Genomic DNA, 57,779 nt, shown 5'->3' on the forward strand with positions numbered 1-57,779 from the left:
GATTGATTAAACTGTAAATAGCAGGACTAGCTGGGTATATAAAGCACCCAAGGTAAAAGGGGGCAGGGGTTGCTCTGCACTGAAGAGAAGCCACGTCTAGTCTGCCCCGGCTGGTGACAAGCTGGCCTGCTGCCTTCTTCATGGAAAAATGTCATTTGTACCACCTGTTCTTACGGCTCCTGGGTTTATCTTTCACACGAAATAAACATTTTTCTTCTTTGGACAAATGAGCCCTGGGGCTGCTTTGTCTTCCAGGTAACAGGACCTCACCGGGGCTGTGCTGCCAGGGAGCTGGGGGCAGCGGCGCGGGCGGGGCTTTTCCCTTTCCCTCGCCGCTCAGCTCCCGCTCCCTCCTCCGGAAGAAATTACTCGAATGAAACACTTGTTAAACACCGGCGGGGGGGGGGCGCGAGACGCGGGGAAGCGGCTGCTGCCCGGGCGGGGCTGCAGAGCGGCTGCATTGCCGGGGAGGCACCGCCCTGGCCCCCCGGGTGCTGCGGGGCCGCGGCCGAACGCCCCCCCGCCGTCGGGAGGCTGCCGGGCGGCGGGCGGGGCCGCGCAGCGCGCCGGCACCGGGAGCCGCCCCCTCGGCCCGGCAGCGGGGGGCGTGGCGGGCTGCCTTTCCCAGCCTCCCCCGCGGCGGCGAGGCGTCGCTTGCAGCGCGGCGGGCGGGCCAGTCCCGGGGCGGCGGCTGAGCGGGCGGAGCGCGGCGCGCCTGCCGGTGTCCCTGCCTCGGCATGTCCGACTCCGGCGGCGGTGGGGGCGGCGGCCCCGGCGGCGAGGAAGGCGGCATGGAGGTGTCGGGCTCGGCGGTGCAGAACGTCGCCGACGTGTCGGTGCTACAGAAGCACCTGCGCAAGCTGGTGCCGCTGCTGCTGGAGGACGGCGGCGAAGCCCCGGCGGTGCTGGAGGCGGCGCTGGAGGAGAAGGGCGCCGTGGAGCATATGCGCAAGTTCCTCTCCGACCCGCAGGTCCACACGGTCCTGGTGGAGCGCTCCACCCTCAAAGGTGAGGCCGGAGCCGGGCGGCCGCCGCGCTGTCAAAATGGCGGCGGCGCCCGCCGCTGCCTGTGTCGAGCCGCCGCCCTGCCGCGGGGTGGGAGGAGCGCGCCGCGCCGCCGCCGCGCTCCCCCGCCCGCCACGGGGGCTGCGGGGACTCCCCGCCTCACGCACGGCCCCGGTCGGGGAGGCGCCGGCCTGCCGCACTGCGGGTGCGGCCCGTCTCGGGCGTGGGAGAGCCGGGGCTGGGTGTTAGGCGAGGGCGGTGGCTGTGGCCGCAAGGGCCTGCATCAGCGGGCGGATCCCGCGCTGGCTGCCTCCGCCTGGCCCGGCCTCCCCCGTTATTCTTTGTTCTCTGGGTCTGGGGCCTGAGCTGACGCTGCTCAGCGGTCTCGGGGCAGATGCACGGCGCGGCTGTGGGCTGAATGTGGGCGCGGTGCTTTGTGTGCTGCGGCTGTAGCCTGTCCTGCTTGGAAAGGCACCGAAAGTGCTTTGTCAGTAGGCTGCAGGCACTTCCTACTGCGGCCCCCTTTCTGCTGGGTAGTGACCTGCTTCTTGGCAAGGCGAATAACCGGTCTAAAACAGAACAAAAATAACCCCAAAACCCTGGAGAAAAAAAACCAAACCTGAATCAGCCTGTAAAAAGTGCTATTTCGTGGTTAATTAGCGAGACTCCGAAGTTGATAAATCAAGGTGTAGACCTTGCAGTGTTTTGTTTAGTTAGCAAAGAAAGCCTGGTGGCCATGCTGCTTGTAAACGGTTCTTGGAAACCTCATCTAATGCTGCATTAAATACTACAGCTAGGTTGACACTGACTTGAGAAACACCTTTGTTATTTACATGCCTCTTTTGCTGACTCTGTTTATTTCAAAAAGACTTTTTCTTGTCAACAAATCTGTTGCTAAATAGACACTTACTGTCACAGAATCCAGCCTAATGAACAATAATAAAATATAACTAGGCTTCCTTAATAACGGACTTTTACTATTAAACAAGACCTATAGTCCGTATATAGCTACGTGCCTGCCAGGCTGAGCTTGCGAAATTTTATTATTAAAATTCTGGATCTCTACTCCTAGTGGGCTGTTGGTTCAATCCCTATAGATGTATATCAGATCTTCATGCAGTCATACTTCATATTGTGTTATTTAACATGTCAGCAGCCACAGTGTAAGATGCTGGATGTATGCCTTGCAGTTGCTGCATGCTGAGGGAAATATGAAGAAGGTTCTTCCACTCACTGTCTATTCACTGTAAACTTAAGATGTTGCTTAAAATATCCTGTCTTTGTTTATCTTATGCCTATTTCCTTTGATTATCCTCCTCCTTCCCCTTCCAAAGTTTGAGACTTCTTTTTCAGCAGGGATAACAGTAGAATTTTCTAGAGGGGGGGGGGAAGAACAACAGTCTTTATGAATTCATGATACAGTGTTTAACAAGATTTAAAGAAAGTCCACTGGATGTTAATAGGCTATGCAGATGATTTCTAAATTTCTCTTATGTCTGATTCATGATGTTGGTTTTCCTGTTTGGGTTGGAAGTAATGAAAGATAGTGGTGATCCAGGCTTGTTGCATAAATATTGTTATATATGTATGGTTAAAACCAAATTGAGACACTTATTACATGTTTTAGAAGCTAAATACTAATTTGCTATGGGCAGAAGGTATTTTCATCGATGTCTTCTGGTTTAATAGCAGTTATCTGGGGAGAATGGATTTTCTCATTGACAACCAGTCTTCAAACTTAACAGATTAGGAACCTCCAGCAACATATGGAGATCTTGTTTTCTCTGACACTGTTAAAAACAATATTATTATTGAAACTTGAGCATGGACTGGATAGTATGAAGTAAATTATTGATTACAAACACAATAAATCAGAAGCCATATTTTTGAGTAATGAAAACTGCTATGTGGTATTGCTAGCTACACAGCTTGCCAGTAGCTTTCATACGGGTTCCTGTAGTGTCTAGTGCACTGTTGTTCTGTGACCGGGCTTCTGGTGCTCGTGATCACAAATGTGACACCCTGAGGCTGTACGTCCTAGGAAGGGCCAAATGAAATCAGAGCAGGATGAGAGTTCACTGTAATGTGTCCAGTCAGAGTGTGTCCCCCAACAGGGAGTAACCTTCTGCACCGAAATCACTGCATTGCAGCACAACTGCCTGCATCCCCAGCAATTACATCATCTGTGATACATGGGCTGTGGTAATGCCTGAGTACTTCCCATGGCTTGGGTTTTTGTTTTGTTGGTAGTTATTTTTTGTTCAGAGGCTTATTTTCCAAATCACTTTTAAAGAAAAAGTCTGAAAATACAAAGCAACCTATAAGAGAAAAAAGTAGCTGTTTAATGTTCTCACTTAAATGTAGTTATCCTGGTAGCATATCTATACAAGTAAATGCACATTCTATATTGCAGAAGATGTGTCTCTGCTTCACAAGCAGAATGTGGGTTATAATTTGCTTGTTGTAATGTTTTATCGGGGTTTTTTGTAACAAACTAAAAATAGAGTTGTGTTAAAGAACAATTAACCCACTCTGAATTTGAGGGATATTGCAAAGCTAAATTTAATTTAAGCTATTTTGCATAATAAGTTGGTGTAGAAATGAAAGGTTAGAAGATAGTCTGGTAATAGCAGAAGATGGTTGAGAGAGAGTGGCAGATGCCTTAGAAATAAAATATTTCTTACATAGCATATTTTTTGCAGAGGATGTGGGAGATGAAGGAGAAGAGGAAAAAGAGTTCATTTCCTACAGTATCAGCACTGACATTCATTATGGAATAAAATCAAACAGGTGAGTTAGTAAAATAGATCTTGATGTTTCTACTCTATGAATGAAAAACCTACACAAGCAGATTTACCTAGTTTACCTGCAAATTTACCTCCAGTTTACCTAGTGCTTCATGCAGTGTTTTTATTCAGGTGGAGCAATAGCTTTTCAGGGTGCAGGCTCTGATAAGACAAGGGTGTGTCACGAGGCTGAAAGGAATGGACTTAGGATTTCTAGCTCTGAGGTTAAAGACAAAGTCTTACTAGTTTGGCACACATGCGAATGTAACATACACACACAACTTGGGTTCAGTAATCTTCGGTGTCATGGCTTAGCCCCAGCCAGCGACTAAGCACCACACAGCCACTCGCTCACCCTCCCCCCCCCCGGTGGGATGGAGGAGAGAATCAGAAGAGTAAAAGTGAGAAAGCTTGTGGGTTGAGATAAAGACAGTTTAATAGGGAAAGCAAAAGCCGTGCATGCAAGCAAAGCAAAACAAGGAATTCATTCACTCCTTCCCATGGGCAGGCAGGTGTTCAGCCATCTCCAGGAAAGCAGGGCTCCATCACGCATAACGGTGACTTGGGAAGACAAACGGCATCACTCCAAACGTCCCCCCCTTCCTTTCTTCTTCCCCAGCTTTATATACTGAGCATGATGTCATATGGTATGGAATATCCCTTTGGTCAGTCTAGATCAACTATCCTGGCTGTGTCCCCTCCCAGCTTCTTCTGCACCTGGCAGAGCACAGGAAGCTGAAAAGTCCTTGACTAGTGCAGCAACACCTAAAACATCTCTGTATTATCAACACTGTTTTCAGCACAAATCCAAAACATAGCCCCTTACCAGCCACTATAAAGAAAATTAACTCTATCTCAGCTGAAACCAGGACATTCAGTTATGTTTGACTCTTACGTATTTGTCACTTACCTTAATGCATACTTGACTGTGAAGCTTCGCAAGATGTGTGCCTCTTCAGCATGCCCATACTGCAAAGTCCTTATTGATAGCTAAGTTTCACTGATCACTGAAGTATAAATATGTGTTTATTGGAAGACTTGTGTTCAAGTCTCTTGGAAGAAAGATTGTAAAGTATGATGATGCAGGTTAGCATTTGACTCCTGTGACCTAAACTTGCAGTCAGATTAAAGCTATTCTAACTGTCACTTAAGTTTCAAATGTTTAGTTCATAACTCTCTGCTCTGTTCTGCAGCCTGGCGTTCATTAAGCGTACACCAGTGATTGATGCCGACAAACCAGTGTCTTCCCAACTGAGAGTGCTCACTCTCAGTGAAGATTCTCCGTATGAAACATTACACTCTTTCATTAGCAATGCTGTTGCTCCCTTTTTCAAGTCCTATATCAGAGAATCTGGCAAAGCAGACAGGTAATTCAGTATAAATACTGCACTTCTCTGCTAATTAATTAAAGTAGGTGTTTAATGAAAAAAATAACAGTGACTGTTCAGGGCAAGTCATGTGAAATTGTTCAAGCACACAGTTGCATATGATGCTGTTGCTGACCCTCGGGAAGTAGTTCAGATAACTTAAATGTGTTGTGTATGGTTTCTGTTTTGGCTTCTTGTATGGGAACATCTGTGCTTTTTCAGGGATGGAGATAAGATGGCTCCTTCAGTTGAGAAAAAGATTGCAGAACTTGAAATGGGCCTCTTGCATCTGCAGCAGAATATTGAAATTCCGGAGATTAGTCTGCCAATTCATGCAACCATTACTAATGTTGCCAAGCAGTGTTATGAACGTGGAGAAAAACCAAAGGTTACAGATTTTGGTGAGAAGGCTGAGGATCCGTTATTCCTCAATCAGCTACAATCTGGAGTCAACCGCTGGATTAGAGAGATACAAAAGGTAGGGGGGGGGAAATAAAGTACTAGACTGTGATAAGAACTTCTATGTAGTACTGTGTATCTTCTTCACAGTTTAACTGGTAAAATACTGCTCCATGCAGGATACTCTGAAGATCTGAGACCAGTTTTCTGAGTCACCAGAGGCGCTAGTCTAAATTAGATTAAGTCTAATTCTAGACGAGACTAAGCCTTGTCTAAATTTAGAGTCTAGTCTAAATTGTTGTGCAAGTAGCTGAGAGCATGACTATTTTATCTTTTGTAACAGACTCAAGTAACTGGCAGTAACCTTGTGAATTTTGTAACTATTTTTCAAATCTTTACAGCAGATTGAGAAAAACAGGTCTTGTTGGTTTGTTTTGTTATTTCCCCAGGTACATCCACAACCACTTCAGAACAGTTGCTCCAGTTCTATCTTGTAATCTCTTGTACTGCTGCCTGTTACTTTTTAAAAGAATTCTGCTTTTCTTCCGCTGTCACTCAGAAATAGTATTTCGGATACTGCTCGGGCCTTTTTTCCTCCATGGGCACAGTAAACACTTATTGCTCATGGAACAGTGGTGCCTTTTCTTACTCCAGAGCATGAAACGTTTGTTGCCTGGCTCATCTGTCATTAACCAGAACATAGACGCTTATCACGAAAGCAGACAGGCGACCTTTTCAGGCTATGCTGAAGATATTCCATTAAGGTCCTAAACCCGACTTTAGGACCACTGGAATTAAACTTTGACTCTTGTTGCGCTGCAATTCCTACACTTCTCACAGAATGAGTGCCAAAACTGTCTGAGGTTGGATTATTAAAACCTAGTAGATGTTATGTGTTTCAATTATATTTAGTAACAGAGCAAGTTTTTACAGTTGAAGCATATCAGTTAAATGCTTTTCTCCCTCCCTTTTCTTTCTTTCTATTACTTTGAAGGTGACCAAATTAGATCGAGATCCTGCCTCAGGCACTGCATTACAGGAGATAAGCTTCTGGTTAAATTTGGAACGGGCTCTCTATCGCATTCAGGAAAAACGTGAAAGTCCAGAAGTTCTTCTGACTCTGGATATTCTAAAACATGGCAAACGTTTTCATGCAACTGTCAGCTTCGATACAGACACAGGTAAAATGTCTGTTCAATAAATTTTTCACGAATGTCCTACAGAACTTAAGCTGTTACAAAACTTGAACATTGTGGTACAAAGAACACTGCTGGTTAGGGTAACCTTGGTCTAGTTAAAGCTACAGATTTGATTAATGAAATGAAATGTTATATTCAAAATCTTTTCTGTTACATTTAGGTCTAAAACAGGCTCTGGAAACTGTGAATGACTATAATCCACTGATGAAAGACTTCCCCCTGAATGACTTGCTGTCTGCTACTGAACTTGACAAAATAAGGCAGGCCCTTGTTGCAATATTTACCCATTTGAGAAAAATCAGAAACACAAAATACCCAATCCAAAGGGCATTGCGTTTAGTGGAGGCTATTTCAAGAGATCTGAGCTCTCAGCTACTTAAAGTGTTGGGAACCAGAAAACTGATGCATGTTGCCTATGAAGAATTTGAAAAGGTACATTCATGTTTTTGTGATACTGGTGGCTGTATTTTTTCATTGAATAGTGACTTTCAGGAAGCATTTCATTTGGGAGCTAAAGTTCCTATTCTAAAACTCTCTTCAGGTAATGGTTGCATGCTTTGAAGTATTCCAAACCTGGGATGATGAATATGAGAAGCTACAAGTTCTGCTGAGAGATATTGTGAAAAGAAAAAGGGAAGAGAACCTCAAGATGGTGTGGCGTATCAATCCTGCTCATAGGAAGCTCCAAAGTCGTCTTGATCAAATGAGGAAATTCAGGCGTCAGCATGAGCAGCTGAGGGCAGTTATTGTGAGAGTCTTGCGACCTCAGGTAATATTCTTGGTTGTTACCAGACAGAAAATCTGTGCAGCTTCTTCAAGAGTGTTCAACTTCAAGAGTGTTCGCTGTTACTTTAAAAAGTTACCAACACAAAACTAATACTCAGTTTCGCTGTCTGCTTCCAAAAACAGTCTAGTTTTGAACCCTCGCTAATAGTCTTAGCTTTAATTCTGACTTACATCGCATACTACATGACCATGCTCATGTTAATAGACACAGCAAGTCCAGACATAACATAGAGGAGATTAATAAGTGTGTAAATACTTGAGCTTGGGTAAACCACAGTGGAAAATGAGATTATGCTGCACAGTAGTGGAAGTTTGTGAAGTAACTATGTTGCCTCATTCCTAGTGGAACTTAAATCTGAAACATGACTGGAAGTTTCTTAAGGATTTGGTACTAATTTGTAGGTTTTTTGCAATGCTTGTTAGAACAGACTGTGTTTAGCTATTGGTAGGTAAATTTTGAAGCATCCAACTCACTAAACTGTGATTCTAATGCAGGTAACTGCTGTTGCCCAGCAAAATCAAGGAGAGGTACCTGAACCACAGGATATGAAAGTAGCAGAAGTCCTTTTTGATGCCGCAGATGCTAATGCAATTGAAGAAGTCAATCTTGCTTATGAGAATGTTAAGGAAGTAGATGGGTTAGATGTTTCCAAAGAAGGTACAGAAGCCTGGGAGGCAGCAATGAAACGATATGATGAAAGAATTGATAGAGTTGAAACAAGAATAACTGCCCGTTTGAGAGACCAGCTTGGTACAGCGAAGAATGCCAATGAAATGTTCAGAATCTTCTCTCGATTTAATGCCTTGTTTGTCAGACCTCACATTCGTGGTGCCATTCGTGAATATCAAACGCAATTGATCCAGCGTGTAAAAGACGATATCGAGTCTCTTCATGACAAATTTAAAGTGCAATACCCACAGAGTCAAGCTTGCAAAATGAGTCATGTTCGTGACTTGCCTCCAGTGTCTGGGTCTATAATTTGGGCAAAACAGATTGACAGACAGCTCACAGCTTACATGAAGCGTGTTGAGGATGTCCTTGGCAAAGGTTGGGAGAACCATGTAGAAGGTCAGAAGCTAAAGCAGGATGGAGATAGCTTTCGCATGAAGCTCAACACTCAGGAGATTTTTGATGACTGGGCAAGAAAAGTTCAGCAACGCAATCTTGGTGTGGCTGGTCGTATTTTCACCATTGAAAGCACTCGTGTTAGAGGTCGAAGTGGAAATGTCCTGAAACTGAAAGTCAACTTCCTCCCAGAAATAATTACACTTTCAAAAGAAGTCCGAAACTTGAAGTGGCTTGGTTTCCGTGTTCCACTAGGAATTGTCAACAAAGCTCACCAAGCAAACCAGCTCTATCCATTTGCTATTTCTCTCATTGAAAGTGTCCGTACATATGAGCGAACATGTGAGAAAGTAGAAGAGCGTAATACTATCTCACTTCTGGTTGCTGGCTTGAAGAAAGAAGTGCAAGCTTTGATTGCAGAAGGAATTGCGCTCATGTGGGAATCGTACAAACTTGATCCATATGTACAGCGCTTAGCCGAGACTGTCTTCAGTTTCCAGGAAAAGGTTTGTTTTATCTTTCAAATTCTGCAGAATTTTTGCATTTATACTTCAGTAATGTGTGGTTAACCAGAAGTGGAATTGGATAGCTGATGACCTCTTCTGTAGCTCTTTGGTTAAGTAGCTGATTGACTTGGCACAAATTGGCCAGCTGAATGGATCTCTTAGTAGTACTAAAATTGATAGACTTGCTGCGTCCAAGTAAAGAGAAGTGACTAACCGTTACTGCATAATTACTGTTGCCTCTATCTAACCTGTCAAACTAAACATCCCATTTTTCCTAAACCGTTGTAGGTGGATGATCTGCTCATTATTGAAGAGAAAATAGACCTGGAAGTGAGATCGTTGGAAACATGCATGTATGATCACAAGACTTTCTCTGAAATCTTGAACAGGGTTCAGAAAGCTGTGGATGATTTAAATCTTCATTCATATTCAAATTTGCCAATCTGGGTCAATAAGTTGGATATGGAGGTAGGTGTGAGATCAAGGAGTAGTATATTTTTAGAGGAAACATTTTAATCAGGTGCAAAATGTTTTTTGATTATTCTCCTCATAGTCACCCAGGGAAAATTCTGTCTCCCCATTCTCTGAAAATTTCAGTGCATTTTTGGTATGCAGAAGATGCAAGACCTGTTTGGTTTTTGCTGTTGACTTTTGGGATCAATTAATTCAAGCAGAGTTTTGTCCTTTGCAGAAAAAAGTTTGATACAGCTTGACTGCCTAGAAGGTGCTGGGGAGCGAGGTAGATAAAGGGTGGTGAAAATTTGCTATGCCAGTAGCAAAGACTTATTGCCTTCATATCGTTTGGTTCTGCCTGTTGAGTTAAGTTTCAGGTTATTGGACACTAGGCCAACTTCAGAGCAGTTAAAATTGTTTAATTCCATTAAAGTCCATGAGGACAGGAGAAGCTTTGAATTGATACTCGGTGAAAATTTACCAAAACTCTTAAACCTCTTTAATGACTTGGTAAAGGAGGACTTGGTTTTTTGAGGCTCCATAGTGTGCTTGGTGTCAGAATATATCAATAGCGGGGATCTTTATGCAGTGAATATGCAGCTTTTTCCTCCAATGTGGCTTATTTTCTTTAGATTGAAAGAATCCTGGGTGTTCGTTTGCAAGCTGGACTGAGGGCCTGGACCCAAGTTCTTCTTGGACAAGCAGATGACAAAGCAGAAGTCGACATGGATACAGATGCTCCTCAAGTGAGCCATAAGCCTGGTGGAGAACCCAAGATCAAAGTAAGGGTTTTTTGTGGGGTTTTTTTGTTGTTTTTTTCCTTATTGTTAATTACTTAATGCAAGAATTATATCTGAGGCTTATATGGGAGATCAATATTTCTTCTGCATCTGGTTTTGGAGGAATGCATGCCTCCTCCCATTTAAATGCAGATTGATTTTTCAAAAGTGTGTGCTACTTCTTGAAGTCCAAAATTCTTGTCTACATGTAGTAGTATCTGTCAGTAAAACTGAGTGTGTTTACTGTTTCTGCAGAACATTGTACATGAACTAAGAATAACCAACCAGGTGATATATTTGAATCCACCAATTGAAGAGTGTAGATACAAACTTTACCAAGAAATGTTTTCTTGGAAGATGGTAATCCTGTCACTACCAAGAATTCAAAGTCAGAGATATCAGGTAAGCGTAATGAAGCTGTGTCTAACTCTGAGCAATTATTTTCACTTTGCAATTAATTGTGCTTGATATCTTAGTGTGTTGCTCTAGGACTGAAGCTGAGTGCCCTAGAAATTCATATATATCACGTGTATAATCATGGTTCTTAGGTCGGAGTGCATTATGAGCTGTCTGAGGAAGAGAAATTCTATCGTAATGCATTGACAAGGATGCCTGATGGCCCTGCGGCTCTGGAGGAGTCATACTCTGCTGTCATGGGAATTGTGACTGAAGTGGAGCAGTATGTCAAGGTAGGAGGCTGATGCCACGTAATGCTATAGCTAAAATTAACATGGACTTTTCTCTCAGTTTTCCTGGGGGTTGGGGACACACACCTCTTTTGGAATATACTGGAGAAGTTCTGAATGTTGTTTGTGAAATACTTCGATTAGGTTTGGCTGCAGTACCAGTGTCTGTGGGATATGCAGGCTGAAAACATATACAACCGTCTTGGAGAAGACCTGAATAAGTGGCAAGCCCTTTTAGTTCAGATAAGAAAGGCAAGAGGAACATTTGACAATGCAGAAACCAGAAAGGAATTTGGACCCGTTGTCATAGACTATGGCAAGGTAAGAAATTATAATTATTGTTTGTGATAAATGCATTAAATTTCAGAATGGGTGTGTAGCAGAAAATTAGCAAGGCCAACAAATTACTATTATGTAACTTTATTCAATTATAGGTACAATCAAAGGTGAACTTGAAGTATGACTCCTGGCACAAGGAAGTGCTCAGCAAATTTGGCCAAATGCTTGGTCAGAATATGACAGAGTTTCATTCACAAATTTCTAAGGTAAGACAAGTCTAAATTCCAGTTTTTCACTTTCAGGTCAGCTGTTCTAGACTTCTAAAACACTGATTTGTGCCCCAAACAGTCCCGTCAAGAACTGGAGCAGCATTCAGTGGACACCGCCAGCACATCAGATGCAGTGACATTCATCACATACGTGCAGTCCTTGAAACGTAAAATCAAGCAGTTTGAAAAGCAAGTTGAGGTATGTTTCTTGCTAATGATTCTTACTTCTGGAAATGTCAGGCTTAGCTCTTAAGATGCAGCTTCACGATACTCAAGTTCTCTTGAGAACAGACTTGAACTTCATATCCTGAGGAATCCTGTGAACTCTATAGTGAGCGCTTGTTAAAATATGTTGAGTATTTAGCCTTGCGACTTAAGTTAGTTTTGTCTTTTTAACTTAACAACCACTGTCTCTTGTAGCTTTATCGCAATGGTCAGCGCTTGCTTGAGAAACAAAGGTTCCAGTTTCCATCCTCTTGGCTGTACATTGACAACATTGAAGGAGAATGGGGTGCCTTTAATGACATCATGCGTAGAAAGGATTCTGCCATTCAACAACAAGTAGCAAATTTGCAGATGAAGATAGTTCAAGAGGATCGTGCAGTGGAGAGCCGAACAACTGACTTGCTAACAGACTGGGAGAAAACAAAGCCTGTAACAGTAAGTAGCGATGATTAATACTGATTCAGCAAATGAGGTAGATTCTCTGCTTTCAGTAAGAAGTAGGCAGTTTATTTTTATGCTTTTTTGCAGTTTTTCATTTTAGATGATGGTAAAAGTCTTTTTGAGGGTTGTGTAATAACTTGCCAGTGTGTTGATTTTGGGGGAGTGGGAGCAGATGGCAGAGGGAAATTTACCCTTAAAACATAGGCCTCTCTTAGGTGCAAAAAGTAAGACAATTTCAGTTACTAACAAAGCTTTGGCTGAAACAAGGGATATGTCAGAGGCATGCATGTAGGAGGATTCAAAAGCAAGCTGCTTTTTTGCCCTCTTTTTTTTTTTCTTCCCCCTAAAGTAGTATTTAGTAAAGCCAAAAACTGCATGTAAAAGTGGGATGAGACTTATTCTTGATTAGTATGTAGCCTTATTGTCAGCAAACTGGAAATGGAAAAATAATGAGACAAAACAACATTTAGAATTTAGTCCTTGCTTTTAACTTGGCTTCAACTTGATTGTAGGATTTTTGGATTAATGTATACCATGCAAACTTTAGGGAAACCTGCGTCCAGAAGAGGCTCTTCAAGCTCTTACCATTTACGAAGGAAAATTTGGTAGGCTGAAGGATGATCGTGAGAAGTGTGCGAAAGCCAAGGAAGCTCTGGAACTAACAGATACAGGACTGCTCAGTGGCAGTGAAGAGCGTGTCCAGGTACAACCTGCTCACACAACTTCTTGTCAGTTTCAGATAAAAATGTTTCAGTTCCATCTCTCTCTTCCTTAAGAGAGTGACTTGTAGCCTGCGATGTACTAGTGCCAAGACGCAATCTCTGCACTTGTTCATTTCTAGCCTTTAGAGGTCGTCTGTGATCTCTTCCTTGACTGTCTTATTCTCGTGAAGCTGTTATGTGGCCTGAGATGCAAAAATCTCATCTGGGTCACTTGCTATTGCAGTTCTGTTGACTTGGCAAGCTATCTGAAGGTTTTTGACATGTTAAAAGTATTCTGTTTAACTCCCCCACACTAATGACTTTGAAGAAATTAGGAATAACTGCTGATGTTTGATACGTTCTTTACTATAGGTAGCCCTTGAAGAGTTGCAGGATCTCAAAGGCGTCTGGTCTGAACTCTCTAAGGTCTGGGAACAGATTGATCAGATGAAAGAACAACCCTGGGTTTCAGTACAGCCTCGCAAGGTACTTCACTTCTGTATACATAAACAATGTAACTACCGCAAGTATATGCAAATTAGGAATTAGACCTCTTGAGACAGACATTCTCAATTGTCACGTTCCAGATCGTTTTCAGTGTTTAGGTACCTTTTTCAGTGTCTTGTGAGCATGTTTCTTCTCATGCGAAGCTAAAAAAAATTCACAGGGTTTGTCACAACTTGAGTAATTTTGCAGGGGATTTATGCAATTCCAGTACTTTGAAATTGAGATTGGACTGCATCTATAGAGAAGAAACTGTGCTGTTTTTAAATAGGCTGTTGGACCTCATTAGCGAAACTTCATTATATGGTTGGATGAACAGCATCGGTTTTAGTTCAATGCTCAAGAGGGAGAGAGCAGTAGGAACACTAAGCCATAAACTGCCTGTGACAATACTATGTCATAAATCTTAATCAGACCGATAAGATTACATTCCCAGCTATAGAGTAACCACGTCTTATGCAAATATGTATAACACTAAAAGACCTGTACTGTCAATAATATCTCATTAGCAAGAGGTTTCTGTAAAAATACGTAGACGACTTCAAACTTGTACAACTGTGTGCACAGCACTTGCAGAGAAAGATTTCACTGCTTTTATGTTACTGACAGCTTCGACAAAATTTAGATGGACTGCTGAACCAACTGAAAAACTTCCCTGCCCGCTTGCGACAGTATGCCTCCTATGAGTATGTTCAGAGACTTCTGAAGGGCTACATGAAGGTAAGTTATATTCATTTCTAAAATGCATGTATATTATAGTTCAAGTTCAAGGATGTAACTCGCTTTCTTGTCTTCTGTAGATAAACATGTTAGTTATTGAACTGAAATCCGAGGCACTTAAAGATCGCCACTGGAAACAGCTGATGAAAAGGCTTCACGTTAACTGGGTTGTCTCAGAACTGACCCTGGGTCAGATCTGGGATGTCGATTTACAGAGAAATGAAGCAATCGTCAAAGATGTACTGCTTGTGGCTCAGGGAGAGATGGCTTTGGAAGAGTTCTTGAAACAGGCTAGTATCAGCTCTTGTATGTGTGCACGTAATAGCAAACCAAAGGCTTGCTGTTGGATGGCTGACACTTTTGTAGTAAACTTGTCAATCTAAGCTGGTGATACAAGTGCTGAGACTCCATGGAACACTCTGCTTTGGGGAACAGCTTAAAGCTATGTAAGCTTCCTCTGATTAAACTTGCATTATTTGGGAAAAGCAGTCCTTGATAATGACTGCAAAGACCCCAGCTTGTTTAAGTTTTACATAACTGCATCACATTCTCAATATTTTTAACAAAAGCTTGAGCATAAACCCAGAATCCTTGGGTAAAAAAAGTAAAATCTATGATTACTGTAATGCATTTCTACTTTGTAACTATGCTGGAGCAGAAATGATTGATGTCATATCTTAAACATTTTTTTCTTCAGATAAGAGAAGTGTGGAACACTTACGAACTGGACTTGGTCAATTACCAGAACAAATGTCGTTTGATTCGTGGATGGGATGACCTTTTCAACAAAGTAAAAGAGCACATTAACAGTGTGTCCGCTATGAAGCTATCGCCATACTACAAGGTAAAATAGAGAACAAAGCTAAAGAACCTTCATTTAATTCTGCCTTCCCCTCTTGTTTAGTTTATATGTTTGTCAGCAGGGACTCTATTCACTATTTAAGTTGACAGACAATTAATTGCATATGCATACTTTGTAACTCTCAAACAACTGTTTCCACTAATAATTTTTAGCAGTCAAACTCCTAATACTATTAAAATTAATATTAATGCAGCGTTTAAACTTTAGGTGTTTGAGGAAGATGCCCTTAGCTGGGAAGATAAGCTGAACCGTATCATGGCACTCTTCGATGTCTGGATAGATGTCCAAAGGCGATGGGTGTACCTGGAGGGTATCTTTACTGGTAGTGCAGACATCAAGCACTTGCTGCCTGTGGAGACGCAGCGGTTCCAGAGGTAACTTTTTAATTGCTTTGTTCTTTTCTTGCCCCTCCCTTGGGGCACCATGTGGATAGGCCTGCAACTTCATGACTTCAGTGTAGCACTCTCTAAGTTGAAATACTAACTGTATTCTTACCTGGTCCAGCTGGATTACAGCCCTGCTGTTAGACATAAGTTCATCAAGCAAACAAATATGGCAAGAGGTGCATGTATACAACTGTGACAGAAAAAGATTTATAATAAACAGGCTGATGTACAATTTTTAGAAGATGATTGGGATTCAGATGGTTTTTCTTGCTAGTTCCAGTCAGCTACATCAAGGATTTTTCTGGCATTGTGGCTGCAACAAGCAGGCTGATTTCTGTTGCTGCAGCCTTGAGTCTCACCCTTCAAACGTCATTTTCTTCCTCTGCTTTAAGTTGCTCTGGTCATCCTTATTCATTCCACACACTTCCAGTCAGATCAAAAAATCAGATTTATGCATCTCTTCAGCAAATAAAATAGACCTTCAGCAGTGGAACTAATAGATTGAACATTGCAAAAAAGTTAGATTTTGTTGTTGTAGACTTGAGGTAGATGAAGAGCTGTTTTGAGATTTTAGCCTTGTGTTCCCTAGGGCAGCCGCAACAATTAGAGAGGCAGTGGTCATTTAGAGACTAATAACTGTGGTGTTCTGCTGGCTTGTGGTTACTGAGTTTGCACTAATACTGTGTTATTTTACTTGCAGCATCAGCACTGAATTTCTGGCACTCATGAAAAAGGTGTCCAAATCTCCACTTGTGATGGATGTTCTTAACATTCAAGGTGTGCAGAGGTCATTAGAGAGACTGGCAGACTTGCTTGGGAAGATACAGAAGGCACTGGGAGAATATTTGGAGAGGGAGAGGTCCTCTTTCCCTCGGTAAGAAATTGGCTTTAGTTGACTCTTGAAGTAAAGTAATTAGATGTTTCTGTGCAGGAATTAATGTACTGTTCCGTAAAGCCTCTGCCAGTTTTTATGTATTGCATATGTATAAGATGTTATGACCATTTAAATCTGTGTTGTCTAAATACAGAATTCAGTTATAGCTGCTACTCAGGAAGTGGGACTAAAACTTCCCTTACTTGCTCATCTGTGGGTGGTTGTAGGATTCAGATATTGCTTAAGGAACCATTGCAGCTGATTTCTGTAAACTTACAGGTTCTATTTTGACCTGCTTAATTCTGGCATTTGATTGAAGGTGTCTAAATTTAAGGATTGTGTCTAAACTGTCACAATCCAGTATTTAGGTCATTGGTTCTGACTGAACCTGTAGTCCTTGACTAGTTTGTCACTTAGCATGAGAGAGTAAGGGTGAGGGAGGTACTGAGTGGGAGTTCTCCCTCCCTAATAGACTTAATTCAATCCCATGCTCTACTGTGGGTGTTTCAAGGAGGGATAGGTAAAGAAAATGATCCACAGTATGGAGCATGTATACACTTTTGTATGGTACAGTCCACATGAACTGACAATCTTAGAACTGAAGTATAACTTCTAGCAAATGTATGGTTCATGCACTCTTGCAGTGTTGGGGAAGTGAGGGTCAATTAGTCCCATATAGTGGCCATCTATGAAGCATAAATACATTAAAAGTGATAGTTGGAGTTCCGATATAGATCTAATTCTATGTAATTATTAGGTTTTATTTTGTTGGTGATGAAGACTTGCTTGAAATCATTGGAAACAGCAAAAATGTTGCTAAGCTGCAGAAACACTTCAAGAAGATGTTTGCTGGTGTTTCTAGCATTATTCTCAATGAAGAGAATTCTGTGGTTCTTGGGATATCCTCACGTGAAGGAGAGGAGGTATAGCTGCATTGTTTCTTTTTAAATAAAATTCTGAAAATAAGTGAACGTGGGCTGACTTAAACCTAATTCTTGCAGGTGCTGTTCAAAACACCAGTCTCCATCACAGAACATCCCAAGATCAATGAGTGGCTCACTCTTGTTGAGAAAGAAATGAGAGTGACCCTCGCTAAACTGCTTGCAGAATCTGTTACTGAAGTAGAAATCTTTGGAAAAGCAACTTCAATTGATCCAGCAGTCTACATCTCTTGGATTGACAAATATCAGGTATCAGTATGGAACGCTTAAGCATACTGCAGCTCGCTTATGTCAGTGAGGAAAACCATCTGATGAGGATTTTTGTTACACAGGCTCAGCTTGTTGTCCTGTCAGCCCAGATTGCATGGTCTGAGAATGTCGAGTCAGCCCTCAATGGTGCGGGTGGAGTTGGAGACAACAGTCCTCTCCAGTCTGTGCTAGCTAATGTTGAGGTCACACTCAATGTCCTGGCAGACTCTGTGCTGATGGAGCAGCCACCTCTTCGCAGAAGGAAGCTGGAGCACTTGGTAAGTAAAAACCTCCTTTCCTCTTCTGGGTTTGCAGGTGAGGATTTTTTAAAGTTTAATGAAAAGATTGATTAGTCTAAGACGTATTTTTCCTTTAGGAAAAAGTTTCATGCAATTTAAGCACCTGCATCAAGCCCTAATCCTGTAGGTGGTGGTGGTTTTTCACTCTAGTCAGCTTAATGCATGACAGCATGTTATAGACTAGCTCACTGAATTTATCTTCAGACTAGCTCTTCCAAATGTGGAAGTTACTGATTTCTTCATTCAAAAGTAAAATTTCTCATTAAGCTGCTTATTATTGTAATTATTATATGCTGTTGTTTGTAGATAAGGAGTGGGGGGGGTGGTAATTTAAAATCATCCTGGGTTATTTCTGTAGATTTTTAGAGGGAAATATCTGGTCTGGTTTAGGAGTACTTGTCTTCATAGTTTCTGGCAAGTAAAACATCTAGTTCAGTAGTGTAATGGATTAACAGACTAAATAGACCAGAGTGCTTTGCTGAAAGCTAGGGAAGTCCTTAACAAGAGCAGTCAACATTGTTAGTTTTGTCTTTGTAGCAACAGATTTTTAAGGCAGAGACTGTTGGTAGGTCGTGATTTCTAAGTGATGGCAATTTACTATGCTAATCTGAAAAGCTGTAGGATTCCTGGCTTTATTAGCAATGGCTTGTATTACTGTGGTCTAAGGAGTTCACTTCATTCTCCAGATCACCGAGTTGGTGCACCAGAGAGATGTTACAAGATCGCTGATCAAAAGCAAGATTGACAACTCCAAATCCTTTGAGTGGCTCAGCCAAATGCGGTTCTACTTTGACCCAAAGCAGACAGATGTGTTGCAACAGCTCTCCATTCAGATGGCAAATGCCAAATTCAACTATGGCTTTGAGTACCTTGGTGTTCAGGATAAGCTAGTACAGACTCCTCTTACTGACCGCTGCTACCTGACAATGACACAAGCCCTAGAGGCAAGACTTGGAGGATCACCATTTGGTAAGTTTGTATTGAAGTACGATGAAAACTTGAGACAAGTATATAAACTCTTATCCTCTCTAATATATAGCTTTAATGTAAACATGCAGAACACTTATAACGAAGATATTGAAGAGCAAAACAATCTTTGTTTTGGGGAAAGTTGTAATAGTTTTAGGTTTCACTGAACCCTCTTGTCAGGGACCATCAGAATCAGGATGCTGGCAGATTACATGAGTAGGCAGTGGTACCTCAGATGATAAACAACTAAAACATGTCTGTCCCACTTCAAAAATAGGTCCTGCTGGTACTGGTAAAACGGAATCTGTTAAGGCTCTTGGACATCAGCTTGGCCGCTTTGTGTTGGTTTTCAACTGTGATGAAACATTTGACTTCCAGGTAAGCTGTTTGATTAAAAAAATGTTGTCTTTGCTAACAAGCAATATGAATCTCTTCAGAACTCTGAAACAGCTAGCAGTGTTTATTTTCAAGATGATTATCTATAAGTCTTAACTGAGCTGATATCTATTCCCCCCCAGCAAATGGAAGGAAAGGAAGAGGAAGTACTGGGCAGGGGCTTAAGACTGGCTTTAGGGAAGTAACATAAACTGGTTAGTTTGCATTGATAGTACTGGTTTAATGGAGAACAGATGAGAGTGTGAGACTGCCAGAATAGCTGTACTATTACCAAATTATCCTTTGTGACATAACTGTGGAGTTTGCCTCAGCATGTGAAGGATTCTTCAAAACTAAGAAAATTTATCCAGATATTTAAAAATTAATGACATCTCCAAACTGAGAACCAGATGAAATGCCACTGTAAACTGGAACAGAGCAAACATCCCAAAATAAAAACCTCAGTCAGGTGTATATATATAAAAAACAACATAAAACATGGACAAGGAATGACAATAGTTCATGGACTCCATCAGGTTGCCCATCTGGTTTTATTTTCTGTACAGCTGTATGTCAGTCAGACCAGGGGTCCATTTAGTCAACATTTGGCCTGTAGTGGTGACTGTAAGTACCTAGGGAGTAGTAAGATCACAGATAATACGTGAAACTTCCTCCTTGCCCCCAGTCCCCTTCCTACCTCTGACAGTTGTGAGGATCAGGAGGTCCCAAGTTGAGAATGGGTTACTCTGTTCATGCTCCAGTGAATGTTTCTCCAGGTACTCATTTCTCCCCTTAAATCCACATGCAGACTTGCTTCTATAGCTTTCTCTACCAAAGAGTTCCACTGCATTACTATGCACTTTATGAAGGAGCACCTTATTTTGTCTTTTTAATGATTCCTTAGTTCTTGTAGTGGAAAAGATAGTGAACAGCTGATTCCTGTTCATCCTAAACCAGTAGCTTTTAGACCTCCATCATATTCCCTCATGTTGCCTTTTGCTGAATCCTACCTTGAAGGTTGTTCTTTAGGTGGAAGCCTTATCATACTCTGGCCATACAATTTGCTCTTCTGAAGTGTTTTGTAATTCTAGTATCCTCCTTACAATAAAGGACTAGGACTGCACCTGGCATTAATGGTATCAGCAAACAAAACATGCAGTGGACTTACATTGACTGTTTTCTGAGTACACTGCAGTACAGCATGTAGTAATAGGAAGCTGTGATCATCTTCTGTGATTCTATGAAGCAGTGAACATCTGAAAGTCTTTTAGAACCCTTTCATAACTCTTACAGTACTACAAAGTATAAATACAGCTCCTTCCTGCCTTGAATGCATTGTATAAAGTGCTCTTCTCTGCTCCCTTTGCCTACGCATAGGCGAGAGTGATCATGCAACTTCAGTGAATTTTCCCCTCTATGTGCAGGCAATGGGACGCATCTTTGTGGGACTTTGCCAAGTGGGTGCATGGGGCTGCTTTGATGAGTTCAACAGACTGGAGGAGCGTATGCTCTCTGCCGTTTCACAGCAAGTTCAGTGCATCCAGGAAGCCTTACGAGAGCATTCCAACCCCAACTATGACAAGAGTACGTAATTATTAATTCCTAATAGCGTCATACAGCATCTCTAACATCCTTCATGCTGTTCTGTTGCTCAGTTGCATTTCTCACAAACAATCCAAGGATGAAGCCACTTTCTATCAAAACTTAAAAACTTGAAGTAACTTTCAGCTGGTAGAAACTTGTATTTGAGTTGCAGTACTAGAGGACCTGCTGTCCATTACTGTAGGAAACTAAAATAGAATAAAGTATGAGTTCTGTTCTCAGGGTGATTGATCACTGACTCAGGTGTAACTAAATGCACTCTCTTTTCAGCTGCAACACCTATTACTTGTGAGCTGCTGAACAAACAAGTCAAAGTGAGCCCTGACATGGCGATCTTCATCACCATGAATCCTGGCTATGCAGGCAGATCAAATCTGCCTGACAATTTGAAGAAGCTGTTCCGTAGCTTGGCAATGACAAAACCAGACCGTCAGTTGATTGCCCAGGTCATGTTGTACTCCCAAGGGTTCCGTACAGCTGAAGTGCTTGCCAATAAGATAGTACCATTCTTCAAGTGAGTAACAAGTTTGGCTCCAGTCAGTAAAAATAGAGCTTATTGTTCAAAGCTATAATGTTCTTTGCAACTGACTAAGCACGTCCTGCAGCAATCATTTCAAGTAAACAATGACATTTACTGAGCGTTGTTTTGGTCCCTATTGAGAATCGAGTTGTATTTTGTCTGTTTTGCTTCTTAGGCTTTGTGATGAACAGCTGTCCTCCCAAAGTCACTATGATTTTGGCTTGAGAGCACTGAAGAGTGTGCTGGTTAGTGCAGGTAATGTGAAGAGGGAGAGGATTCAGAAGATAAAGCGGGAGAAAGAAGAGCGTGGTGAAGTTGTTGATGAGGGAGAGATCGCTGAGAACTTACCAGAACAAGAGGTAATGTGTGTGTGAGCTCTTTACTTCTGTGATAAAGTGCAGGATGCACACTAAACAAATAACACTGCAGTGTTTACCATTTAGTGTTAAGCCATGCAAGCAAAGTAATGTTAGTTACAAAAGGTGGTAATTTGATAGCTTAGGAGCACCAAGTTAAACATGTCTTAGGAGTCCCTGAATCATAGTGAAAGACTTGTTCTTATGAGGTGGTGCATTCATAACACTTATTGCTGCTCAGTTCTCAGCAGTTAATACCAAAAGCATAGTGAAGAGGCATAAGAAACTACAGTGGTATAAACTGAAAATCAATAGGAATTCATTGTGTAGTTTCAAAGTTGAAAACCCCGTCAATGGTTGTTTTTACCAACACCACCCTGGTCTGGTGCTTTATCAATAAAGTCTTTAGTGACGTATTCTTTGTCAGACACATTTGGTAAAGAGAACTTAACAAAAAATCTTAACCAAAACATGACTCTCTCTGCAGATCCTGATCCAAAGTGTATGTGAAACTATGGTACCAAAACTGGTTGCAGAAGACATTCCATTGCTGTTCAGTCTCCTTTCTGATGTATTCCCTGGAGTACAGTATCATCGTGGGGAGATGACAGCCTTGCGAGAGGAGCTTAAGAAAGTGTGTCAGGAAATGTACCTTACCTATGGTGATGGAGAAGAAGTTGGTGGCATGTGGGTTGAAAAGGTAAAATACAAAACTGAAAATGTGGAACTGAAGTTTATGTATAAGACTAAACTTCCTTTTTTATTATGAAAGGGTGGAAAGCTTTTTCCTTGTCTTAAGCAACAAATACGTAGAAGCTTAAATTGACTACTGAAGTTAAGACTTAATTGGTACATCATTTCTTCTGTCACAGGTTCTTCAGCTGTATCAGATTACACAGATAAATCATGGATTGATGATGGTTGGTCCCTCTGGAAGTGGAAAGAGCATGGCTTGGAGAGTACTTCTGAAAGCCCTCGAACGGCTGGAGGGTGTGGAAGGTGTTGCTCATATTATAGATCCAAAAGCAATCAGCAAAGATCACCTCTATGGTACTTTGGATCCAAACACCAGAGAATGGACAGATGGCTTGTTTACACATGTCCTGAGAAAGTGAGTCTTTAATAGCACAAATGAAAAATGGCCACTGCCTTTGTGCCATGGATAATCTGGCCTTACTCAGTCTTTGTTCTCTACTGCAATAAATATTTCCTTTAATGTAGAATCATAGACAACGTGAGAGGTGAACTACAAAAACGTCAGTGGATTATCTTTGATGGTGATGTAGACCCTGAATGGGTTGAGAACTTGAACTCTGTTTTGGATGACAACAAACTACTAACTCTGCCAAATGGAGAACGTCTCAGCCTTCCACCAAATGTAATGTTACTTTTTTTACATTATGTTTACGTGCTGTCCTATAAACTTGTTGCTTTTACCTTAATCCATACTAGTGCTGTCCCTCTTTCTCATCACAAGCGGAGTAATACTGATCTCAGGTTGTGGTTTGCTGGAGTTAGGAGCTTTTGTGGAAGCAAACATTTCACACTGTATTTACTCTGACCCTGTAAGACAAACTTTGTGGATTATATAAAAGTCTAGGGTAACAGTCAATAATGATGAACTTACCTTAGGATAGTTTAATGCTGCTGTTGATTATTCAGAGGCTAAATACAAATTAACTTATTTTAAAATGTCTTTGTTTTTTGGGGGTGAGTTTTTTCTTTGGTTTTGGTTGGTTGTTTGTTTTTACTTCAAACTCTTGTTTTAAATTTCTACTCTTTAGGTGCGTATCATGTTTGAGGTACAGGATCTGAAATATGCCACTTTGGCTACTGTGTCAAGGTGTGGCATGGTCTGGTTCAGTGAGGATGTTCTCAGTACAGACATGATATTCAATAACTTCCTGGCCAGACTAAGAAGCATTCCTCTGGATGAAGGTGAGGAGGAAGCTCAGCGAAGGCGAAAGGGCAAAGAAGATGAAGGAGAAGAAGCAGCATCCCCAATGTTGCAGGTATAACTTAGATTACATTATGGGATAACACAGTAAAAATGCTCGTATCACAAGTAGTACAGTGTACTTAGAATTTATGACAGCCTATCATAGAAAAGCTGACTTCCTCTTTACACCTTTTTTCATTTTTTTTTTAAAGAATGTTAAAATATGAAGCATTTCAAACATTAAACAATTATTTCCTGCTGCCTGGTAATCAAATGAGAAGCAAGTGCTTTGAGCAGTGTTTGTCTTCCCCAACAGATTCAGAGAGATGCTGCAACAATAATGCAGCCATATTTCACATCTAATGGCCTGGTAACTAAAGCACTTGAACATGCTTTCAAGTTGGAGCATATTATGGATCTCACCCGCTTGCGGTGTCTTGGTTCTCTGTTCTCCATGTTGCATCAAGCTTGCCGCAACGTAGCCCAGTACAACGCCAATCATCCAGACTTTCCAATGCAGATAGATCAACTAGAGCGTTACATCCAGGTAAAAAAATATACTGCTAAGTGACAGCTGTGTTTGACGTGTCAGTATAGCAGCTAGATTTGATTTATTGTTCATTAAGTTTTGTTCCGTTACTCTAAAACCAATAGCTGCTTTTGCTGCTTCTTACAGAGGTACCTGGTCTATGCAATACTCTGGTCTCTTTCTGGAGACAGTCGTTTGAAAATGAGAGCAGAGCTGGGAGAATACATTAGGAGAATCACCACTGTGCCACTGCCAACTGCACCCAACATACCTATAATTGACTATGAGGTAAACCTTTCTTATGCTAGAAATGTTGCTCTTTTGTGTTCTTAGAAGCTTGCTTTAGGTTTTGGAGATGAAACTGCAAAATAAAACACTAGACTGTCTTAAATTTTACAGTTTCACAATTCAGTGAACAAGCTGCCTGTTTAAATAAACACATCAAATTTGGTGCCCCAAACTATTGTGTGGTTTAAAAAACATATATTCTCTTTGGTTGAGCTATAGTCCTGTTCTAAATTGTCTGATCATGTTTTTGTGCTCCTAGGTGTCCATTACAGGTGAATGGGTGCCATGGCAATCCAAGGTTCCTCAAATTGAAGTTGAGACACACAAAGTTGCAGCTCCTGATGTAGTAGTACCAACCCTAGATACTGTTCGCCATGAAGCATTACTGTATACTTGGCTGGCAGAACACAAACCTCTAGTACTGTGTGGCCCACCAGGTTCTGGAAAGACCATGACCCTCTTCAGTGCTCTCAGAGCTCTGCCTGACATGGAGGTACACAAGAGTGTGTGCGTGCACGCAGATGTGTGTGTGTGAATTACAGAGTAGTACCGAGTCTCTAATCTCCTTAAAGATTAAAGCAGTCTTGATTTAGCTTGGAAATTATTTGCTAGCCAGAATTCAGTGATACCTCCACCTCAGTCAGTCATGTGTATACATAGCAAAATTATGTTGAGCAGAATCTAAATTTATGTCTCAAGATCCTTAACCTAAAAGCTACTTCCTTCCTTTGCCGCTTCAGTAATGCAGGAGTGTTCCACCATTTAGTATTAAAAATCTGTGGTAATGTTTAAGAATAGCTCTCATCCTTCAGTGTATTTAGGTGGAGTAAAAGTTATATGAAGCTGTGATGTCCTAAGTACAAGGTCGGGCAGGAGGCGTCGCTGTATGGTAAATGGAGAACCTGCAGTGGGAAGCAATCAGAATACAGGCAGTAACCTGAAATATAGATGGTATATGTACTACCACTGTGGAAAGCCAAACATCGCTGTTTTCAGGACTCTTGATATGCTCTCTTTCAAGCCTTAGTGTGTTTTAACCATTTCTTTTCACTATTCTCTTCTTAAGGTGGTTGGACTCAACTTTTCTAGTGCTACCACTCCAGAACTGCTCTTGAAAACTTTTGATCACTACTGTGAGTACAGGCGTACACCTAATGGAGTGGTGCTGGCTCCTGTGCAGTTAGGAAAGTGGCTGGTGCTGTTCTGTGACGAAATCAACTTGCCGGATATGGATAAGTATGGCACACAGAGAGTCATATCCTTCATAAGACAGGTTTGTTTTTCTTTGTAAGCAACTATATCATAACAGTTATTTTCAGGGAAATACAATGTTCCACTGATTTTATTTTACTTTTTTTTCCTGCAGATGGTGGAACATGGAGGATTCTATCGTACATCAGACCAGACATGGGTGAAACTGGAGAGAATTCAGTTTGTCGGTGCGTGTAATCCACCTACTGATCCTGGAAGAAAACCTCTCTCGCACAGGTAATGTATCTAGTAAACTCTATATAGCAACAGTCAATACTTCAATTTTCACCCCTATTCTATGTGATCTGTTCTTTATACACTTGTTTAACACCAGCTGTGCTGAAGTTGTGTTCCTTGCTTTTGAACTAACTGCTAGTTGGTTCTTATCCTGCCAGCCAGCCAGTGGAGTCATGGTTGCGCTTCTTGAATAACCTAAAATGCTGTGGATACTTCAGAATACTTTTTGGTCCAAGTCATTAAGGAGCAATCAAACCAACTGCAGTTACTGCTGATAATTTTGAATTAAGCAGTTACTTAGTTTTGGCAAAAGATAATGAAAATAGTACAGACTGTAATTTGACCTTCTGGGCTATGTAATATGCTAATCTTACAGATTTTTACGACATGTTCCTGTGGTTTATGTGGACTATCCTGGACCAGCTTCGCTTACTCAGATATATGGAACGTTCAACCGTGCAATGCTAAGGCTGATCCCATCACTTCGCACATATGCAGAACCTCTCACTGCTGCTATGGTAGAATTCTACACAATGTCTCAGGTAATTTGTTGAATACAACCCCAAATTCTAATTGGAAGTCTTCCTTTTATGCTGAATCACTTAACATGCATTGTTTGCCTTTCATATGGTTAATTATGTGTGCAAGAACTCAACTAATTACTTGAGTTCTGGTGAAAGCCACTGAATGACACTAGCAAAGCAGTATCGTGTATCACAAGACCTGTAAAAATATGGTGCAACTTTGGGATGAAGTAACCAATGGTATTTGAATTTTTAGGAGAGATTCACTCAAGACACACAGCCACACTACATCTATTCACCTCGTGAAATGACTCGATGGGTGAGAGGTATATTCGAAGCATTAAGACCACTAGAAACCTTACCAGTTGAAGGCCTTATCAGGATTTGGGCCCATGAAGCTTTACGTCTCTTCCAAGACAGGTAAAATAAACATGAGATGGGGGGCAAAAAAAAAAGGGTGCAAAATGAATTTTCCCCACTCCTTGCCAACTTTCATTAGAAGACCAAACTGAAGTGTCCTTCATGTTAAATAGCTGGAATACAAATGAGAATATTTTCCCTTTGCTTTAACTTAACACTATTGGGAGTTGTATCTATGCAAAGCAAACATACTTTAGTGGTAGCACTGCCATGTGATCTGACTGTATCTTCCCATTACAGAGGATTTGTAGTCACTGACTTTTTTCTTTATCCAGACTTGTAGAAGATGAGGAGAGACGCTGGACTGATGAGAACATTGATATGGTTGCTCTGAAGCACTTCCCCAATATTGACAAAGAAAAAGCAATGAGCAGACCTATCTTATACAGCAACTGGCTGTCAAAGGTAAAAATAAATAAATAGAATAGTTTGTGAGCAACCGAGTGATGCTGCTCTTATGACTGTATTAACATGATAGTCGGTGCCCATCATTTTGTTAAACTGACCTCTAAGAAGTTCTTATTATGATTATCTGAAGTGAACTCTACCACAAAGTTAATAGCTGTTATGCCAGGGATACTATTGTAAGATCTACCACAGTAGATAAAGGCAGTATTAAATAATATTTCTTGAACAGGATAACACTCCCAGAAAGTTACTGAGTTATTGCTTATGGAATCTCTTGGATAAGGCAGTGACCCTTGAACAACGTTGATACTGTAGACTTCATGGTGGACTGTTTCTTGCAATCTGAAGTGATCCAACTGGGCAATCTGTAGGAGTCCCACTGGGTCAAGGCGAAAGTCTATCTACCCTGCTACCCATCTCTGTTACCAATAGCAAATGCCTAGGAGAGGCTGTTTAAAATAAACGGGGGGAGTGAGGGGGGAGTAAGTCTGTCATGCTACTTCCTAGTCTGTTTGGTGACTGGTGGCACAGGCTCAAGCTATGATAGGTTCAGTAGATAATAGTGTTTAAACCCCATGCCACTGTCTGTGGCACTCTAAGCTGTGAACGTGTTCCTGTGCAAGTTAAATGAGTATAGCATTCTTAAGCTTTTGTAGGGGATTGCTACTTTAAGTATTCTAATAGTTCTGCTTTCATCTACTCATAAATTGATCCCTAAGCAAAATTCCCTTAATCTTAAATTCCATACTCTATTGACTGATTCTTTTAGGATTATATTCCGGTGGATCAAGAAGAATTAAGAGACTATGTAAAAGCTAGGCTTAAAGTCTTTTATGAAGAAGAACTTGATGTACCACTTGTTCTGTTCAATGAAGTCTTGGATCATGTGTTAAGAATTGACCGGTAAGTGGAGACTTCAGTTGCTGCTCATATAAATAGTATTTAGAGACTTGTTCTAAAATAGAGTAGCCTGAGTACAGACTAAGAATGGAGCTCGATGCTGTTGTTGTCCATAGATTATCTACTTCTAGCCTCCAAATAGCAGGATCCTCACTGGAAAGATGTGTCAGTTTTGGTACTAATTTGAAGTTTAGATGCTCCAAGGAAAAGCTTCAGTAAGTTGATAACACTCGATAAAAACATACTTGTTTACGTGCTTTTTCAGAATCTTCCGTCAACCACAGGGCCACTTGCTGCTGATTGGAGTCAGTGGAGCAGGGAAAACAACTCTCTCAAGATTTGTTGCCTGGATGAATGGTTTGAGCGTCTACCAAATTAAGGTTGGCATGCTAGTTTCACTTAACAAAAACTGTTAGTCAAAACTTGCACTTCCTAAATATTGACTCCTAAAAAATCCCCTTAAAAGCTAAAACAAAATGTTAATAACCAATGTTAAATCTTACTAGGTTCACAGAAAATATACAGGTGAAGATTTTGATGAAGACCTTAGGACAGTATTGAGACGTTCTGGCTGTAAAAATGAAAAAATAGCTTTTATAATGGATGAGTCAAATGTATTGGATTCTGGATTCCTGGAGAGAATGAACACTCTCTTAGCCAATGGAGAGGTAAGAAGATTTTAAGTAAATACTTTAAGCACCTTTTTATAACTATAAGCTACAACAAAACTATCTTTTGAATTAGGTTCCTGGTCTCTTTGAAGGAGATGAATATGCCACCCTCATGACTCAATGTAAAGAAGGAGCACAGAAAGAAGGTTTAATGTTAGATTCACATGAAGAACTCTACAAATGGTTTACCAGCCAAGTTATTCGCAATCTCCATGTTGTGTTCACTATGAATCCATCTTCTGAGGGCCTGAAGGACAGGGCAGCTACCTCTCCTGCGCTCTTCAACAGGTAATTGCTGTATATTCCAACATGCATTACAAATTCTATTAAAAGAGTACTTTTTGGGAAGTCTTCACAAATGCTTTGTATTTCAGGTGTGTCTTGAACTGGTTTGGAGACTGGTCAACTGAGGCACTGTACCAAGTTGGCAAAGAGTTCACAAGCAAAATGGATCTTGAGAAACCAAATTATATTGTGCCCGATTACATGCCAGTTGTGTATGATAAGCTACCACAACCACCATCACACAGGGAAGCTATTGTTAATAGTTGTGTGTTTGTTCATCAGACTCTCCATCAGGTATGTTTTTATTAAATTGCTTAACTTCTATTGATCTCTAGGCCACGGCATCATGCACCAGTTTCCTAAAAAGTATGGTCTTTGGCATTTGAATAGGTTTAAAACCAATGCGTAATCTACAATTCCTTCTTCCCTAAAGGCTAATGCTCGTCTAGCAAAACGAGGAGGCAGAACCATGGCAATCACACCACGCCACTATTTAGACTTCATCAACCATTATGCCAACTTGTTCAATGAGAAACGAAGTGAATTGGAGGAACAGCAAATGCATTTGAATGTTGGCCTTAGAAAAATCAAGGAAACAGTTGATCAGGTACATATCTTTAAAACTTTGCCCTTTATAAGGCTGGAGTGATTAAATAGATCCCCATGCTTAATCTGAATTCTCCCATCTTACAATCTATCTCAGGTGGAAGAATTGCGGCGTGACCTAAGAATAAAGAGTCAGGAACTGGAAGTGAAGAATGCAGCAGCCAATGACAAGTTGAAAAAGATGGTGAAAGATCAGCAAGAAGCTGAGAAGAAAAAGGTAAAAATCTTTGTTAATTCTCTGTGCATAGTAAATATTTTTATTTACCAAACAGAGCCTGCAGAGCAAGTACTGGAAGAAGTTCAACTTCTAAAAAGCAGTATTTTGTCTGTGAAACTTTATCTTAGGTCATGAGCCAGGAGATTCAGGAACAGCTGCACAAGCAGCAGGAGGTCATTGCAGACAAGCAGATGAGTGTGAAAGAAGATCTTGACAAGGTGGAGCCTGCTGTTATTGAAGCTCAGAATGGTATGTTAGCACCTGAAGAGATCACACTATGGGACTGGATCTCAAACTGAAGTCTATGGGAATGTGTTTTGGTGTGGTCTGAGTTGGTCCTGCTTAACAAAAGTGTAGGCTCTTAGCGTGGAGCTGAACAGTGTTGAAGAAATTCCTAATCTTTGAGCTCTGATTTTGTGCTGTTTGTAGTACTGATCTGGTACTTGATACTCCTTTTATGGCTTGTGGCTTCACTTCTGGCAGACCAGCTCTAGTTATTTATTTGGTCTATATATTAATAAAAAAGCCTCATAATCAGAAAGACCACTAATGCCTTATTACTGCACAGGCAGCATACAATCAAGCTGTCCATTCATTAAACTGGATAGAGGCGTCGTTGCTTATAATAAAGCTTTAAGTGAATCGTTTTTAGGCAGCAGAACAAGTTGCCTGTGGCCAGTTGGCAAGCTGACATTCACAAAAGTTTATCTAGTGATACAGTAGTTTGAATGTTATCCACTAGTATCTGCTTCTCTAGTAATCTCAAATTCCTTTTGAGACTCTTGAAACATGTTTACTAATCCAAGGTACTTTAATGGACTTTGACTGTTCATTTTCTTCCCAATCAACTTTCATCATCTTTCTGGCGCTGGTTAGCTGTGAAGTCAATAAAGAAACAGCATCTGGTAGAGGTCCGTTCTATGGCTAATCCACCTGCAGCAGTGAAGCTAGCACTGGAGTCCATCTGCCTACTACTGGGTGAAAGTACAACTGACTGGAAACAAATACGTTCCATCATCATGAGAGAGAACTTCATTCCAACCATTGTTAACTTCTCTGCTGAGGAAATCAGGTAAAGTGCAAGTGTGAATTATTTATGTGAATAAACTATTCAGAAAGATATGGAAGGTCTTAATTGGACTTTTTCTCTGTGTAATTGCTTTAGTAGCACTTGACTTCTTGTGAGACTAATTTACTCCTGCATGTAATGAATGTGTAGGTGGTACAGGAAACAGACTACTGAAGCAAAGGTGTATCATGCAAACTGGGACAAAACAGATGCTGTTGAGTAACTTCAAGGCATGGTTGCAAAGCAGTGTGTTACTTTCCAATGCCACATTATTAGTTGAAAATTGTTACGCAGCAATAACAGACCAGGTTGCTGAGGGCTTTATCCAGGCTGATCTCCTAGCTGGCTCTGGATCTAAGCAGGAGGTCAGACTAGAGACCTCCTGAATCCCTTCCAACCCCTAATTTTTCTGAGCAGAGTTAAGCAATTTGTGGGCGACTAATCCTAAAATATTGTTAAATGCTTTTTATCACCCATAAGCTGTAATTTCTGAAACAACATCTTGAACTAATTAAAACATCTCAGCTACCAGTCAGCAAAACTGCTAGGAAATGTTCATGTCAACTGTGGAAGGCAGGCCAGATAAAGAGATACTGAACACCTGTGTGCTGGCATACAGTGTACTCATGCTACCTCTAAAAACTTTTCCCTTGCAGTGATGCCATCCGGGAGAAGATGAAGAAAAACTACCTGTCAAATCCAAGTTACAACTACGAAATTGTAAACAGAGCATCATTGGCCTGTGGGCCTATGGTGAAATGGGCAATTGCACAGGTAAAGCCAGTACTGTGGGAAAGCAAACATAAGGTGAAAAGAGTAAGCCTGAAAGCATATAACAGTGTCTAAAGGCTCTGAATCTGTCTCTGTTAAACTAAATATTTCAAGCTATTTTGCTTCTAAGAAACCAGTAGAAGGTTCAGATTAATGCTTTTGGGCCCTGTAGTACTGTGCCAGAGAACTAATGGCCAGTTGTGATATAGCTTTTGCACCAAGAAGCTTTAGGTAAACAATAGCTGATCCTTTCTGTAAGTAGTGTCATTCTACAGGACGATACAGTTCTCAGCTGGAAAGTGTAATGCAATCCTCTTAATGAAACTTATGCAGTCTCTGTCTTGCTTCAGAGTGGGGCACACTCACAGGCAGCTCTGTTAAGGTCTTTTAGGCAGACTTTTAAATACTTGACTAGTTTCCTAAAGGAATAGACTTTTGGGAAGATGCCCCCAGACTGAGATATCCAAGGATGGTTTCACTTGCCTGTTGGTGTTCAATGCAGCAGTATGCTTGACTTGTGAAAACTGTGCTTATTATGAATGGCATGACGTGTAGAGACTCCGTTTAGCTTGAATCTTGCCAAAAGGTCCTATTCTGATTGTTCTGTGGCTTGGCTATGCTCAATTCTTTACTAAGAAAGGCAGATTAGCTCAGTACTGGCATGGACACTCAATCAAGTATTTATGCAAAAAACAGTGCTGTACACTGCTTAGTGTGGTCTCAGCCTTTCAGATTACTTCCTGTAAGTCTACAGAGCAGTAAAAGAATCTTGCAAAAAGCAATTACTTTTGTGTCTGGGCTTGGTTTAAACTAGAGTCCTAGGGACTGATAAACAATCTTATGTTTCTGTTAAGTAGCTATGCATTCTTATACAGGTCGCAAGTACCTAAGCTTGAAAAGATACAATTGATAGTATATACTTGAATGCTGTGGTTCTTGTTAACGTGTGTGATTTTAGAAAGTATAAAGGGCCTGTTTACTGTTTACAGCTGAACTATGCTGATATGTTGAAAAGAGTAGAACCTCTACGCAATGAACTGCAGAAGCTGGAGGATGATGCCAAAGACAACCAGCAGAAAGCAAATGAAGTAGAGCAGATGATTCGTGATCTTGAGGCCAGTATTGCCCGTTACAAAGAAGAATATGCAGTACTTATTTCAGAGGCTCAAGCTATTAAGGCAGACTTGGCTGCTGTAGAAGCAAAAGTAAGACTTTTATATATCAGTAATTTTCCATTCTTTAATCTTTGACAGTTGGAAATTGAACCATTCTTCAAACTTGTGAGCAGACTTGGTTGCTTTCCCTGTGCAGTGCATCTGAGCTGTCTGTTTCATCCCTGGATCTCACAAACTTCTTAAGCTACTAAAATCTGGCTGGAGTTAGAAATATCAACTCATGTTGCCAGTTGATTAATGAGACAGTTCACATAAGGCTTAAAATAAGTGGGAAGCCTTTGGAAACAGGCATGGATGTAGTGTAATTATGTCTTAACTGGACTTTACTGGGGGCGGGGAGGGCGGAATTCCCAATGTACTTGAGCTAATTATTAACGTCACTATTATGCCAGTACTTACACTGTTGAATAACAGTGTATAAATCACAGTTGAATACCAACATAACAAATGAACACTGAAGTGAAGAAACACTAATTTAATTTCATTCTGAGCTTTTAAATTTAACTTGGGTCTTGAGTCAATATAAGTGTCCCCAGAGACATTTAATACCATAACAATTCATCATCTAAAGAGACTACTTCACCACTTATTTCTAGGTAAACCGTAGCACAGCTCTTCTGAAGAGTCTTTCTGCTGAACGTGAAAGATGGGAAAAGACAAGCGAAACTTTCAAGAATCAGATGTCCACTATTGCAGGAGACTGCTTACTTTCAGGAGCTTTTATTGCCTATGCTGGCTACTTTGATCAGCAGATGCGTCAGAATCTGTTTACTACGTGGTCTCACCATTTGCAGCAAGCAAATATCCAGGTAAAGATATGGTCATGATAAGTTAACCATAAATCAATTTACTGCAACAGTTAAAGGAGTTTTAAGATTGCTAAGTAACGAATGGAGCTACTGGAAAAGAATACCTTGTAGAACTGCATTTACTCAAAACGTCTTCACCAGCTAGTTGGAGAATCTCCAGTCAAATACTAACTGTATGTACTACTTGCAGTTCCGTACAGACATTGCAAGGACAGAGTACCTTTCCAATGCAGATGAGCGGCTTCGCTGGCAAGCAAGTTCTCTACCTGCAGACGATCTATGCACTGAGAACGCCATCATGCTCAAGCGGTTTAATAGGTATTTCATTCTAAGATGTAGAGTAAAGCAACATTCTCACAGCAGACCGGGTTTTGCACCTATCAAAGAATCATAGTAACTCTTTTAAAGCGCTGTTTCACTGTTATGAGAGCTTCTAATGTTTGTAAAAGCTTCTCAACCATGTGTAAACATAAAAACTCATTCATCTTTGCTTGCCTTTTTTGTTATGCTTAGCTGTTAAAATAAGTTGGCTTGAACTGGAAGCTATTTTGTTGTCCAAATACAGACTTACCTTTCAAAACTGAACTGAAAAAAGTCATTGAACCTGGCCAACTTATTCCTTCAATATATAAGCGTTTAGAGTTGAGACTAATAATGCAATCTAAATTCATAAAATTGCTTAGAGGCTGTCTGCAGTCAAAACCCAGATAATGAAAGTGTTTTACTACTAACTTAGGTATCCATTGATCATCGATCCCTCTGGGCAAGCTACAGAGTTTATCATGAATGAATATAAAGACCGTAAGATAACTCGTACTAGTTTCTTGGATGACGCTTTCAGGAAGAACTTGGAAAGTGCTTTGAGATTTGGTAACCCGCTTCTGGTACAGGTTAGTTGCATGATCATGTAGAAACTATTTAAAATTCTTAAATTCTGCCCTGTGTCCTAGAAGAGTTTGCAATTATTCTGTTAGTAAGATGCAAACAACTTTATTTTCAAACCGTAATTTAACAAGTAAACTAGTACTGAGTGATATGTGATGTGTTAGTTCTGAGAAAAATATTAGTGAGATACACAGTCAAAAGAAGGTATTTCCTTTTTCCACCATTGTAAGATCAAATGCTTTTATTTTCAAATTATCTTTCTTTACTTCCACTCTATAAAATGATTTGCAACCTGTCTGTCTGTTCCTTTGTTCCCATATGCTATCTGTAGTCGTAGGTAATAGCACCTAATATGGCTAGTTATCTAGAATTAAATCTAGTCTGAGTAGCAGGAAGAAGTTTCAGTAATATAAAGAAGTAGGCAACTGTAGGAATAGTTGACTTTCGCTTGAGATAGATACACTTTTCGTTTCTTAGTATGGAAATGGGAAGACAAAGGATTCACTCACAGGTGAGATCAGTAGCTGTTGCTTGTGCTGCTTAGAATAGCATTATTATGCATTAGAACTTATTATGCATTAGAACTAACACAATAATAATATTCCCCTACTGAGATTTTGTATGGTAATAGCCTAAACACTGTGTTTGTGTAGCTCAACTATGAATCTGAAGTGGAAATGCCTTCTGAATGTGATCCGTATTCATAACCAACTGCAAATTGATTGCTACCAGAGCTTTAAGCCTCAGTTGGATCAGGATTTTTAGCTTGAGACACTTGCAAGAATCTCTTAACACATCTCTGCTTCTAGGATGTGGAGAGCTATGATCCAGTTCTGAATCCTGTTCTGAATCGTGAAGTCCGGAGAACTGGAGGCAGAGTTCTGATTACTCTGGGAGACCAAGATATTGATTTGTCACCATCCTTCGTTATCTTCCTCTCCACCAGAGATCCAACAGTAAGTAAAACAAAAGACTGTCCTGTTTGTAGAAGTGGTATGTCAGAGAACTGAGAAAGTTTTTCATGTTTCCTGTGACAGGTTGAATTCCCACCGGACCTCTGCTCTCGTGTTACATTTGTGAACTTTACAGTAACTCGCAGCAGCTTACAGAGCCAGTGTCTGAATGAAGTCCTGAAAGCTGAAAGACCAGATGTTGATGAAAAACGCTCTGACCTCCTCAAGCTTCAGGGTATGCTTACCAAAATTAAAGTAACTTCCTCCTCTTCTAAAAGAATACAGTGGTTTTACTGTAGCTGTAGAAATACATGGTGACATATCTTCATAGCTGATACTCTTGCTTTTTCAGGATGTCCCATGGCAAAGTATACACAATTCATAAAATTCTTAAAAACTAACACATCTATACAACACGTAACCTAATTTTTCTTCTAATTAAGGTGAATTTCAGCTGCGCTTGCGTCAGTTAGAAAAATCCCTACTACAAGCGCTTAATGAAGTGAAGGGACGTATCCTGGATGATGACACCATCATTACTACTCTTGAGAACCTGAAGAAGGAAGCAGCAGAGGTCACCAGAAAAGTAGAAGAGACTGATATTGTCATGCAAGAAGTGGAGACTGTTTCTCAGCAGTATTTACCTCTTTCTACAGCATGCAGCAGTATCTACTTTACTATGGAGTCACTGAAACAGGTAGGATGAGTTCTTCCTACCAGAAGCTTCATGTATTTACTGTTCAAAGCTGAAGAGGCACTAATTCGAGCCCTGGCTGCTGTATTGCAGTTTGTTAGGCATAAGCCATTGACTATCAAACAGCAGGACTCTAGAGAGAAAAAAACAAACTCTTGTCTTTCAGATACATTTCCTGTACCAATACTCTCTCCAGTTTTTCTTGGACATCTATCACAACGTCTTGTATGAGAACCCAAATCTGAAGGGAATTACAGACCATACTCAGCGTCTCTCAATCATCACAAAGGATCTCTTTCAGGTTCAATTTTTTAATTAGTAAATGTAATTCTTTAATCATTTTTGAAGGGTCAGAGTTCAAGGCTTCTTATGCTACTAACTTCACTGTTTTGTTGGTAGGTGGCTTTCAATAGAGTGGCACGTGGCATGCTGCATCAAGATCATATAACATTTGCTATGTTGCTGGCCCGGATTAAACTGAAAGGCACTATTGGGTAAACGTTTGTTTTCTCACTTCACTTTAGTTGAAAAAGGGAGGGATGTCTTGAAGGCACCTAGCTAATGTCATCTTTTCCCTTAACATTAGGGAGCCTACGTATGACGCAGAATTCCAGCATTTCTTGAGAGGGAAGGAGATTGTACTAAATACTGCATCTCTCCCAAAAATCAATGGTTTGACTGTAGAGCAAACAGAAGCAATGATGAGGCTGAGCTGCCTTCCTGCATTTAAGGACCTTGTTTCAAAAGTTCAAGCTGATGAGGTAAGTGTTGGCTAGGGTGTGTTTCTGCACTAAACTACCTGGTAAAGCTTTCTGGGTGTCTGCTTTAAGAGCTTCATGCTTACAAGTAAGCTTCCTAGGATGAGAAGGGAAGCCTTACAGATTAACTAGTTGTAGTTCTTGTGGAAATGAATGTTCTTACTTCATTTGTAATCAAGCTATGAAACTGGAGTTGTAAATACCAGCATTGTTCATCACTCAGCCTTGGAAGCAGCTTCACCATTCATCTAACTTTGTGGTCGGCTTTGGTTCCTGTGGTAGCAGAAAGTGTGATACTGCATGTCTTTCACTGTATCACTGTTATATGATAATTATGCAGTAGAGGGGAGTAGCCCTAGCCATATAGAACATCATTATGGTGGGCTCTTGGACATTACTATTTGGAATCAATTTGGATAGTGCTCAGCTGCTGAACACTTTGCTCCTTCTGATGTCCTAAGTGTTCTAAGAATACATCTGTGTCCTGACTATGAAACTGTACCAGAATATGTCCGTAGCTTAAATAGTACCTGTTTGCCCTATCTAGTTTTTATATTTGTCTGGTTTTGGCTGGTATAGAGTTAATTTTCAGCATGGGAAGCTGAAAAGTCCTTGACCAGTGTAAACACCACTTAGCAACAACCAAAACATCAGTGTGTTATCAATATTATTCTCATACTAAAATCCAAAACACAGCACTATACCAGCTACTAGGAAGAAAATAACTCAATCCCAGCTGAAACCAGGACAATATTAAAAGTTGAATTCTCTTTGCTACATCTAGATTTCCTCAAACTCTTCAGCCTGGGGTAAAATAATGTATAGCTTGGGCTGGGACTTGCTAGAGATCTGTAGAATCAGGGGTGCTTGGAGAATCAGGGGATATCAGTGAAATGATTGGACATATCTAAAGAAAGCATAATAGACAGAGCATAATTTGAGTTTTACATGTGGATTTTTGTTTAAAAAAAATGGCAGAACTTGGAGAAATTCATTGAAGAAAAATGAGTCAAGAACTTACTAAATGTGCTGGTCAGATTGCAGTCTTGCTCAGGGGAATGTTCAAACCATTTATATCTAGAAGCCTTGGAAAAGACCAAACTATGTTGAGTGTTGGACGATATTTGGGGCTAAGTTTAATGTTTGACTTAATTTCATTAATATAATAGTGCTTCTGTTTAACAGTGTTAGCCCTGTCTTATTTCTCAAGACTTATTCATAGATGGAAGCTCAAATGCTTCATCTGGTACTCAATCTAAATTTTATTCTAAAGACATATTATAAGGTATGAGCATTAAATGGGAAAAATCTTATGAACTTGTGCATTTCATTGTTTAAACATTTAGCTACTTATGAGAATTTTTAAAGATCTGTTTGCAAATCCAAAGCTAGTAGAACTTGGACTGTACCAAGTTCAACCCTACCCTAGCAATCTTTGTTTCCTACTGAAAGCTGGTATGTAGCTGAAGACTTCTGCAGTACATTAAATTCTAGATTTTAAGGCTGAGATTGAACGTCTCTGTTGCACCATCAACAGGACCTGCACCTTGCAGCAGGTTTTTGATGCCATGAAACTCCGTTTCAGGTTTTTTGCATTTTCTTTCAATACAGCAATTCTGTATCTGGCTGGATAGCAGTTCACCAGAGCAGACTGTACCATACCTTTGGACTGAAGAAAAACCTTCAAGTAAGTTAAGTTGCACTATTGCCCACACCAATGCTGCTGTACTGACTTTAATCTAAGTAGAATTACTATGATTTTTAAAGCAATTCTAAAGTAGAACTTTAATTTGGACCTTAATGCCTGGGAAAATCATAAAGTTGGGATTGCAGAAGAACCTCAAGTCTGGTGTTTGTGTTTTGGGTTTTTTTAAGCAATAGTCACTACACGTGGTTCCTGCACTTTAACCTGTGATCTGGTCTTCCACTGAGGATGAAGCGTACTTCCACAATCTCATTAGATTGCATAATAATTTGGATTGATCTTAGTCATTGCAAATCTGGAGGCAGCTCAATACTCTAAAAAGCTCCAAGACACAGATTTTCTGAGGACAGGGCTGGTCTACTAGAATGTTTCCTCCTGCAGTTGTATCTAAGCATAAAGTCTTAATTCTTGCTGCATTAGTTGCTAGTGCTAATTTGTTACGAGTTAGAACTTAAGGGTAACTGTTGCCTTTCAGCTCCTCCCTATCTGAAAGGTAACGTTAGGAAGTGTTTGCTGTTTGTGATCATTCAGGGCTCGTTCCTGTAGGTGGCTTTCTAAATTAAGGATTCTAAGCTTGTATTTACTAGCTACCATAAAGCTGCTTGACCGTTAACTGAAGCAACTCTAGGTTATCTATCCTATCCAGGCTAGACAAGTATATAATACTTCAAAATCTAGCAGAATGGCAGATTATTGAATGAGTGAGAAGATATGAAGAGATATTTTGTCCCTGGAAGTTAAAATCACTTCATGGCAATACTTCTAGACTGTACATTTTGTAAACCAGTAGGATTTCAGTAGAATCCAAAAGCATCTTGTCAAGGTAGGCTTTTTAAAGGCCTCACAACATGAGCAACTGAGAAGGTAATTAAAATGTTGCAGAAGACAAACCAACTGAAGATGGTAAATTTCTTTTGACTGTCAAAGTGCAGACAGAATATAAGCATTCCATTAATAACATTGCAGCAGATCTTTCAAAGGGATAATTAACTCTCTGAGTATCTGGTTTTCAGAACAAGATGGGAAAAATTGAATGGAAAATTGATAAGAGGAAAGTGTTGAGGGAGGATGGTTTTCTTACCTGTCCATCCAATCCTGTCTCCCCTTTTCAGCTCCTATTGGACAGGCCATTCATCGCTTGCTTCTGATCCAGGCCTTCCGTCCAGATCGTTTGTTGGCAATGGCACATACCTTTGTTTCAACAAATCTTGGAGAGTCTTTCATGTCCATTATGGAACAGCCTTTAGATCTGACACACATCGTAGATACAGAGGTAACCTGCTTGTTTTTGAAAGGCTAAAATCTTGAGGTAATGCTCAGTGCCATCTTGCATGAGTTCTGTAGCAAGTAAAGCTATCTACTGGAACATTTCTTCCACTTATCCTTCTCCTGAAGGTATGAAGAATGGATTGTTTTCCTATTTGTTAATGTAAAACTAAGAGTAGCATAATGTCTTTAGCTGGCCAGAGGGAATTAAAACTGAACTTACTCCATTCCTGTATTCATATAGTGACTGAATCGTATCCTTTTAAACTTCTCGGACAATAGGTGAAACCTAATACCCCTGTGCTGATGTGTTCAGTGCCTGGTTATGACGCCAGTGGTCATGTTGAAGACCTTGCAGCTGAGCAGAATACACAGATTACTTCTATTGCTATTGGTAAGAACAAACCATATTTCATCATCTAAGCATAAATGAAATTGTTAGCAGTAAGAGCTTTAGCAACCTTCTGTCTTTTAGGTTCTGCTGAAGGGTTTAATCAAGCAGATAAAGCAATAAACACAGCAGTGAAATCGGGAAGGTAAGTTCTATCTCCTTTTTAGCTAGGATACTGCCTAGTGGAAAGGTAAATGGCGGGGGAGAGGGAAATGATCTATTGGCTAAATAGGTAAAACTGGTTAAAAAAAATTGGGACTATCTTGTGAACTGAAATTTGTTGTAGCAAGCACAGCTGTTCACAACTTATATTTGATTTAAATATTTTCAATAGAAGTAGGTTGTATCTGCAAAACAGAAAAGTTAACCCATTTACAGTAGACAGTAACTGATTCTATGTAGAAGACAGGTTTTAAAGAGGGAGGAAAACCTGTAGCATTAATATCATATTCTGTTACTCTTCATGGTGATTGTAGTCAGGATCCATGAGCTGTACACGGAAAAACACTTGTTCTTTTTCAAAACTTCACAGATGGGTAATGCTGAAGAATGTTCACCTGGCTCCTGGCTGGCTCATGCAACTAGAAAAGAAGCTACATTCCCTACAACCCCATGCTTGCTTCAGACTCTTCCTTACCATGGAGATTAATCCAAAGGTAACATTGATCTGAAATTTCATGCTCTGGTAGAATAACTGGCTTGCAGAGCCAAGAGTGCTACCCAGGGAAGGTTTTCTCATTACTGTCTTTCTGCATTAAAGGAGGAGGAGAATACATGCTTGTCAGGGTAGTTACTAGCCTTGGTTTCTGATGACTTAATTGTAGCTGAAAACTTCATCCCATTCCTTTTGCTGCTTCCCCTACTCTCCCAAAGAAAGATGGGACATCACTGTGCTCACAGTGAGGTTTTGAATCTGATGCAAACTGTGCTGTTAGAGGGATTTAATTTAGTGGAGGCTAAAGGAGTTGGGCTTGAGTTTATATCTTTTCTCTTCTAGGTGCCAGTGAATTTGTTACGTGCTGGCCGAATCTTCGTGTTTGAACCTCCTCCTGGTGTGAAGGCAAACATGCTGAGGACTTTCAGTAGCATTCCAGTTTCTAGAATGTGCAAGGTAAGGTTACAGCTTGTGTGGGTGAAAGGAAATGCCAGAATGTGTTTGTTAAAATCTTACCTTAGAAAAAGATGATAAAATTTCAGCTTCTAAGATGTACATAGAATGTTTTGTTCTCGCAGAAGTAAAGTAGTAGTTGCTCCTTCTGTTGGTAGCATGTATTCAGTTTTGGTAGCAATCTAGCATTAAATCTGATCTTCTCTAGCCTTTTAGCAAGCTTTGATTATCAGTTCCCTTGCGTAATAAGTGTATTTGGTTTTTTCTCTCCACTTCCTAGTCTCCAAATGAGCGTGCTCGTTTATATTTCCTCCTTGCCTGGTTCCATGCCATTATCCAAGAGCGTTTGCGCTATGCTCCATTGGGTTGGTCCAAGAAGTATGAATTTGGAGAATCTGATCTGAGATCTGCCTGTGACACCGTAGATACATGGCTGGATGATACAGCAAAGGCAAGTAGTTTTGTGAACTTAAGTATAGGTAATACTTAGATTACTTAAGATCTTCAGTGAGGCAGTCTGTTCTGGAAACATTTAGTAAGTTAGAAGAGTAGGCTCAAATAACCTGGTGGCAGTTTAACTTAGTTCTTGAATTTGATTCCTCTATCAGAGGAGAGGTGAAAAGGATTGTTTCCTGCTAATTACATTGCATTTTATCTAAAGGGCCGGCAAAACATCTCACCTGATAAAATCCCCTGGTCTGCATTAAAGACACTGATGGCACAGTCCATCTATGGAGGTCGCATCGATAATGAATTTGATCAACGTTTGTTAAACACTTTCTTGGAACGTCTGTTCACTACTTTAAGTTTTGATAGTGAATTCAAACTGGCTTGCAGAGTTGATGGACACAAAGATATTCAGATGCCAGATGGAATCAGGTATCATTTTTTCCTTATCCTGATCTCTATGTACAACTTCTCTTTTTTAAAATTAAAAAGCAACCCTAACCTGTATCTCTGTGCTGGAATTTAGCTGTGTAAACATTCATTGTCAGGCAAAGAATTACCTTGCCATTCTAATAGGGGAAGCTTTCTAATGAATATTAAAACTCTGACTTGCAGGCGTGAAGAATTTGTCCAGTGGGTTGAGATGCTGCCAGATACACAAACACCATCATGGCTGGGCCTGCCAAATAATGCAGAGAAAGTTCTTCTCACCACGCAAGGTAAAATCAGAATGTCGTGGGTTAGCTTCAGTCAGCAACTAAGCCCCACACAGCCACTTGCTCACCCTCCCTCCTGGTGGGATGAGGGAGAGAATCAGAAGTGCAAAAGTAAGAAAAGTTGCGGGTTGAGATAAGAACAGTTTAATAATTGGGAAAAAGAAAAAAATATATATAACGATAATAATAATAAATTGTAACAAAAAGGAAAACAACAAAAGAGAGAGACAGAGAGGAACAAAACCCAGGGGGGGGAAAAATGTGATGCAGCCGCTCACCACCCACCCGCCCAGCCAGTCCCCAAGCAGCGATTGCTGGCCCCCAGACAGCTCGCCCCAGTTTATATACTGAGCATGTCGTCATATGCCCTTTGGCCAGTTTGGATCAACTGTCTTGGCTGTGCCCCCTCCCAGCTTCTTGTGCACCTGGCAGAGCTTGGGAAGCTGAAAAGTCCTTGGCTAGTGTAAACATTATTCAGCAACAACTAAAACATCAGTGTGTTACCAACATTATTCTCATACTGAATCCAAAACACAGCACTATATTAGCTACTAGGAAGAAAATTAACTCTATCCCAGCTGAAACCAGGACACAGAACTTTAGTCTTGCATAGATTACCAGGCCACCATTTTAACTAAAAAGCAGAAGAGAAATATAAATCCTGCTGCTGAAGAGTTGCTAGCTTTCCCCTCCTCCCTCAACATAGTTGGTTTAATTTCTGCAAGGTAAAACACTTGAGCAGTCCAAAAACTGACCAGAAGCTTATGAATTAAACATTCAACCATCCAGATGTCAAGGTCCCATCTTGATTCTGGAAAGCTTTATTGTCAGCTCTGGAGCCACCTACAGCTAGGCAGTTCTGTATCTTAGGTCTAGACTAGGGAAAAAGAAAAGTGCTAGTTCTTGCATGTAGTAGAATGTTTTCACCTTGTTGCTACTGCTTCTCTGACTAAGAGCATATCTTCTGTTTTAGGCATAGATATGATCAGTAAAATGCTGAAAATGCAGATGCTGGAGGATGAGGATGATCTAGCTTATGCAGAAACTGAGAAGAAGACAAGAACTGATTCTACATCAGATGGTCGCCCAGCCTGGATGAGAACACTGCATACCACAGCCTCTAACTGGCTTCACCTTATCCCACAAACTCTAAACCATCTGAAGCGAACTGTGGAAAACATTAAGGTAAGAACTAAGTTTTGTCTAACATAGGCATAGGAAGTGCACAAGTTCTGGTACATTGGAACAAGTGCATTGTGATTTGCAAGTACCGATTAAACTGTTGCGGAAGACAGTGGAACCTCTATTTATGTTGATTCTGACAGCCATAGCTATGTAATGCCCTGCTGGGTTTCTTGAAATGCTCTTAAAAATTGGTTTATATATTCTGGGGATTATTTGAAGAAATACAATGGTAAACTGTCTGTCAAGGGTACCACTTCTGAAGCTTCTCTGTGATCAGGTAGCAAGAAACAAGTGCTTCCTGTTGTACTTACAGCACACTGACTTGTGATATTGCCTTTAGAGCCAGTGCACGTTAATTACTGCTAAAATTTAGTGATGCTTAGCGAGGAGAGATACAGCAGCAGCTTCTGCTAACTGGGAACAGAAATTGCAAGAGCTGGAGGAAACTTTTGAGATCTGGACAGTAGTACCCTAAGCTCTAACTCGGGAATAAGCGCCCTAGTTGAATATGCCCATGATTGCCTAACTGCTTCTAAAGGCTTACTCTGCGATAGTAGGGGAACCTTTTGTTGCTGATTAAAAGAAATCCAGAGTTGATTGGAAGGAGCTGCAGCAGGCAGTCTGCATTAATTGTTCAACTAAGACTTCTACTTCCTTGGCTCTCCAAGGGAGAGGAGATTGGTTGTAAAACAGTCTCTGCAATCACTTTCTGCACCATAGACTGCATCTTCATGTTTAATGCTTGTAGTCACAGTGTCACTGGTCAGTCCATCCAGGATTTGGGGGTTGCTTTTTGTAGCAGTTTTCCAGCAAGAATCTTTAACTTTGATCTGCAACTTACTTTCACTGTTTTGATAATCAGGATCCTTTGTTCCGATTCTTTGAGAGAGAGGTGAAAATGGGAGCTAAGCTGCTTCAGGATGTTCGTCAGGACCTTGCAGATGTGGTTCAAGTGTGTGAAGGAAAAAAGAAACAAACCAACTATTTGCGTACACTTATAAATGAACTGGTGAAAGGTATGGTAGTTCAAATTAGCATCTCCCAGTACTCTCTGTGCCTCTTGCACTCTGTATGTTGGAGGCTATTATGCTCAGCAGCTTAAAAAAAAAAATTGCAGGAAAATTGGGATTGACTTTACCATTTGACACAAGCAATACTTTTGAGTCGAGCATAAAATTCCAATTGGTTTGGTTTGGGATTTCAAGTTGAAGTAGCTAATATTGGGCTTTTTTTGTAGAGTTTATATCAGCAGCTTAATTTCTAAGCTGAAGTCTTTCTCAATTCTTTCAGTCTCTGAATTGTGATGGAACAAAGTTATTTATACCACAAAGTGAATAATACTGCTCCTATAAAATCTCCTAGAAAATATTCAAGTTCTCTAAACTTCTGTTTCAAGATTGTACATAAATGTGGAATTTTCACAGACATCCTACTTCTAGTAATACATGAAGATCTGCTGTCTGCTTTGAACAAAAGCATTTCCTAAAACACAGATACTTGACCTCTTCAATTTTTTCTAAAGAACTCAAATATTCATGAAAACTTGAAGATCTGTTACTGCAGTATATAGCTGTGTGTAACTGAAGTTGCCGTTGAAGTGTTTCTGTAACTGGATGGCATTTTAAACAAATACTAGACCTGGAGGCCATTTTCTTTATAGTCTTTGAAAGTGCTTTTTTACTGAGGAGCCTTTTAAGATAGAGGCTGATATCCTGGTCCAAGTCTTAAATGGCTATTGGGAGAAAAAGTGAAGTGTCAAAATAGTGTGTTATTCCAACTTGTATGCAAACAAAACTTAATTCTAATCCCATTCTTCATAGGTATTCTGCCTCGTAGCTGGTCTCATTACACAGTGCCAGCTGGTATGACTGTTATTCAGTGGGTGTCCGACTTCAGTGAGCGCATTAAACAGCTGCAGAATATTTCCCAGGCAGCTGCTTCTGGTGGAGCAAAAGAACTAAAGGTATCTTGTGCTGACTTTTTCTAGAGGTTATACCTAATTCAGGTGGAGCTGTATAACTACTTCATGGAGTCTTCACAGCAAGACTTCTAAATAGTTCCTCAGGCAAAACAACTTCAGTCAATGTTCTCTGAAATGTGCTTGTAAATACTGTAAAATCTCCTGATCTCAGAATGGTGGGGCTTAGCGGCTAACTGTTCATACAGATTAGAGGGAAAGTTAGTATTTTAGAATGACAGAAGCCATAGCTTTAGAGCAAAAAACAGTTTAGCAGTTACACAGTGTTCCAGTAGCAGCAGGAAAATATTAATGTAGATAGATTGCTGAAGTAATATTTATGATGATAATTGATTAATATTGCAGCTGATATCCTTTTTTCAAAATTTTCCCCCCTCACATAGAACATCCACGTGTGCCTTGGTGGCCTGTTTGTACCAGAGGCATATATTACTGCTACAAGACAGTATGTTGCCCAAGCAAACAGTTGGTCCCTTGAAGAACTCTGCCTTGAGGTCAATGTTACAACTACACAGAATGCAGTACTGGATGCGTGCAGTTTTGGAGTGACAGGTAAACTTACCAGAAAGAAGGAAGTCCTTGCTCTGAGACTTTCGGAAGCTTCTGGTATTAAATGGGCTGTATCAAATGAAGAAGATCATATTGCAGAAGTTAATACACACTTTCTGAAGTTGTTTAAAGATTAGTTTGGTATTAGTTAGTAGGGAAGTACTTACAATGCTAATAAATCTCAAGAGTCAGGTCAGTATATATTTAAGCGGTGTTGGATAGTGTATCTGCTACAACCTCTTTATTTTGCAGCATGAAATACTTCTGTCTCATTTAGTGGACTTAGTCTTTAAATGATACATAGGGAGACAATCTTTGGATGTATGAAAGCTCTTAGAACCCTAAATTGTATTTCAATTTACAGGCCTGAAGCTTCAGGGAGCTACATGCAGTAACAACAAGCTGTCACTTTCGAATGCTATTTCAACTGTACTGCCCATTACACAGCTTCGCTGGATCAAGCAGACAAATGCTGATAAAAAAGCCAATGTTGTAAGTATCGATCAAAAGAATTTTAAAAAGAACTCTCGTAATTAGATGTACCTAGTAATTTTTTTCCTGAAGCTTTACGGATACTTTTATCGGGCACCACAAATCACATTGTTCTTTTCTAATATTCTCAGTGTCAGTTGGTACCTAAATTCTGGGCTAGCAGCAAACAGACCTAGTGTTATCTATGTCTTTCCTTTGTAGTTAGATAAGAACAAGGAGAGGCATCCAAAAATGCTAATGCTGTTCAGGCCAAAACTTAAATGTATACCTATAAAGAAGGCTGTGCTTTAGGTGAATTTGTGAGGCCTGGTTTTTTTCCTCTTATTTTGGGTGTTGAGTTATCTGAGACTAAATTCACATCTCATAAATACCATATAGTATTATAGAAACTTTTTATGCTCTTCAGCTACCTTACATAACTCTCCTTCTATATTCATTTTTTTCCCCAGGTTACTTTACCGGTTTATCTGAACTTCACTCGTGCTGATCTGATTTTCACGGTTGACTTTGAAATAGCTACCAAGGAAGACCCTCGTAGCTTCTACGAACGTGGTGTTGCAGTTCTCTGCACTGAGTGAAAAAAGATTTGTTGTGACTGGTAACGCTGTAGTAATTGTCAGTCTTCTGTGTAGGATTCACCTGTACTTTTGTAACCTGGTTAGGTTAGGTTGTCAGATGGATTTGTGTCGACTAGAAAAAAAGGGGGCAGTGCATTGGAAAGCTGGTAGGCTAGTTTTCTTCAAAGGAAAAATGGATGAGATTTTTAAGATGGTTATTGGTAGATATGACATTTGATGGATCATGTTATATGAAATAAAATCTATAGCAAGACTTTTGACTATTTCTGGAAATATAATTCTTACAATTTTTTTTTGGTCTGGAAAAACTGTACCTATGATCTTTTCAGAGAATAACAAGTAATAAGTCAGTATCGAAAGCATATTGTTGACCTTCACACAGCTCGCTCAGCAGCTGGTTCAGCTAACCTCCAGTAACAAGAACCTTAGAATGTAAGTCTTCAGTGCAGTAAGACACAAAGCCTGACGTTATCTGCTATGACATCTGATGCCATTGCATGAATTATTTGCAATGAACTGTCTCTTGCTTAAAGTAACCTGCTTTTACACAGCTGCTGAGATGCATTCCGAAGCTAGAGTATCCTAAACAAGGCTTTCTCATCCTATTGACCCATAGGGCTTCCTCTTTCTTAAGCTGCTTTTATGGTGAAATAAGGCTCCAGTTTCATGTCTCATTAAGCCCTGGAGAATAGTATTAAATGCTTAAACAAAGAGTTACAGTCTTATCTTGGAGACTTGCATGTCACCAACTGTTACCAAATTAGGGGAGCTGAGAGTTCTTGCTAATTGCTTGGGTTGCTGTAATGGTTTGCTTTCTCTGATCCTAAGTTCATTGAGTAAGCATTTCTGCCCTTCTGACCAACCTGTCAGAACAACTGTCCTCTCTTAATTAACAGTGGTTAATATCAAGTGTTCAAAGATGCATGTGAAGAATACAGGCTTTTCAATCTCAAAACAGAAATCTCAGGAGCTCCTTCCTTCCAGTGATTTCTCCTATGAAAGCAGTGACTTTCTGAATCTGCATCAACTCTAATATTTTTTCTGTGATAAGTGGTTCTACAGCACAGGCCTGTGCTGAGAGGAAAATTTGTTACCTAGCCTGCCTCACATGCTTGTTTCAGTTGATGCCTACTAATTACTAAAATACAGAATTCTTGCTGTGTCTACCCTCTTCATACTGTTTTGTAGCTCCTATAGTTAATCTGTGTGGGTTGAACTGTCCTGTCTGGTTTTATTCCCTTATAAAGAATGAATTCCAGAGCAGTGTATCATGTAATCTTTGCTTCTTGTAGTTCTGATCCAATTTTGATAAACAGAGGTGGGAACTACATATATCATCGAAGACTGGTTTTAACCATAACATAATGTCCTTGTGTTTCAGCTTCTATGAGTTGCTTTCCTTTCCATCACCAGAACATTAGTATCTGGAATTTATACTGTCACTTTCTCCAGGATCATTTGAAATATGTTGTACAGTAAGGAAGCAGACCTCCTACTGATAGCGGTGTGCTCTGGATACCAGTTGTAGCATGAAATACTAGCTAAAATACATATAAGTTCTAGCTAGTGGCAGCTCAGCTGAACATGCACCTTTCAGCTACTGCTTTTTGTGCATAGCTCAGCACCTGGGCTGTGGTACCAGCTTACAGCTACTATAAAAATCTTCAGTTAGTTAAACCAGTTCCATGTATTAGCAAGTACTAATGAGATCAAGATGGTCTCAAATATGCTTGAAGTAAGCTAGAGCTTCCCAAACTATTCAGCTCTTTATATGTTAACTTCTCCATTAGGCCTGGATTAACAAAATGTGCATTTTCAGTTCAGAAGTTAACCCACAGTTGCATTCTCATACTGAATAAGCAGACTTTGAATGTCTGAGTGAATACTGTCCCAGGTGGCTTACCCTGCAACTTATTTCTCCCCTGATTGTTTGTGGATTATTTATTTCAGTATGCTGTTTTAAACAACCAGTTTAAGTGAAACCCTCACTAGATGGGGTTTAGGGTTCTTGGCTGCAGTTTGAAGGTCAGTAGTTCAGTTTTATTTAGCCTCAGATGAGGTGGTTGAAGACCATTCAGCAGAGAGCTAGGACTTAAAAGGGTATGACTTCCCTGCCATGGGGCTGAAGGGCTTGGCTACATCACAGTGTCATATTTTTGAAGCTTTTCACAAGTCTTAGTTCTAGAGCAATCTGTGGTCTAGTTGCAGTACACAAATCTGTAGCTGCAAGGAGTTTTTTTTCTGCAGTTAACTTCACAGCTGTCTTCAAGGAGTTGAGGACTGTGTTCACTGTAAATGGCCCCACCTGCAGCATTTTTTGCTGCTGGGCCAAGTCGGAGGGCAAGCACAGTAGCTTGTGTCTTACAGCAAAGGCTTCTGTTAGAACAATAAGATTCAAACAAACAGCTTTGTTTCCAAGCTGATTAAAACCATCTCTGTGTCTCCAGACTAGGGATAAGGGAGAAAGCAAAGTTGCTTTAAAAAAAATAAATATGCAGGTGTTAGTGGAAGGGTGCAAGGCTAGAAGTTAAACAGTATTTTGAGTGGCTTTCCACCTTATGAAATGGCAAATTAAAAATCTGTCAGTCATACAGAATGAATGTTTTCACAAGTAGTTGGTACCAACATATTTCAAGCCATCATTATACTTCTATAGATTGTGGTTCCCCTTCCACATAAATGGACTACCCCAATTCTAAAGGTGATAAAAAGAAGTTACCATACAGGAGGGGGAGATCAGAGATGCAGTTTTTGCTAATCTAACTGGCGTCCCATCTGTGTGCACTATTTCTGCAGCTTATAAGTGATTGTTCTCACTAAGGAAGAAGAGTGCTTTCAGCTCACGTGTCCAGCTTCACACTGTAAATTCTAAACTGGCAGGTATACTGAGACTGTATACCTAAAACATAGTTCAAAACAGGCACGACCAGATACATTAGTAGCACAAGTCAACTTCTTCCTCTTTGAAGAGGAAGGAAAAAAAAAAACCACACAAAACACACAAAGCAACAGAAGCTAGATTGCCTTTAGTTGCACTCAGTTCAACTTAATGCAATTCTGTTGTTCGTAGTCAAACCTGTAAGATCATTCACCATACAACTATTTCCCTCCTCTCATACAGTAGGTCAGACATACAAAACTGAGCAGGTGCCTCCAGGTACTAGACACAGGAGGTGGGCTGGTGCTTCAAGAGGACCCAGGCACCAAAGCAGCACCCAGGCATAAAGCTTAGCTCCGATTCTGTGGACATGCCTAGCTCGTTTTCACTTAAATTGCCACACAAACTTGTGTAGTGGATTCTGTCTTTTCAGGTGGATCTCAAAGCCTGCAGTACACAGTGCAGCTGCATTTGTAACAGGCTTGAGCTAGATTGTTTAAAGCTTGTTCATTTCAGGTACCATCTGCCAAAGAAATCTCTACCACAGTCATTCTTCAGAACAAACAGTTTGTCCAATGATTTATTCATACCTCAGATTAAGTTGCACGGAATTTCTTTCTTCTTAGTTTCTCACTAGCACCCTCTGGAATGGAAATCCCTTGTTTTCTTTTAATTAGAGGCTGTTTGGCCATTGTGCCATCAGAGTCAGCTGCTAGTATGCGTTGTGGAACACTGTTACCTGGGCTTGCAAGGAGATCTGGAGAGGCTGAAGGGTTAATACTGATCAGTGAGGAATGGTCAGGTGTCAGCCACATGGCTGTAAATGCTTCTGTGGTTCTGGTCAGTTCAGAGGATTGCAACAGGCTTCTCAGGAAATCCTTCTCTTGGCTAGGAAGTTCCAGAGGTGCTTTACAGTCATGTACTGTCTGAATTTCACTGACTTTTGTTTCTGGGCAGAGCCAGTCTGGAGGTTTAGGGAAGGGCTCTCCATCTTCTGAAGTATCAGCATTCTCCAAAGCCATTGCTTTTGGGGCACTGTTTGCCCATGGTGCAACTTTCACACTATTTAAAGAATTCAAGCTACAGTCAGAGTGAATAGATGCATCTTCTGAATCACCATCATAAGGATCTAAAAACTAAAATAAAGGTCTCCCTAAATATGGTGGATGCTTATTTGTCCATTAAAAAAAAAAAACACAAGAGGCAATATACAGTGGGCTTTACAAACCACTTACAACATAAGTCACAGACTTACTATGGAAGTTTTTCCATTTATCCACACATTCCCACCTATATTTTAATTTTTGGATGCTAGACTGAGAACAAGGCTGCTGCATAATAGTCAAACCTACTTGCAGTCCCCTGGAGTCCCTTGCTTTCCTGAGTCCTCCAGCAAGTGGGCTAGGCATGACCTATTTAAGAGAAGTCAACATAGGTTTATAAAGCACCTTCCTATGAATTATCGATCCAAGTAAGACCAGAGTAAGTAAAAATCCTAGAGAAGAGGAAGCCAGATTTTCCCCTTGCTAAAAGATAGTAAAAAGTGTATCTCAGTCTAACTTCTAAAGGCCTGGTAAAGTTAGCCTGAAGTAGAGGGACTGAGGAGAGCTATGGTAAGACTTACTGCACTTAAAACATTGCTATAAAGAGAACAATGAGTAATTGTATACCTCACCACCAGAAAAGTAAACCAAATCACCATTTAACTAATAGTAGCCAAGATATAACTTAGAGAGCTTCCCTCCCACTCAGGTCTCCTTTTCTTCTTTTACATAGGGATGATCTGAAATTCTTCCTTATTAGTTGGATGATTAATTTGCTGTCCCTTGGAGAGTTCTGTAACTAACACAGTCAAACTGAGTCCTTTTAATCAGTCTCAATATTGCTACTGTAACACTGAAGTTTCAGGCTTCTTTTCCCCATGTGGTTAAACACAGAGTTGTCCAGACCTGGACCAAAAACTTTCTTCATGAAGTTGTGCTTGAGAAGCACATCATTCTGAAACAGTGCTTCTAATTGGTCTGTTAAAAAAAAACAGAAAAAAACACCAAAAACCACCCAATCATATAGCGAGACTCCCTTTTAAAAGCGAACCACAGGTACAAAGCGGTCACACAAAGGGAAAAAAGCCTACTGCAAGAAAACTGCTCCTTTAGAAGGATCCATCACAGCTGCTCAGAGAACAAGTTGCCAGTCACTGCTGTGCCCGCTTTCAGTGGGGAAGGAGGAGAGTCTGAGCACAGCTGATGCAAAGCAGGGCTTGGCAAATCTGGACTCCTCACAACAGGAACCCAAGGGCTTTAGTGGAGGAGCTGAAGTCCAAGCCTATTTGCAACTGTGCATTCTTGTGCTAGTTCAAGGACACAAGAGACATCCCCACAAAGCCAGTGGGTAGTGCTGGGCAATGAGGAAAAAGCAGCTTCTGCTTCTCTAGAGAGCCCAGAAATCCCCCAGCCCTGGCCTGGCACCTGCTGCGGCACCCTCAGTGCGAGCAACCAGCTCTTTGTCCAGGCTGGCACCTTTGCAAGCCCCTCTTCCACCCAGCCCAGCCATCAGAGTCCAGCCAGGCAGCTGGGCTTCCAGCCTTGTTTCTCCCAGAAGGAGACCATGGACAACTCCAGCTTTCCCCTGTGCTTTCTGGAAGGTAAAGTGGTGGCAGGTTCCCGCCAGACAGCTTCTCTAAGCCACGGAGCACAGTGATTTGCATGGACTAGCAGCAACCATCAGTTCTGAAGACTTTGACTCAGAAATTAAGTATTTAGTTCTCCACTCTGGAATCAGGCCTTTTTTCATCAACATTAAACAGAACAATGTTCAGGAAGTTACCAATATTCTTAAGTAACTGCCACAGTAACAGAGCTGCTCTCTTAATCTCATCCAAAATTAGAGTAGGTAGAAGGTAGAGGTTCTCCACCCAGAGCTGTAGAAATCCTGCTGGACCAGAGCTGCTGAAAGTTAACCACCAGAAACAGCCCAGTTCAGCTTTAAGCACTTCTTAGCAGAGAAGTGCTTATGCTACATTTGTCTGCCTAAAACACCGGCACTTTCCTGCCTCATCCCCCCAGAATCAGTCTCGCTAAAATTAGTAGCAGTTGTAAGGAACAGCCTGATGGATAGAATAGCGTTGGGTTTGGGGTTGATGGGGTTTTTTTCCCCTTTCCTTTTACAGTCACAAAACCAACCACCCCAGCAACCATGCCTTATACTCTCCCTACTGAGACTGAAAAAAAAGAGTTGGACACCCATCAGGGAATCTCATCATCACCAAAATGCTTCAGAGAGTTGGTTCTTACCTCCGCGCTGGATTCAGACTCGGACCCCGAACTTGACTCTACCATGCACTTCTGCTGCAGAGGAGGGAGGGAAAGAAACGCTACTCAAAGCAGAAGTTACCGCAGCTTCGGGTTGAAGCTGAAGTTTAGTACAAACTGCAGATGCTGCGTTTCTCCAAAGCTTTCCCATCTGAAGCCAGCTTGTCCTTCCAAGTGTCCCACATTTGTGGTGCTGGTTGGGTTGTGCAAGTGAGACATAAGGGAAAAATAGAACTCGTCCCACCCTCCCCCCCAAAAAATACAATGGGAAGCTATCCAGAACATGCCTTGCATTTGCTAGGAACAGTAATTCCAGGTCTGTAAATAACTTTACAAAATGTTTTTTGATTTGCACTGAGGTTTTGTTTGTTTCTTTGCTTCTGGTGGGCCTACATCTCAGAACTGTATCTGCAGATAAATGACTAAAACTACATCCTCATTTTTTCTGAAGCTGTTGCTACAGGGACCTTACAAACGAACAGCCCCCTTATTCCCCAGGTGGTAGCACAGGAGTGGAACATCTTCCTCCCTTTTTGTTTCTTTTCAGGTGACACCATTTGAATTAATTCATTCACACATGTTTTTTATGCACTCTTTTCCAGCACAGCTAGCTGCACGATGAGGCTTATGACAAAGCAACTAACACTTCCTAAATTATACTTTAATAGGGAGATAAAGAAGCAGCAATTAGAAAAAAGTTACCATGTATTTACGTGCCAGTCTTTCTATGCAGTCTGGGCTTTTAACAGAATCCTTCATTTTCTGAGCATCTACTAAAACAGGCAGAGGGTAGGAAAGTACATTAGAGAAAAATCTTCTCATAGATAAATTGCCCAGACATGGTGACTCCCTTTATGACAGAAAGGTTGGTCAGTCCTTCACCAAGTCTGTGTTAAGTTCTCAAAGGCAGCTTCTGTTTAAAAACAAACAAGAAGCAGCTACTGTCTTCTACCAAAACAATGACTTGATTCACTGGTCCTTCACACAGCATGAGAAAAATATAATTTTTTAAGAAGCTTGTACTCTGTAAAGCAGATTTTTTTTTTCTTTTCAAGGCACTACAAGTTTTCTGAACCCTCAAAGAGGTATTTGTACTCAAGACATCAAACCAGACTAGAGAGGGACAAACACAAAGCCATGCTGAGAGTCAGCCCTCTGTCCCAGCCCTCCCACCCTGGTATTCAGTGCCCGTACATGCCCTGTAACAGGGCTCTGCTACAGGGTGCTCCCTTCTCCCTGTACCTTCCATGGGCTGCCCAGCCCCACGCCTCTTCCTCCACCGCTGCTTCTTCACAGCTGAGGCCATCCTGCTCCCAGCACATTCACCCTCCTCCAGCTTTATAGGCTTGGGCCCCTGGCTGCCCCACCTCCGCCCCCACCTCCCACACATGCCCTGCTCATCTCCCTCAGCCTGGAGACTTTGCTCTTTTGAAAAAGATGGGAGTGAAGCAAGGAAAGAGAGAGTAAAGTGCTCCTGTGAAAGCACCTTGTGCCACTGCTGGGGGCTCCAGACTGTTCTTTGTGATGGGTTCACCAGAGCTGACTGTGTGGAGTTCTACAGCAGAAATATTGCACAAAATAGCACAGCAGTTTGAGTCCTTTAATGATTACATTTCTCTCAGTGTATATACATAAAGGATGCATATACACAGACATGCAGACGCACCTACAGTTGAGTTTGCAAGGCCTGGTGGCCAGAGCTGCAACGCTCCCTCTCCGCTCTCACCAATTTATAGTCTGTAGCCCCATTTCATTCATGTGACCTTCAGGCTGACAGAAGCTAGTCAATAGTCAAAAGGAAAAACATCTACCCCCTCCAGAGGCAGCCAGGATATTCAGAGATGTTTCCTCCTGCCATTTGCTGCAGCAGACGATCTCCCACCTGCTGGGTGGAGGGTTGCGGTTGGACACACAATGCTTTCTAAGCATCTCTCTTAATCACTCACAATCCACCACGTGTGATTTGGAGGACTTAAGATACCGTCACCCTTACTGGCCATCACTCACTAAGAAAAGGAACAATTTTGCTATTTTTAAATACAAGGAATAGTATTTTTTCAGATTTACTGGAGAACTATGACTCAGGCCCGTTTTTCACAAAGAAGTAGAGCTGATTTGACCCTTTAAAGGCCACATCTCCATTCCTCTTCTTCTCCTCCTTTTCATAGGAAAAAGAGGAACTAATTCTTTTTACTTTTTCAAATCAAATTCCTCTTCTTCCCATTATTTCCTTCCTATCTGGCTTTCTTGCATCTTCCTACACAATGCAGAAGATACTATTGGTTTAGATGATTAATTTTTAAATGAGTATAAAAGCCTCAGTAAAACAAGCATTTCACTCTGGAGCCAGCAGGGGGTTGTTGCTCTGAAAAGGCACAGGAGCAAGTCCCTGGGGAGGTGACAGTGAGCGCAGCTGCACTGGGAACAGCTCACAAACTTCACAAGCCTTCCACCCCACTTCTGCACCAGCGGAGCTACAGCCTTGCCTCTTTTCTTACATACACCTCTTTTCTTCCCAGACACCTCTTTTTCCACCTCCTTACCTTCTCGCCCCAGGCCAGGACCGCCTGAAGGTTATTCCCCCTCTTTGGATTCTCCAGCTGCCTTCAAAACAAATCGGAGCAGCCAAAAGTCTCATCCGACATCCCCCAGCACCTCCCACCACTGAGACGGGAGCTAGAAGCGCTGCGTTAGTGCCTGCAGTGCCAGCTGAGTTGAATGAGTGCATGCAATCACCATCCTTAATCCAAACACATGGCTTGGAGTCATTTCTCCCACAAAAGCCTGCTCAAAATTATCTACTGATGCTTTATGGGCAACAGAGGTTAGCAACAAGGCCCTGGCATCTGGGGCTCAAGCAAACTGTTGGTCTGCAAGGGATTACAGATGAAATGGTGACTGTAAGGTTGAGACCAGGCCAAGGCTTGCACAATGAACCTGCTGCCAGCACCCAGCTGGGCAGGGGTTAGGCAGCGGAGGTACAGTCAGACAACAGATTTCCAAGGACGATTTTGGGTTTCCACTTTCCAAAGCACACACATAATGCCATCGCCAAGGCAGGGCGGCTTTCAGCCATACCCGGTTGGTGCAGTATGAACAAGGAGGGTGGCCGGAGGGTTACAGAGGCACAGAAATGCTCACTGAAGCATTTATTACAATCATTTACTGTACTGCTGCTCGGTGTCTTGGCTCTCCTTGTCACTCTTGGAAAAAGCCCTTGACCCTGCACAGACCTTGTGCCAGCCCCAGGTAGCTCTCATTTCCCGAGTCCAGGTTTTGTGGCCAGACGAGAACGCAGGTCACACACTTCTCTCGTTTTGAAAGGCGTCATCCCTCCTTCTCCTCTTACCCACGGGTGCCCGCTGTCTCACTGCTTCACAGGGTACCCCCAGGAGGCCAGTGCTGTGAAAGCCTCCCTCGGCAGATCAGTTCAGCCTCTACGTTGTAACTTCCCATCTAATAAATCACACATGCATCTCTGTCGTTCTTTAAATAAATAATCCCCCCCCCCATTTGAAATACAGTTTACTTCTACATACAGAGACAAAACGTACTAGATGATTGTCTGCCATGAAATGTGCTGGAGGAAAAACTGTAGAAAACTCATTTGCCCAAGACGAAAAAAAACCTTAAAGCTGCGGGGCTGGGGCCAGCAGAGCTCAGCTCTCGCAGAGCAGACACCAAAGCTGGAGGAGACGCTGCCCGAGGCTGCATGTCCATCAGGGAAGGGCCATGTCTCACTTCTTGCCTGCAGAGCAGCCCGGACTGCCATCTTTGGAGCAGATTTAGGTGGCAGTTTATGTTAATCTTGAATTATTAATAAATAATCTTGAATACCTCCTATTAGTCAATGGAAACTATTATCATTTAGCTGCTGATTGCATCTGTGAGCTGTGAGCAGGGAACTGATTCACAGCAAACTGTGTTTGACTCACAGATATCTTGTTCCAGCCAAACCTCACACCATAAGATACGCAAACGGTATGGGACGAACTGGGGCTTTTGGCTCTCCACGTGCAGCTCTGCAGCCATCTGGGTGCTCCAGCTGGCGTTTGGGGGCTGAAACTGAAGCAATCAACAAATAATACTTTTTCTGCATGGGGACAGGAGAAGGTGAACTTTTAGGAAAAAAAAACCTGAATGAGCTCCTGATCGCTGAAGGCCAAGATGAAGCAAGATCAG

The 57,779-nt window shown here is 41.1% G+C and overlaps 1 protein-coding gene across 1 annotated transcript; it reads left to right on the top strand.

Moving 5' to 3' along the window:
* The first annotated feature begins 668 nt into the window (after nt 1-668).
* DYNC1H1 (dynein cytoplasmic 1 heavy chain 1) lies at nt 669-47,663 on the top strand. The gene is made up of 78 exons (XM_072865616.1): nt 669-1,008; nt 3,708-3,795; nt 4,985-5,158; nt 5,381-5,636; nt 6,552-6,738; nt 6,917-7,188; nt 7,298-7,525; nt 8,038-9,114; nt 9,403-9,582; nt 10,200-10,349; nt 10,602-10,748; nt 10,895-11,035; nt 11,177-11,353; nt 11,467-11,577; nt 11,660-11,779; nt 12,001-12,240; nt 12,794-12,949; nt 13,320-13,433; nt 14,061-14,171; nt 14,252-14,461; nt 14,869-15,015; nt 15,241-15,407; nt 16,120-16,293; nt 17,051-17,216; nt 17,295-17,483; nt 17,567-17,761; nt 18,469-18,751; nt 19,029-19,129; nt 20,551-20,710; nt 20,999-21,242; nt 21,424-21,607; nt 22,092-22,304; nt 22,477-22,715; nt 22,826-22,982; nt 23,389-23,616; nt 23,860-24,090; nt 24,220-24,360; nt 24,620-24,853; nt 25,427-25,633; nt 25,727-25,848; nt 26,225-26,390; nt 26,629-26,792; nt 27,068-27,197; nt 27,970-28,103; nt 28,366-28,480; nt 28,607-28,768; nt 28,845-29,059; nt 29,146-29,350; nt 29,490-29,663; nt 29,760-29,879; nt 30,008-30,128; nt 30,756-30,951; nt 31,605-31,722; nt 32,709-32,924; nt 33,491-33,703; nt 33,894-34,021; nt 34,440-34,593; nt 35,398-35,544; nt 35,626-35,776; nt 35,985-36,238; nt 36,402-36,536; nt 36,635-36,729; nt 36,822-36,996; nt 38,605-38,680; nt 39,811-39,971; nt 40,247-40,358; nt 40,440-40,500; nt 40,888-41,011; nt 41,353-41,466; nt 41,744-41,914; nt 42,125-42,342; nt 42,526-42,629; nt 43,600-43,811; nt 44,674-44,827; nt 45,632-45,774; nt 46,173-46,341; nt 46,703-46,830; nt 47,280-47,663. Exons 1-78 carry the CDS (start codon nt 738-740, stop codon nt 47,406-47,408), a joined length of 13,956 nt encoding a protein of 4,651 aa, XP_072721717.1. The 5' UTR covers nt 669-737; the 3' UTR covers nt 47,409-47,663.
* Nucleotides 47,664-57,779: the final 10,116 nt, after the last annotated feature.

This window comes from Ciconia boyciana, chromosome 6, assembly GCF_034638445.1.
Source record: "Ciconia boyciana chromosome 6, ASM3463844v1, whole genome shotgun sequence".
NCBI classification, from domain to species: domain Eukaryota; kingdom Metazoa; phylum Chordata; class Aves; order Ciconiiformes; family Ciconiidae; genus Ciconia; species Ciconia boyciana.

Coding starts and splice junctions, on each gene's coding strand:
- DYNC1H1 (XM_072865616.1), top strand. CDS start 738: ATGTCCGACTCCGGCGGCGGTGGGGGCGGCGGCCCCGGCGGCGAGGAA. Junction 15,408..16,119: donor GAGACGCAGCGGTTCCAGAG/GTAACTTTTTAA, acceptor TTTTACTTGCAG/CATCAGCACTGAATTTCTGG. Junction 41,915..42,124: donor GGCTGGATGATACAGCAAAG/GCAAGTAGTTTT, acceptor TTTTATCTAAAG/GGCCGGCAAAACATCTCACC.